This window comes from Coregonus lavaretus, assembly GCF_964263955.1.
Source record: "Coregonus lavaretus genome assembly, contig: HAP1_SCAFFOLD_1595, whole genome shotgun sequence".
NCBI classification, from domain to species: Eukaryota; Metazoa; Chordata; class Actinopteri; order Salmoniformes; family Salmonidae; genus Coregonus; species Coregonus lavaretus.
Window position 1 is genome coordinate 45,339 of NW_028161881.1, and position 61,215 is coordinate 106,553.

General features: G+C 44.7%; 2 protein-coding genes across 2 annotated transcripts in view; one reads left to right on the top strand and one right to left on the bottom strand.

The window, feature by feature from the left end:
• The window catches only part of LOC311119964 (NACHT, LRR and PYD domains-containing protein 3-like), a gene marked incomplete at its 3' end in the record, with an annotated part of 43,665 nt that extends 39,691 nt beyond the window's left edge, over nucleotides 1-3,974 (bottom strand). Inside the window, exon 1 of the mRNA XM_084194605.1 lies at nucleotides 3,841-3,974. Coding sequence (XP_084050731.1) covers nucleotides 3,841-3,968 — 128 coding nt within the window. The remainder of the gene's footprint in view (nucleotides 1-3,840) is intronic.
• Nucleotides 3,975-30,175: 26,201 nt separating this feature from the next.
• Nucleotides 30,176-60,607, top strand: LOC311119965 (NLR family CARD domain-containing protein 3-like). The gene is made up of 10 exons (XM_084194606.1): nucleotides 30,176-30,246; nucleotides 35,638-35,742; nucleotides 37,541-37,684; nucleotides 48,640-48,756; nucleotides 49,028-49,112; nucleotides 49,242-49,470; nucleotides 49,870-51,641; nucleotides 57,786-57,910; nucleotides 58,484-58,532; nucleotides 59,428-60,607. Exons 3-10 carry the CDS (start codon nucleotides 37,557-37,559, stop codon nucleotides 59,953-59,955), a joined length of 3,033 nt encoding a protein of 1,010 aa, XP_084050732.1. The 5' UTR covers nucleotides 30,176-30,246; nucleotides 35,638-35,742; nucleotides 37,541-37,556; the 3' UTR covers nucleotides 59,956-60,607.
• The last annotated feature ends 608 nt before the right edge of the window (nucleotides 60,608-61,215 follow it).

Sequence of the window (61,215 nt, forward strand, 5' to 3'; positions counted from 1 at the left end):
GGGTTAACGCTCACCAAGTAGCCGTAACCTTGTTAATAATAAGTTACCTGAGGTAAACCTACAGGGTTAACGCTCACCAAGTAGCCATAACCTTGGTAATAATAAGTTACCTGAGGTAAACCTACAGGGTTAACGCTCACCAAGTAGCTGTAACCTTGTTAATAATAAGTTACCTGAGGTAAACCTACAGGGTTAACGCTCACCAAGTAGCTGTAACCTTGTTAATAATCAGTTACCTGAGGTAAACCTACAGGGTTAACGCTCACCAAGTAGCCGTAACCTTGTTAATAATAAGTTACCTGAGGTAAACCTACAGGGTAAACGCTCACCAAGTAGCCGTAACCTTGTTAATAATCAGTTACCTGAGGTAAACCTACAGGGTTAACGCTCACCAAGTAGCCGTAACCTTGTTAATAATAAGTTACCTGAGGTAAACCTACAGGGTTAACGCTCACCAAGTAGCCGTAACCTTGGTAATAATAAGTTACCTGAGGTAAACCTACAGGGTTAGTAACCTTGTTAATAATAAGTTACCTGAGGTAAACCTACAGGGTTAACGCTCACCAAGTAGCCGTAACCTTGTTAATAATAAGTTACCTGAGGTAAACCTACAGGGTTAACGCTCACCAAGTAGCCCTAACCTTGTTAATAATAAGTTACCTGAGGTAAACCTACAGGGTTAACGCTCACCAAGTAGCCTTAACCTTGTTAATAATAAGTTACCTGAGGTAAACCTACAGGGTTAACGCTCACCAAGTAGCCGTAACCTTGGTAATAATAAGTTACCTGAGGTAAACCTACAGGGTTAACGCTCACCAAGTAGCAGTAACCTTGTTAATAATAAGTTACCTGAGGTAAACCTACAGGGTTAACGCTCACCAAGTAGCCGTAACCTTGTTAATAATAAGTTACCTGAGGTAAACCTACAGGGTTAACGCTCACCAAGTAGCTGTAACCTTGTTAATAATAAGTTACCTGAGGTAAACCTACAGGGTTAACGCTCACCAAGTAGCCGTAACCTTGTTAATAATAAGTTACCTGAGGTAAACCTACAGGGTAAACGCTCACCAAGTAGCCGTAACCTTGTTAATAATCAGTTACCTGAGGTAAACCTACAGGGTTAACGCTCACCAAGTAGCCGTAACCTTGTTAATAATAAGTTACCTGAGGTAAACCTACAGGGTTAACGCTCACCAAGTAGCTGTAACCTTGGTAATAATAAGTTACCTGAGGTAAACCTACAGGGTTAACGCTCACCAAGTAGCCGCAACCTTGTTAATAATCAGTTACCTGAGGTAAACCTACAGGGTTAACGCTCACCAGGTAGCCGTAACCTTGTTAATAATAAGTTACCTGAGGTAAACCTACAGGGTAAACGCTCACCAAGTAGCCGTAACCTTGTTAATAATCAGTTACCTGAGGTAAACCTACAGGGTTAACGCTCACCAAGTAGCCGTAACCTTGTTAATAATAAGTTACCTGAGGTAAACCTACAGGGTTAACGCTCACCAAGTAGCCATAACCTTGGTAATAATAAGTTACCTGAGGTAAACCTACAGGGTTAACGCTCACCAAGTAGCTGTAACCTTGGTAATAATAAGTTACCTGAGGTAAACCTACAGGGTTAACGCTCACCAAGTAGCTGTAACCTTGTTAATAATCAGTTACCTGAGGTAAACCTACAGGGTTAACGCTCACCAAGTAGCCGTAACCTTGTTAATAATAAGTTACCTGAGGTAAACCTACAGGGTAAACGCTCACCAAGTAGCCGTAACCTTGTTAATAATCAGTTACCTGAGGTAAACCTACAGGGTTAACGCTCACCAAGTAGCCGTAACCTTGTTAATAATAAGTTACCTGAGGTAAACCTACAGGGTTAACGCTCACCAAGTAGCCATAACCTTGGTAATAATAAGTTACCTGAGGTAAACCTACAGGGTTAACGCTCACCAAGTAGCTGTAACCTTGTTAATAATAAGTTACCTGAGGTAAACCAACAGGGTTAACGCTCACCAAGTAGCCGTAACCTTGGTAATAATAAGTTACCTGAGGTAAACCAACAGGGTTAACGCTCACCAAGTAGCCGTAACCTTGGTAATAATAAGTTACCTGAGGTAAACCTACAGGGTTAATGCAGGCAGGTCTCATTGATAACAATAGTGAAGCTGGCATTGTGACGCAGAACAATGGGCTGGGAATAGAACGTTCTGAAGGCGAGTCGGTGTCACGGAGCTCAATAGAACTAATAGGAGCTGGTAGGGTGAAAAATACCCTAAAATAAGGCCTGTTTTTTCGCAATCACTTCATAACCAGGGACAGAAGGTAATATTATGAAACTGGGCTCCATGGCGGATGCAATTAACTAATTTTATCAGAAATAAACGTTGTAAAAAATGTCACTTGAGGCGCCCCGAAAATAATATTCAAAAGTTCTGTCCTTGGACACAGAGGGATTAAACACTAAAGTTACCGTCCATCTAGTGAAGAGAGGAGAACCGGACAGAGGGAGCGTAGGAAGCCAGCATCCGTCAACGAGAGAGGGAGAAGCCCTCCACCGTATTTAACAGGTGGAAGAAACAACCCGGGAGCTCCATCGGTCCACAAGAAATGCAGGCAGCCGGTGATGATGTAGTGGTAGCTAGGATAACCAGGATGCTGCTGGTAGAGTAGCTAGCTTAGCTAGCTGTACCGACTAGCTTGAATAGCTAGCAGGTCGTTCGTCTGTCCCTCGAGGATGATGACGAATCCGGTGAACCACACAATTAAACAAGGATAGCGAGTGAAAAGGATCTGGCTACACTCATACTGTCACTGACCATTACGCAAAAAGCAAATTGAACAGTAAACTTCGGTGTCTCAACACTGTAACGAACTCCGTCGTTGTTCCCCAACATCACCTCAGACCACTCTGCACGTAACTGGACAATATGCTTGGCGCCAAACCGTACGTGGACGCGGACAGTTCTGTACGGGGACGCGGACAGTTCCAGAACGCGGACATGAGCAGTGCCACATAATAAACTACACCCAGTCTTTAAAGTCGGGTACATTAGTAATATTATTTTATTTATTATGTCAAACAAAAGAAAATCGTTTTTTAAAACAAGATTTTGAGATCTGGGCACGTATCCAAAAAGCGTCTCAGAGTAGAAAAATTGGTCCTCTCTCTCCCCAGACAGACTCATTTAATACTGGGTCGTTACAATATTTTGAGATCTGGGCCCATATCCAAAAAGCGTCTCAGAGTAGAAAATGTGTCGTATAAGTGCTGAGAATAAAGCCATTTTAGTCCTACTCTTATGGGTATAAATTAAAGCTATGCATGAAGCCTCTTTATTCATAAGTGTCCCACCTAGTTGGCAGATATTTAGGACACCTCATGAGCTGTCCTAACCAGTTAAGAGGTACCAGCAGGTGTCTTGATAATAGAAACATGCAGTGAGTCAGTGGTTTCTGTACCACATGTAATTGCTTTGGAGCAGTGGCGACCTGTCATTCAGGGCAGTTTAGCAGATGCTTTAGCAGATGCTCTTACCCAGAGCGATTTACAGTAAGTGCATTCATCTTAAGATAGCTAGGTGAGACAACCAGATAATACAGTCAAATATACAGGATACGAACATTCAATTTCAGCTAAACAATGGATATATAGCGTTTTGCAATAATAATAATAATAATAATGATATACATTTAAAATCTATTAATTAAACATCTGAGAACAGTAATATTGAAGGTACCCATAAGCAACCATTTCTGACTAAAAAACACATGTGAAAAATTGTGGAAATAGCATTTTGGAAATAAACTCTTAATAATTCTTAAACAAAATTGTCATCTCACCTCTTAGCTTTGGTGTCATGTTCCCCAGAGAGACTCATTTTAGAGGCAGGACCCCCCTCCTCTCTCTCCCCAGAGAGACTCATTTTAGAGGCAGGGCCCCCCTCCTCTCTCTCCCCAGAGAGACTCATTTTAGACCACTGATCCCTAAACAGAGATCCAACATGTTGGTTGTAGTTAACACAGTAATTCTTGAATGTGAATTGTTATAATTTATTAATTATCTCTTACACAACATTTACTAACAGACATATCGAAACAGTCAGGTGATTTAATGCAATCACATGAATATGTAGTTGTGACATCTCTTCACCATGGCCATGTCACACCCTTATTTGTATTCATTAAAAGTCGGCCATTTATTATTTTTGAATCTGTTATTTTCTAAACGTATCTGAGAATGTAGACAGAAGGGCTAAAACAGGCTTGATTGATCTGGGGGGGATCAGTGATCTATACAGAAAGGTTTTTTGCAACAATTAAGAGATTCTTTATAATTTAAAGTCGGCTAGGTTATAATGTATAACAGTTTATTTTTTTGTGTAAAGCAGATCAAGGTCTATACCTCAGCCAGTGGCGACCCGTCATTCAGGGCAGGTGGCCTTTCCTGTTTTGCATGTTATTGTGGCATTAATACATGTCACATATCAGTTCGCTAACAACGTAAAAAATATATACACTACCGGTCAAAAGTTTTAGAACACACACTCATTCAAGGGTTTGTCTTTATTTTTACTATTTTCTACATTGTAGAATAATAGTGAAGACATCAAAACTATGAAATAACACATATAGAATCATGTAGTAACCAAAAAAGTGTTAAACAAATCAAAATATATTTAATATTTGAGATTCTTCAAATAGCCACCCTTTGCCTTGATGACAGCTTTGCACACTCTTGGCATTCTCTCAACCAGCAACCCGTTATTCAGGGCAGGTGGCCTTTCCTGTTTTGCATGTTATTTTGGCATTAATACATGTCACATATCAGTTTGCAAAAAATGTAAAAATAAATAAATATATATATCATTGAGTTAATAAAGCCGCATACAAACATGGTCTCCTTTTTGTTTTCTTGAGTAAGGCAGCTCCAAAATGCCGGTGTTTCAGCCTAGCTCAGTGCTTTCTGTGGTGGTGGGGTAAGACAGAAGAAAATACGGAGCGCTGTGCCGTGATTGGCTCAGTGTTCTGTCATTCATGGGGACACTACGTCACCGCCAAGTCTAAGGGTAGAGCTAGAAAATGCAAGCCCCTTGGGTGCTGCCATAGAGTTACATTAGAAGTGCCCATCCAAGAAGGTCATTGGCCAACAGATAAAATGACCTCAAATCATATTATATCTACAGTAGCTTTGATTGGACTGATCATGTCAACATCATACTTTCAAAATCTTAGCTAGCAGTCATCATCATGAATCAAGTCGACAATCTACAGGCAAATCCTTTTTAATCCTTGTCATATGAAGATAAATAATGAAGAGAAATGATAGGACAGCTGTTGGGACTCTGCTGTTGGGACTCTGCTGTTGGGACTCTGCTGTCGGGACTCTGCTGTTGGGACTCTGCTGTCGGGACTCTGCTGTCGGGACTCTGCTGTCGGGACTCTGCTGTCGGGACTCTGCTGTTGGGACTCTGCTGTTGGGACTCTGCTGTTGGGACTCTGCTGTTGGGACTCTGCTGTTGGGACTCTGCTGTTGGGACTCTGCTGTTGGGACTCTACTGTCGGGACTCTGCTGTTGGGACTCTGCTGTTGGGCCAGCTTTATGTAGGCCCTAATAGTTTGTAGTTTAGCCTAGACCTACGAGAGTCTGCCCGTCTTTCCTACATATCAACACATTCATCCGACTTCTAATGTTACCGAGAAATACGTGCCACAGTTTCAACAGCCATTGTGTAACTGCGTAGGCTACACACTTACTTTCACGTTCATATGGGGAAATCACATAACTTCTTACAGTCGCTGGTGCAGCCGCCTGTTCTCTTGCAGATGAAGTAGCTTTTATAGGCGACTCATTCAACCAGCCTAAACAACAGTAAATAAAAGATGTCAAATGGTCAAAAGTCAATCCTGATATAGCCATGTACATCAAAGAGTGGTGTATTGCTACAGATGTAGGATCTTAATTTTAGCCAGTTTGCTACAGCAGGAAAAGAATCCTGCAGCAACAGGACATTTGAATTATTATGTGGATTATAATTAATGAACAATTCTTTTAATAGAAAAGTGGAAATGATCATCTTCAAAAACCTTTTTTAAAGCTTAATACACTCAAATACACTACAAGTTTCAGTTCTCCTGCAACTGGGTGATCACATTAACTCCTGCAACACCCACTCCTGCAACTGGGTGATCACAACGGTACCCCCCTGTATATATAGCCTCCCTACTGTCACTTTATTCTATTGTATATATAGCCTCCCTACTGTCACTTTATTTTTTACTTCTGCTCTTTTTTTTTTCTCAACACTTTTTTGTTGTTGTTTTATTCTTACTTTTTTGTTTAAAATAAATGCACTGTTGGTTAAGGGCTGTAAGTAAGCATTTCACTGTAATGTCTGCACCTGTTGTATTCGGCGCATGTGACCAATAAAATTTGATTTGATTTGATTTGATTAAGATCCTACATCTGTACAGAGATTATGTCTTTATCTAAATAAGGCAGTTTGAGTTATTAGCAAAAACGTTGCAACGGTCAGCTGCTGTAAACCTATGTGATTGGATGTTATAGACCCATCTGAACAGTTTCTTTCCCCATGTTGTGTTCCTGACCAACCGACCATCTGGCCCAGTGAGACTAAAGGACTATACACTCTATGCTGCACACCACATCAAGCCATCTCTGAACTGTACACTACCATCTGGCCCATAGAGACTAAAGGACTATACACTCTATGCTGCACACCACATCAAGCCATCTCTGAACTGTACACTACCATCTGGCCCATAGAGACTAAAGGACTATACACTCTACGCTGCTCACCACATCAAGCCATCTCTGAACTGTACACTACCATCTGGCCCATAGAGACTAAAGGACTATACACTCTACGCTGCTCACCACATCAAGCCATCTCTGAACTGTACACTACCATCTGGTCCATAGAGACTAAGGGACTATACACTCTATGCTGCACACCACATCAAGCCATCTCTGAACTGTACACTAAATAACTGAACTATACTGCATTAGCACTCTGTTAATCTCTCTTAGATATATTTATTCTGGTCCTGTATATGTATACCCACTGTACTGTATATCTATATATCAACTGTATTCCCACTGTACTGTATATCTGTATATCAACTGTATTCCCACTGTACTGTATATCTGTATATCAACTGTATTCCCACTGTACTGTATATCTGTATATCAACTGTATTCCCACTGTACTGTATATCTGTATATCAACTGTATTCCCACTGTACTGTATATCTGTATACCAACTGTATTCCCACTGTACTGTATATCTGTATATCAACTGTATACCCACTGTACTGTATATCTGTATATCAACTGTATTCCCACTGTACTGTATATCTGTATACCAACTGTATTCGCACTGTACTGTATATCTGTATATCAACTGTATACCCACTGTACTGTATATCTGTATATCAACTGTATTCCCACTGTACTGTATATCTGTATACCAACTGTATTCCCACTGTACTGTATATCTGTATATCAACTGTATTCCCACTGTACTGTATATCTGTATACCAACTGTATTCCCACTGTACTGTATATCTGTATATCCACTGTTCATTCTCTTATAGCTCTATGCTCACTCTTCCTAGTTGTGTATAATGTTGTACAGACATTTGTGTAAACTCTACTGTCTGTATTCTGTCTCTAAATGTTGTCTGTCACTATCACCATGTAGATTTATGTGTACAGATGTAGGATCTTAATTTGATCACCCCCCACTGCAGAATAACTTTCCAGCAATGCAGGAAATGTAAAACTTGTAGTGTATTTGAGGTTTTAAAAGGCTTCTGAAGTTTGTAATTTCCACTTAGAAATGTCAGACTTGCGTTTCCCTTAATAGAAATGTATCAACCGCTACAAAAATATCCATTAATTATAATTCACATAATAATTCACATTTCCTGTTGCTGCAGGAATATTTTCCTGCTGTAGCAAACTGGCTCAAATTAAGATCCTACATATGTATGTGCAAATGTACTTGGCAAATAAAGGTGATTCTGATTCTGCAAAGGTTGAGTCTCTAGATTCCCTTGCTGCTCTGGGGAAATAATGAAATGGTTGTCATAGTGATTTAAACTGTGACTGGTTATCTCCCAACTCTGAGGCCATGTCATTTGTTATATTTCACCCAATTGATAAAAGAAGCTAGAAGGCTGAACCCAGAAGACATCTTTAAATCAACACTTACTGATATTATCCTAAAATCCTTTCACTCATATTGTTGTGTCTCTTTGTTCAACGGACGTTGGGTAGCCTGTGATATTAATATTGTAGAAAACAGTGGGGCAGGGCAGTGAACCCAGGTCACTGGCGAAAAAGGCAAACACCCAAAGCATCGCGGCAATAGGGTTAAACCTATTGCTGCGATGGGAATTGTAACCTGGCTCACACTGCCCCCTATAAAAGCAAGTCCTGTGCTTCGACTACTCAGACCCCTCACACATCCGGGCCGTGCATTCTGATGGCCTCACAGACACCATACTACTTCTGACACCAATGTAGCAAACAGCGGGTCAGGGAAGCGAACCCAGGTTGCACGTGTAAAAGGCAAACAACCTACGCATCGCACCAATAGGGTTAACCCACATGGTGGGAATTGGAATGTGGCTCACACTGCCCCCTCCGACCAGGAAGTCGACAACTCACATGTCCGGGCCGTGCGTTCTGATGACCTCACAACCGCCATTCCACTTCTGACACCAATGTAATTCTCTGGCAACAGCTCTGGTGGACATTCCTGCAGTCAGCATGCCAATGACACGCTCCCTCAAAACCTGAGACATCTGTGGCATTGTGTTTTTTGACAAAACTGCACATTTCCGAGTGGCCTTTTATTGTCCCCAGCACAAGGTGTACCTGTGTAATGATCATGCTGTTTAATCTGCTGCTTGATATTCCACCCCTGTCTGGTGGATGCATTATCTTGGCAACGGATAAATGCTCACTAACAAGGATGTTAACAAAATTGTGCACAAAATCTGAGAGAAATGTGTTTTTATGTTCATATGGAACATTTCTGGAATATTTTATTTCAGCTCATGAAACATGGGACCAACACTTTACATGTTGTGTTTATATTTTTGTTCTGTATAGATAAAAACACAAAGCTTCCAGCAGAGGTCAGTGCTCTTCTGACATCTGTCAGATGGTAGTGTGATGTCCGAAGCTTCGACCGTCATCATCACGTAGTATTGTTACTTTGATACAAGCATTGATACGTTGTGTCGAATCAGTAGTGCTTTGAAAACTGCAACGGTGCATCGTAGCTCCGGTATTAATCGTCCAATCCCTAGTGTCCACTGAATGTTGACTAGCAACAAGAAAGTGGTACCTAAAAGACACCCACCATGAGTGCCCATTGAAGTGGCTCCAGACGAGGACATCTGAAATAAAAACCCTCCAACTTACAATATGGAGTAAAAAAACAAGTGGAGCAAACCAGACCAAACCAGACCAAACCAGACCAAACCAGACCAAACCAAACCAAACCAGACCAGACCAAACCAGACCAAACCAAACCAGACCAAACCAAACCAGACCAGACCAGACCAAACCAAACCAAACCAGACCAAACCAAACCAGACCAAACCAGACCAAACCAAATCCTGGGAGATACAAGACAGAAAGACTTTGTTCATCAACTTAAAGAAGCAGAGCTACAAAGAGGTGCCAGTCTTCTAACATCTCTAAGGCCAACCAGAACACTGGGCCAGCTGCTCTTCAATATCACATAACAGATGGAACCCTTCTGACTAAAGAGATGACAAGCAGAACACTGGACCAGCTGCTCTTCAATATCACATAACAGATGGAACCCTTCTGACTAAAGAGATGACAAGCAGAACACTGGACCAGCTGCTCTTCAATATCACATAACAGATGGAACCCTTCTGACTAAAGAGATGACAAGCAGAACACTGGACCAGCTGCTTTTCAATATCACATAACAGATGGAACCCTTCTGACTAAAGAGATGACAAGCCAGCACAGGCATAAGCATACTGTGTATTGAGGTGGCGCCAAGAGGTGCGGCCAACGTGCTAACGTCCAACCTCAAAATATAAATGGAAATACCAAAGCCTGTAACAACATGTAGTCGTGAATGATATTTTTCACCTCATCTTCCTGTTACTGTTTGTTAAGGTAGTTATAGACAGTGCAGCAACACAAGGCCACATTCCTCTCAGCCCTTCCACTCGCTGCAATGGGAATTTTAACCTGACTCACACTGTTCCCTACAAAAGCAAGTCCCGTGCTTCGACTACTCAGACCCCTCACACGTCTGGACCATCAATTCTGATGGCCTCACAGACACCATACCACTTCTGACACCAATGTAGCGAACAGTGGAGCAGGGAAGCGAACCCAGGTTGCACGTGTAAAAGGCAAACATCCTATGCATCGCGCCGTTGGCGCCAATTGGGTTACTTGGTTGGAATTGTGACGTGGCTCATTTAGCGAGGATCACTACACTATAGTGGAACTATGATACAATTACATTTATCATATGAAATGTTAAATGTAGAACTATAATATATGAATATATTGAATTTGACATGCCCGTGTTCAGTTAGCGACATTTTGTATGATTAAACTGACACGTACCTGTCTCAGTAGAAGTAGACTGTTAGGTCTGAGTGTTTTACATACATTCACTGTACTAAAATTACACCATACATTTAATTTCTCTACACACTTTACAATCATTCCTGGCAGGATTCTCACCTTGTAGCCTGAATTCACAACCAGAACATGTCAAGTCATTGAGATATTTTCAGTTCTACTGAAAGAGCACCTTCCTGATGACTAGCACTCTGTGTATTCTTATGGGTGAAGTCTGATCTGGAATGTGAAGCTAACTGAAATCTAGATAAGCTATAAAAAAAACAGTATATCTAGCTTGCATCATAGTCCACCCCTCAGGCTAAGTTCAGGTTTCAGCATGAGGCAGACATCAACAGCCGAGTTGTAGGCTACAACCTGGGTTGTATTCATTAGTTTACTCCGCAGGCAACAGTTTTAAAATGTTGCATAAACAGTTTACTCCAAACGCTGTACAACGTGACCTAAACGGTTTCTGTTGCCAAATGTTTTGCTACGGTGGGCACTAATGAACACACAATCTTTCCACAATATTTATTTGTCTCTCTTTCACACAAAATACCTTCCTGAGTGAAAATAGTTAACAGTAGATTAGAAAGAGAAAATGTTGTTGCTTGTTGTGTTTTAAGCCTGTTTTGGTGTAGATGTGTCTTGGCATACATTCTACAAGTGTCTGGAACTCTATTGGAGGGATGTGACGTCATTCCTCCTTAAGAAATTCCATAATTTGGTGTTTTGTTGATGGTGGTGGAAAACACTGTCTCAGGCGCCACTCCAGAATCTACCATCAGTGTTAAATAGAGTTGAGACCTGGTGACTGAGACGGCCATGGCATATCGTGAAACATCAGCAAGTTCAGCAGTCTTCATCACTGAAGCTCCTGCCAAACGTGACCCAACAATCACCAATCGTTAAGCTCTTCCCGAGCAGGGTCGCAGTCTCTCCTGGTAGCAACTCCTCTCTCCCCAGGGGTAGCAGCTCCTCTCTCCCCAGGGGTAACAGCTCCTCTCTCCCCAGGGGTAGCAGCTCCTCTCTCCCCAGGGGTAGCAGCTCCTCTCTCCCCAGGGGTAGCAGCTCCTCTCTCCCCAGGGGTAGCAGCTCCTCTCTCCCCAGGGGTAGCAGCTCCTCTCTCCCCAGGGGTAGCAGCTCCTCTCTCCCCAGGGGTAACAGCTCCTCCCTCCCCAGGGGTATCAGCTCCTCTCTCCCCAGGGGTATCAGCTCCTCTCTCCCCAGGGGTAACAGCTCCTCTCTCCCCAGGGGTAACAGCTCCTCTCTCCCCAGGGGTATCAGCTCCTCTCTCCCCAGGGGTAACAGCTCCTCTCTCCCCAGGGGTAGCAGCTCCTCTCTCCCCAGGGGTATCAGCTCCTCTCTCCCCAGGGGTAGCAGCTCCTCTCTCCCCAGGGGTAGCAGCTCCTCTCTCCCCAGGGGTAGCAGCTCCTCTCTCCCCAGGGGTAGCAGTTCCTCTCTCCCCAGGGGTAACAGCTCCTCTCTCCCCAGGGGTAACAGCTCCTCTCTCCCCAGGGGTAACAGCTCCTCTCTCCCCAGGGGTAACAGCTCCTCTCTACCCTAGGATTTGAAGACATCGGTGGCTTAGCCCACAGCCAATAGGGGGGTCCGGGAAGGAATTTCAACAGCTAAATCCATGAATACAACACTAGTGTATTGCCAAAAACCACTCAAGAACTTCAAATATAGACTCTGACCTGTCAAATGAGCCAAACTGATTAAAGAATCCCACAGTACCTAAACACTCTCTCGCTCTCTCTCTCTCTCTCTCTCTCTCTCTCTCTCTCTCTCTCTCTCTCTCTCTCTCTCTCTCTCTCTCTCTCTCTCTCTCTCTCTCTCTCTCTCTGCAGTAATTAGAATCCCTATATCAGCTTTTAGTGATAGTCTACTGTGTGTTCTCCCCTCCTCTGTCTCTTTCCATCACTTTCTTTGCGTCGTCTAGTGATGTCTTTCATCTTGTCTGGTGTCTCTCTCCATCGACTCCTGAGTGGCGCAGTGGTTTAAGGCACTGCATCGCAGTTCTAGCTGTGCCATTAGAGATCCTGGTTCGTGACCGGGAGACCCATGGGCGGCGCACAATTGGTCCAGCGTCGTCCAAGGTAGGGGAGGGTTTGGCCGGCAGGGATGTGGGTTTGTTTCCCACGGGGGGCCAGTATAAAAAATAAAAATAAAAAAACATGTATGCTGTAGTATGCATTTACTAACGGTAAGTCGCTCTGGATAAGTGACTAAAATGTAATAACCTATTCTTCTGTTGCTGTCTCTGTGTCTTGTCTGGTGTCTCTCTCCATCATATCCTATTCTTCTGTTGCTGTTTCTGTGTCTTGTCTGGTGTCTCTCTCCATCATATCCTATTCTTCTGTTGCTGTCTCTGTGTCTTGTCTGGTGTCTCTCTCCATCATATCCTATTCTTCTGTTGCTGTCTCTGTGTCTTGTCTGGTGTCTCTCTCCATCATATCCTATTCTTCTGTTGCTGTCTCTGTGTCTTGTCTGGTGTCTCTCTCCATCATATCATATTCTCCTGTTGCTGTCTCTGTGTCTTGTCTGGTGTCTCTCTCCATCATATCCTATTCTTCTGTTGCTGTCTCTGTGTCTTGTCTGGTGTCTCTCTCCATCATATCCTATTCTTCTGTTGCTGTCTCTGTGTCTTGTCTGGTGTCTCTCTCCATCATATCATATTCTATTGTTGCTGTCTCTGTGTCTTGTCTGGTGTCTCTCTCCATCGTATCATATTCTTCTGTTGCTGTCTCTGTGTCTTGTCTGATGTCTCTCTTTAGTTTTGCAATCCAAATTTGGAGCTATTGGAATTGTAACATGTCGTCCCATGTACATGGTGTAATTTACTGATGGTCCCTAACTAGCCCCATAGGGATATCCAAATTCAACCCAAATTTACCACAGGCATTACGATTGGGTCGCGTGCAGTTGCATTCTGAATTGATTATTACTTGGTGTGGGCATGTGGGCAACCTTCATTTATGTTGTGATGCAGTCACAACCACAAGTCTCACTAAACTCAGTTTTGGAAAAGACTGACTTTATCACCAAAATTATCCAATATTTTTCAGCGGAATTGTGCCATGTTTATTCTGGTGATAACTGGACCACTGGCTGTCTCATGGAGTGTGTGAGGGTGAGTGTCATGGTCGGGATGGCCTGAACTCAGAGCCTGATAGAATACCAAGGAAAACCGTAGTAACTGCAGTAGAACATGGTGGAACAAAGCCAGATGGCAGTAACCTCACTTACTGCTGTTTCCTTGGTTTTTACTGGGATTTTGTAGTTACATCAAATTAGACCCTCCGTTTTCTCTGAAACTGAAGATAATTGAACCAGGACACTTTGTCACAAGATATAACAGATACTATGAAGCCTGATTTAGGTCTGAACTCATCTTTGACCAAATGTGTAGCAGCAGTTTGCAATTGTACGGCAGAATAGCTGTGCACATACTCTTCTACATTTGAACACTTAAACATTGTCTTCTTTTAGGGCGGGACCTGGTATGGTGTGGTCACATTAGCTAGTGGTTAGAACGTTGGGCCAGTAACTGAAAGGTCGCTGGATCGAATACCCGAGCCTTCAATGTGTAAATCTGTTGATGTGCCCTAAAGCAAGGCACTTAACACTAACTTGCTTCATGGGTGCTGTACTACTATGCCTCCTGAACTACTGCCCTACAAAGGCAAAAAGCAGTCTATGCAAATGTCCGTGCATATCAACCATAACCACTGATCTGAACTATGACCCCTAAAATGCTGATACTGAACTCTGCCTTTGTATGACCTTAAACAAGTATATGGGTAATGCAACGGCAAAGTGCAGCATCAGGAAATCTAAATATGTTGATCCAACTTTCTTGTTGTTTATCTGTTTGATGGAAACGGTTTGATAGTTGTTACTACCTTCCAACTGTATTTAATGGTGTTATGTAGTCGTGTTTTCATGTTTTCAATGTTGTATTATAGTAGACCTAAGGTTAGTTCATCATGGAGAATGCTTATACTTAAGAAATACTTGGCATTGTATGATTATCATTATAATGCTGTTTTACCATTATTTACTCTCTCTCTCTCTCACACACACACACTCACAGACACACACACACACACATCCCCCCCCCCCCCCCCCCCCACTCACTGTGCAGTAATTATAATCTAAAGAGCAGCTTTAACTGATACAGTCTACTGTCTGCTCTCCCTCCTCTGCCTCTCTCCATTACTTTCTCTGTCTTCTGTTGCTGTCTCTCTTGTCTCCCCTCTTCTGTTGCTGTCTCTCTTGTCTCCCCTCTTCTGTTGCTGTCTCTCTTGTCTCCCCCCTTCTGTTGCTGTTTCTCTTGTTGACCCTCTTCTGTTGCTGTCTCTCTTGTCTCCCCTCTTCTGTTGCTGTCTCTCTTGTCTCCCCTCTTCTGTTGCTGTCTCTCTTGTCTCCCCTCTTCTGTTGCTGTCTCTCTTGTCTGCCCTCTTCTGTTGCTGTCTCTCTTGTCTCCCCTCTTCTGTTGCTGTCTCTCTTGTCTGCCCTCTTCTGTTGCTGTCTCTCTTGTCTCTCCCCTTCTGTTGCTGTCTCTCTTGTCTCCCCCCTTCTGTTGCTGTCTCTCTTGTCTCCCCCCTTCTGTTGCTGTCTCTCTTGTCTCCCCTCTTCTGTTGCTGTCTCTCTTGTCTCCCCTCTTCTGTTGCTGTCTCTCTTGTCTCCCCTCTTCTGTTGCTGTCTCTCTTGTCTGCCCTCTTCTGTTGCTGTCTCTCTTGTCTCCCCTCTTCTGTTGCTGTCTCTCTTGTCTGCCCTCTTCTGTTGCTGTCTCTCTTGTCTCTCCCCTTCTGTTGCTGTCTCTCTTGTCTCCCCCCTTCTGTTGCTGTCTCTCTTGTCTCCCCCCTTCTGTTGCTGTCTCTCTTGTCTCCCCTCTTCTGTTGATGTCTCTCTTGTCTCCCCTCTTCTGTTGCTGTCTCTCTTGTCTCCCCTCTTCTGTTGCTGTCTCTCTTGTCTGCCCTCTTCTGTTGCTGTCTCTCTTGTCTCCCCCCTTCTGTTGCTGTTTCTCTTGTCTGCCCTCTTCTGTTGCTGTCTCTCTTGTCTCCCCCTTCTGTTGCTGTTTCTCTTGTTGACCCTCTTCTGTTGCTGTCTCTCTTGTCTCCCCCCTTCTGTTGCTGTCTCTCTTGTCTCCACTCTTCTGTTGCTGTCTCTCTTGTCTCCCCCCTTCCGTTGCTGTTTCTCTTGTTGACCCTCTTCTGTTGCTGTCTCTCTTGTCTCCCCTCTTCTGTTGCTGTCTCTCTTGTCTGCCCTATTCTGTTGCTGTCTCTCTTGTCTGCCCTCTTCTGTTGTTGTCTCTCTTGTCTCCCCCCTTCTGTTACTGTCTCTCTTGTCTCCCCCCTTCTATTGCTGTCTCTCTTGTTGACCCTCTTCTGTTGCTGTCTCTCTTGTCTCCCCCCTTCTATTGCTGTCTCTCTTGTTGACCCTCTTGTGTTGCTGTCTCTCTTGTCTGCCCTCTTCTGTTGCTGTCTCTCTTGTATGCCCCCCTTCTGTTGCTGTCTCTCTTGTCTCCCCTCTTCTGTTGCTGTCTCTCTTGTCTCCCCTCTTCTGTTGCTATCTCTCTTGTCTCCCCTCTTCTGTTGCTGTCTCTCTTGTCTCCCCTCTTCTGTTGCTGTCTCTCTTGTCTCCCCTCTTCTGTTGCTGTCTCTCTTGTCTTCCCTCTTCTGTTGCTGTCTCTCTTGTCTCCCCTCTTCTGTTGCTGTCTCTCTTGTCTCCCCTCTTCTGTTGCTGTCTCTCTTGTCTCCCCTCTTATGTTGCTGTCTCTCTTGTCTCCCCTCTTCTCTTAATGTCTCTCTTGTCTCCCCTCTTCTGTTGCTGTCTCTCTTGTCTCCCCTCTTCTGTTGCTGTCTCTCTTGTCTCCCCTCTTCTGTTGCTGTCTCTCTTGTCTCCCCTCTTATGTGGCTGTCTCTATTGTCTCCCCTCTTCTGTTGCTGTCTCTCTTGTCACCCCTCTTCTGTTGCTGTCTCTCTTGTCTGCCCTCTTCTGTTGCTGTCTCTCTTGTCTCCCCTCTTCTGTTGCTGTCTCTCTTGTCTGCCCTCTTCTGTTGCTGTCTCTCTTGTCTCCCCTCTTCTTTTGCTGTCTCTCTTGTCTCCCCCCTTCTGTTGCTGTCTCTCTTGTCTGCCCTCTTCTGTTACTGTCTCTCTTGTCTCGCCTCTTCTGTTGCTGTCTCTCTTGTCTGCCCTCTTCTGTTGCTGTCTCTCTTGTCTCCCCTCTTCTGTTGCTGTCTCTCTCGTCTGCCCTCTTCTGTTGCTGTCTCTCTTGTCTCCCCTCTTCTGTTGCTGTCTCTCTTGTCTCCCCTCTTCTGTTGCTGTCTCTCTTGTCTCCCCTTCATCTGTTGCTGTCTCTCTTGTCTCCCCTCTCCTGTTGCTGTCTCTCTTGTCTCCCCTCTTCTGTTGCTGTCTCTCTTGTCTCACCTCTTCTGTTGCTGTCTCTCTTGTCTCCCCTCTTCTGTTGCTGTCTCTCTTGTCTGCCCTCTTCTGTTGCTGTCTCTCTTGTCTGCCCTCTTCTGTTGCTGTCTCTCTTGTCTCCCCTCTTCTGTTGCTGTCTCTCTTGTCTCCCCTTCTTCTGTTGCTGTCTCTCTTGTCTGCCCTCTTCTGTTGCTTTCTCTCTTGTATCCCCTCTTCTGTTACTGTCTCTATTGTCTGCCCTCTTCTGTTACTGTCTCTCTTGTGTCCCCTCTCCTGTTGCTGTCTCTCTTGTCTCCCCTCTTCTGTTGCTGTCTCTCTTGTCTGCCCTCTTCTGTTGCTGTCTCTCTTGTTTCCCCCCTTCTGTTGCTGTCTCTCTTGTCTCCCCTCTTCTGTTGCTGTCTCTCTTGTCTCCCCTCTTCTGTTGCTGTCTCTCTTTTCTCCCCTCTTCTGTTGCTGTCTCTCTTGTCTCCCCTCTTCTGTTGCTGTCTCTCTTGTATGCCCTCTTCTGTTGCTGTCTCTCTTGTCTCCCCTCTTCTGTTGCTGTCTCTCTTGTCTCACCTCTTCTGTTGCTGTCTCTCTTGTCTCCCCTCTTCTGTTGCTGTCTCTCTTGTCTGCCCTCTTCTGTTGCTGTCTCTCTTGTCTGCCCTCTTCTGTTGCTGTCTCTCTTGTCTCCCCTCTTCTGTTGCTGTCTCTCTTGTCTCCCCTTCTTCTGTTGCTGTCTCTCTTGTCTGCCCTCTTCTGTTGCTTTCTCTCTTGTATCCCCTCTTCTGTTACTGTCTCTATTGTCTGCCCTCTTCTGTTACTGTCTCTCTTGTGTCCCCTCTCCTGTTGCTGTCTCTCTTGTCTCCCCTCTTCTGTTGCTGTCTCTCTTGTCTGCCCTCTTCTGTTGCTGTCTCTCTTGTTTCCCCCCTTCTGTTGCTGTCTCTCTTGTCTCCCCTCTTCTGTTGCTGTCTCTCTTGTCTCCCCTCTTCTGTTGCTGTCTCTCTTTTCTCCCCTCTTCTGTTGCTGTCTCTCTTGTCTCCCCTCTTCTGTTGCTGTCTCTCTTGTATGCCCTCTTCTGTTGCTGTCTCTCTTGTCTCTCCCCTTCTGTTGCTGTCTCTCTTGTCTCTCCCCTTCTGTTGCTGTCTCTCTTGTCTCCCCTCTTCTGTTGCTGTCTCTCTTGTCTCCCCTCTTATGTTGCTGTCTCTCTTGTCTCCCCTCTTCTCTTAATGTCTCTCTTGTCTCCCCTCTTCTGTTGCTGTCTCTCTTGTCTCCCCTCTTCTGTTGCTGTCTCTCTTGTCTCCCCTCTTCTGTTGCTGTCTCTCTTGTCTCCCCTCTTATGTGGCTGTCTCTATTGTCTCCCCTCTTCTGTTGCTGTCTCTCTTGTCACCCCTCTTCTGTTGCTGTCTCTCTTGTCTGCCCTCTTCTGTTGCTGTCTCTCTTGTCTCCCCTCTTCTGTTGCTGTCTCTCTTGTCTGCCCTCTTCTGTTGCTGTCTCTCTTGTCTCCCCTCTTCTTTTGCTGTCTCTCTTGTCTCCCCCCTTCTGTTGCTGTCTCTCTTGTCTGCCCTCTTCTGTTACTGTCTCTCTTGTCTCCCCTCTTCTGTTGCTGTCTCTATTGTCTGCCCTCTTCTGTTGCTGTCTCTCTTGTCTCCCCTCTTCTGTTGCTGTCTCTCTTGTCTGCCCTCTTCTGTTGCTGTCTCTCTTGTCTCCCCTCTTCTGTTGCTGTCTCTCTTGTCTCCCCTCTTCTGTTGCTGTCTCTCTTGTCTCCCCTTCATCTGTTGCTGTCTCTCTTGTCTCCCCTCTCCTGTTGCTGTCTCTCTTGTCTCCCCTCTTCTGTTGCTGTCTCTCTTGTCTCACCTCTTCTGTTGCTGTCTCTCTTGTCTCCCCTCTTCTGTTGCTGTCTCTCTTGTCTGCCCTCTTCTGTTGCTGTCTCTCTTGTCTGCCCTCTTCTGTTGCTGTCTCTCTTGTCTCCCCTCTTCTGTTGCTGTCTCTCTTGTCTCCCCTTCTTCTGTTGCTGTCTCTCTTGTCTGCCCTCTTCTGTTGCTTTCTCTCTTGTATCCCCTCTTCTGTTACTGTCTCTATTGTCTGCCCTCTTCTGTTACTGTCTCTCTTGTCTCCCCTCTCCTGTTGCTGTCTCTCTTGTCTCCCCTCTTCTGTTGCTGTCTCTCTTGTCTCCCCTCTTCTGTTGCTGTCTCTTGTCTCCACTCTTCTGTTGCTGTCTCTCTTGTCTCCCCTCTTCTGTTGCTGTCTCTCTTGTCTCCCCTCTTCTGTTGCTGTCTCTCTTGTCTGCCCTCTTCTGTTGCTGTCTCTCTTGTCTGCCCTCTTCTGTTGCTGTCTCTCTTGTCTCCCCCCTTCTGTTGCTGTCTCTCTTGTCTGCCCTCTTCTGCTGTTGTCTCTCTTGTCTGCCCTCTTCTGTTGCTGTCTCTCTTGTCTCCCCTCTTCTGTTGCTGTCTCTCTTGTCTCCCCCCTTCTGTTGCTGTCTCTCTTGTCTCCCCTCTTCTGTTGCTGTCTCTCTTGTCTCCCCTCTTCTGTTGCTGTCTCTCTTGTCTGCCCTCTTCTATTGCTGTCTCTCTTGTCTCCCCTCTTCTGTTGCTGTCTCTCTTGTCTGCCCTCTTCTGTTGCTGTCTCTCTTGTCTCCCCTCTTCTGTTGCTGTCTCTCTTGTCTCCCCCCTTCTGTTGCTGTTTCTCTTGTTGACCCTCTTCTGTTGCTGTCTCTCTTGTCTGCCCTCTTCTGTTGCTGTCTCTCTTGTCTCCCCTCTTCTGTTGCTGTCTCTCTTGTCTGCCCTCTTCTGTTGCTGTCTCTCTTGTCTCCCCTCTTCTGTTGCTGTCTCTCTTGTCTGCCCTCTTCTATTGCTGTCTCTCTTGTCTCCCCCCTTCTGTTGCTGTTTCTCTTGTTGACCCTCTTCTGTTGCTGTCTCTCTTGTCTCCCCTCTTCTGTTGCTGTCTCTCTTGTCTGCCCTCTTCTGTTGCTGTCTCTCTTGTCTCCCCCCTTCTGTTGCTGTCTCTCTTGTCTCCCCTCTTCTGTTGCTGTCTCTCTTGTCTCCCCTCTTCTGTTGCTGTCTCTCTTTTCTCCCCTCTTCTGTTGCTGTCTCTCTTGTCTCCCCTCTTCTGTTGCTGTCTCTCTTGTATGCCCTCTTCTGTTGCTGTCTCTCTTGTCTCTCCCCTTCTGTTGCTGTCTCTCTTGTCTCTCCCCTTCTGTTGCTGTCTCTCTTATCTCCCCTCTTCTGTTGCTGTCTCTCTTGTCTCCCCTCTTCTGTTGCTGTCTCTCTTGTCTCTCCCCTTCTGTTGCTGTCTCTCTTGTCTCCCCCCTTCTGTTGCTGTCTCTCTTGTCTCCCCTCTTCTGTTGCTGTCTCTCTTGTCTCCCCTCTTCTGTTGCTGTCTCTCTTGTCCCCCCTCTTCTGTTGCTGTCTCTCTTGTCTCCCCTCTTCTGTTGCTGTCTCTCTTGTATGCCCTCTTCTGTTGCTGTCTCTCTTGTCTCCCCCTTCTGTTGCTGTCTCTCTTGTCTGCCCTCTTCTGTTGCTGTCTCTCTTGTCTGCCCTCTTCTGTTGCTGTCTCTCTTGTCTCCCCTCTTCTGTTGCTGTCTCTCTTGTCTCCCCCCTTCTGTTGCTGTTTCTCTTGTCTCCCCTCTTCTGTTGCTGTCTCTCTTGTCTGCCCTCTTCTGTTGCTGTCTCTCTTGTCTCCCCTCTTCTGTTGCTGTCTCTCTTGGCTGCCCTCTTCTGTTGCTGTCTCTCTTGTCTCCCCTCTTCTGTTGCTGTCTCTCTTGTCTGCCCTCTTCTATTGCTGTCTCTCTTGTCTCCCCGCTTCTGTTGCTGTTTCTCTTGTCTCCCCTCTTCTGTTGCTGTCTCTCTTGTCTCCCCTCTTCTGTTGCTGTCTCTCTTGTCTCCCCTTTTCTGTTGCTGTCTCTCTTGTCTGCCCTCTTCTGTTGATGTCTCTCTTGTCTCCCCCCTTCTGTTGCTGTTTCTCTTGTTGACCCTCTTCTGTTGCTGTCTCTCTTGTCTCCCCCCTTCTGTTGCTGTCTCTCTTGTCTCCACTCTTCTGTTGCTGTCTCTCTTGTCTCCCCCCTTCTGTTGCTGTTTCTCTTGTTGACCCTCTTCTGTTGCTGTTTCTCTTGTCTCCCCTCTTCTGTTGCTGTCTCTCTTGTCTGCCCTCTTCTGTTGCTGTCTCTCTTGTCTGCCCTCTTCTGTTGTTGTCTCTCTTGTCTCCCCCCTTCTGTTACTGTCTCTCTTGTCTCCCCCCTTCTAATGCTGTCTCTCTTGTTGACCCTCTTCTGTTGCTGTCTCTCTTGTCTCCCCCCTTCTATTGCTGTCTCTCTTGTTGACCCTCTTCTGTTGCTGTCTCTCTTGTCTCCCCTCTTCTGTTGCTGTCTCTCTTGTCTGCCCTCTTCTGTTGCTGTCTCTCTTGTCTCCCCCCTTCTGTTGCTGTCTCTCTTGTCTCCCCTCTTCTGTTGCTGTCTCTCTTGTCTCCCCTCTTCTGTTGCTGTCTCTCTTGTCTCCCCTCTTCTGTTGCTGTCTCTCTTGTCTCCCCTCTTCTGTTACTGTCTCTCTTGTCTCCCCCCTTCTGTTGCTGTCTCTCTTGTCTCCCCTCTTCTGTTACTGTCTCTCTTGTCTGCCCTCTTCTGTTGCTGTCTCTCTTGACTCCCCTTTTCTGTGTCACTTTCTCTGTGTCTTGTCTGTTGTTGTCAATGTCTTGTCTGTTGCTCTCTGTGTCTTGTCTGTTGCTGTCTGTAAATTGTATGTTGCTGTCTGTGTCTTGTCTGTTGTTGTCATGTCTTGTCTGTTGCTGTCTGTGTCTTGTATGTTGTCTGTGTCTTGTCTGTTGTTGTCTGTGTCTTGTCTGTTGCTGTCTGTGTCTTGTCTGTTTCAATCTGTGTCTTGTCTGTTGTCTATGTCTTGTCTGTTGCTGTCTGTGTCTTGTCTGTTGTCTGTGTCTTGTCTGTTGCTATCTGTGTCTTGTCTGTTGCTGTCTCAGGTTCTAGTTTGTTACTGTCTCCTGTGTCTATTTTCTTCTGTTATGGCCTGTTCTGTCTCTCTCCATCATATCCTGTTCTTCTATTGCTGTCCCTGTGTCATGTCTGGTGTCTCTCTCCATCATATCCTATTCTTCTGTTGCTGTCTCTGTGTCTTGTCTGGTGTCTCTCTCCATCATATCCTATTCTTCTGTTGCTGTCTCTGTGTCTTGTCTGGTGTCTCTCTCCATCATATCATATTCTTCTGTTGCTGTCTCTGTGTCTTGTCTGGTGTCTCTCTCCATCATATCCTATTCTTCTGTTGCTGTCTCTGTGTCTTGTCTGGTGTCTCTGTCCATCACCAGAAATATTGGTGAGGGTTAGGCCTACTCCAATACAACATTGAAAACATGAAAACACGACTACATAACACCATTAAATACAGTTGGAATATAGTTACAACACTCAAACTGTTTCCATCAAACAGAAAAACAACAAGAAAGCTGGATAAACACATTTAGATATTTACATACTACACTTTGCTTCTGCATGACCCATACAGCTGTTTAAGGTCATAAAAAGGCAGAGTGCAGTATCAGCATTTAAGGGGTCATAGGTCAGATCAGTGGTCATGGTTGATATGCATGGATAAAAAACCCATCTTTAAAGCCATTTTTCTCAGATTCACTGTTTGCGTAGACTGCTCTTTGCCTTTGTAGGGCAGTAGTTCAGGTGGCTGCCCTTGCCCTTAGTCTGCCTCCTGGCCCTCCTATCGCCATGGAGACACCTTCCTGAAAACAATGACTCCATTCTTCATGTCCTTAAAGATTTGAATGTTCCAATGTGGTTGGCCAAAAAGATGACAAGATAGATCACACATTCATCATTCAGGGTTTCTATCAAACAGAAATGTCACATTTCTGGTTTGTCCATACCTTGTTTCCTGCTTGTAGCAGTGTGCGTTTACAGGAATCGTTCTCTCTAACTATGAGTCACATGATTTCATGAGAATATTTTTCTGCAGTAAGAGGGTAATGCAAGTGAAGGTGTCCTTGGATCAACGTCAACAAGAGTTATGACCAGCATTGTTAAATTAACTGTTGGAATTGCAAAAAAATATATATGTTTTTATTGTCAGATACACCAGATAGGTGCAGTTTTACAGGGTCATCCAAAGTAGTACAGCACCCATGAAGCAAGTTAGTGTTAAGTGCCTTGCTTAAGGGCACATCAACAGATTTTCACATTGACGGCTCGGGTATTTGAACCAGCGACCTTTAAGTTACTGGCCCAACATTCTAACCACTAGGCAATGTGACCACACCATACCAGGTCCCGCCCTAAAAGAAGAAAATGTTTAAGTGTTCAAATGTAGTCCATGAAGAGGTATTAGGATTATGTGCACAGCTATTCTGCCGTACAATTGCAAACTGCTGCTACACATTTGGTCAAAGATGAGTTCAGACCTAAATCAGGCTTCATAGTATCTGTTATATCTTGTGACAAAGTGTCCTGGTTCAAATATCTTCCGTTTCAGAGAAAATGGAGGGTCAAATTTGATGCAACTACAAAATCCCAGTAAAAACCAAGGAAACAGCAGTAAGTGAGGTTACTGCCATCTGGCTTTGTTCCACCATGTTCTACTGCAGTTACTACGGTTTTCCTTGGTATTCTATCAGGCTCTGAGTTCAGGCCATCCCGACCATGACACTCACCCTCACACACTCCATGAGACAGCCAGTGATCCAGTTATCACCAGAATAAACATGGCACAATTCCGTGGAAAAATATTGGATAATTTTGGTCATATATTCAGTCTTGTCCAAAACTGAGTTTAGTGAGACTTGTGGTTGTGACTGGAGACAAGAGAGACAGCAACAGAAGAGGGGAGACAAGAGAGACAACAACAGAAGAGGGAAGACAAGAGAGACAGCAACAGAAGAGGACAGACAAGAGAGACAGCAACAGAAGAGGGGAGACAAGAGAGACAGTAACAGAAGAGGGCAGACAAGAGAGACAGCAACAGAAGAGGGGAGACAAGAGAGACAGCAACAGAAGAGGGCAGACAAGAGAGACAGCAACAGAAGAGGGGAGACAAGAGAGACAGCAACAGAAGAGAGGAGACAAGAGAGACAGCAACAGAAGAGGGGAGACAAGAGAGACAGCAACAGAAGAGAGGAGACAAGAGAGACAGCAACAGAAGAGGGCAGACAAGAGAGACAGCAACAGAAGAGGGCATACAAGAGAGACAGCAACAGAAGAGGGCAGACAAGAGAGACAGCAACAGAAGAGGGGAGACAAGAGAGACAGCAACAGAAGGGGGGAGACAAGAGAGGCAGCAACAGAAGAGGGCAGACAAGAGAGACAGCAACAGAAGAGGGGAGACAAGAGAGACAGCAACAGAAGAGGGCAGACAAGAGAGACAGCAACAGAAGCGGGGAGACAAGAGAGACAACAACAGAAGACGGCAGACAAGAGAGACAGCAACAGAAGAGGGTCAACAAGAGAGACAGCAACAGAAGAGGGGAGACAAGAGAGACAGCAACAGAAGAGGGGAGACAAGTGAGACAGCAACAGAAGAGGGCAGACAAGAGAGACAGCAACAGAAGAGGGGAGACAAGAGAGACAACAACAGAAGACGGCAGACAAGAGAGACAGCAACAGAAGAGGGTCAACAAGAGAGACAGCAACAGAAGAGGGGAGACAAGAGCGACAGCAACAGAAGAGGGGAGACAAGAGCGACAGCAACAGAAGAGGGGAGACAAGAGAGACAGCAACAGAAGAGGAGAGACAAGAGAGACAGCAACAGAAGAGGGCAGACAAAAGAGACAGCAACAGAAGAGGGTCAACAAGAGAGACAGCAACAGAAGAGGGGAGACAAGAGCGACAGCAACAGAAGAGGGGAGACAAGAGAGACAGCAACAGAAGAGGGGAGACAAGAGAGACAGCAACAGAAGAGGGCAGACAAAAGAGACAGCAACAGAAGAGGGGAGAAAAGAGAGACAGCAACAGAAGAGGGCAGACAAAAGAGACAGCAACAGAAGAGGGGAGACAAGAGAGACAGCAACAGAAGAGGGCAGACAACAGAGACAGCAACAGAAGAGGGGAGACAAGAGAGACAGCAACAGAAGAGGGCAGACAAGAGAGACAGCAACAGAAGGGGGGAGACAAGAGAGACAGCAACAGAAGAGGGGAGACAAAGAGACAGCAACAGAAGAGGGCAGACAAGAGAGACAGCAACAGAAGAGGGGAGACAAGAGAGACAGCAACAGAAGAGGGCAGACAAGAGAGACAGCAACAGAAGCGGGGAGACAAGAGAGACAACAACAGAAGAGGGCAGACAAGAGAGACAGCAACATAAGAGGGGAGACAAGAGAGACAGCAACAGAAGAGGGGAGACAAGCGAGACAGCAACAGAAGAGGGCAGACAAGAGAGACAGCAACAGAAGAGGGGAGACAAGAGATACAGTAACAGAAGAGGGCAGACAAGAGAGACAGCAACAGAAGAGGGGAGACAAGAGAGACAGCAACAGAAGAGGGGAGACAAGAGAGACAGTAACAGAAGAGGGCAGACAAGAGAGACAGCAACAGAAGAGGGCAGACAAGAGAGACAGCAACAGAAGAGGGGAGACAAGAGAGACAGCAACAGAAGGGGGGAGACAAGAGAGACAGCAACAGAAGAGGGGAGACAAGAGAGACAGCAACAGAAGGGGGGAGACAAGAGAGACAGCAACAGAAGACAGAGAAAGTAATGGAGAGAGGCAGAGGAGGGGAGATCACACAGTAGACTATCACTTAAAGCTGCTCTATAGATTCTAATTACTGTGTGTGTGGGGGGGGGGGGGGGGATATGTGTGTGTGTGGGGGGGGGGTGGGGGGTATGTGTGTGTGTGTGGGGGGGGGGATATGTGTGTGTGTGTGTGTCTGTGAGTGTGTGTGTGTGTGAGAGAGGGAGAGTAAATAATGGTAAAACAGCATTATAATGATAGTCATACAATGTCAAGTGTTTCTTAAGTATAAGCATTCTCCATGATGAAATAACCTTAGGCCTACTATAATACCACATTGAAAACATGAAAACACGACTACATAACACCATTAAATACAGTTGGAAGGTAGTAACAACTATCAAACCGTTTCCATCAAACAGATAAACAACAAGAACGTTGGATCAACATATTTAGATTTCTTGATGCTGCACTTTGCCGTTGCATTACCCATATACTTGTTTAAGGTCATACAAAGGCAGAGTTCAGTATCAGCATTTTAGGGGTCATAGGTCAGATCAGTGGTTATGGTTGATATGCACGGACATTTGCGTAGACTGCTCTTTGCCTTTGTAGGGCAGTAGTTCAGGTGGCTTCCCTTGCCCTTTAGTCTGCCTCCTGTCCCTCCTATCACCATGGAGACACCTTCCTGAAAACAATGACTCCATACTTCATGTCCTTAAAGATTAGAATGTTCCAATGTGGTTGGCCAAAAAGATGACAAGATAGATCACACATTCATCATTCAGGGTTACTATCAAACAGAAATGTCACATTTCTGGTTTGTCCATACCTTGTTTCCTGCTTGTAGCAGCGTGCGTTTACAGGAATCGTTCTCTCTAACTATAAGTCACATGATTTCATGAGAATATTTTTCTGCAGTAAGAAGAAGGTAATGCAAGTGAAGGTGTCCTTGGATCAACGTCAACTAGAGTTATAACCAGTATTGTTAAATTAACTGTTGGAATTGCAAAAAATATATGTTTTTATTGTCAGATACACCGGATAGGTGCAGTGAAATGTGTTGTTTTACAGGGTCAGACATAGTAGTACAGCACCCATGAAGCAAGTTAGTGTTAAGTGCCTTGCTTAAGGGCACATCAACAGATTTTCACATTGACGGCTCAGGTATTTGAACCAGCAACCTTTCAGTTACTGGCCCAACGTTCTAACCACTAGGCAATGTGACCATACCATACCAGGTCCCGCCCTAAAAGAAGACAATGTTTAAGTGTTCAAATGTAGTCCATGAAGAGGTATTAGGATTATGTGCACAGCTATTCTGCCGTACAATTGCAAACTGCTGCTACACATTTGGTCAAAGATGAGTTCAGACCTAAATCAGGCTTCATAGTATCTGTTATATCTTGTGACAAAGTGTCCTGATTCAATTATCTTCAGTTTCTGAGAAAATGGAGGGTAAAATTTGATGCAACTACAAAATCCCAGTAAAAACCAAGGAAACAGCAGTAAGTGAGGTTACTGCCATCTGGCTTTGTTCCACCATGTTCTACTGCAGTTACTACGGTTTTCCTTGGTATTCTATCAGGCTCTGAGTTCAGGCCATCCCGACCATGACACTCACCCTCACACACTCCATGAGACAGCCAGTGATCCAGTTATCACCAGAATAAACATGGCACAATTCCGCTGAAGAATTTTGGATAACTTTGGTCATAAAGTCAGTCTTTTCCAAAACGGAGTTTAGTGAGACTTGTGGTTGTGACTGCATCACAACGTAAATGAAGGTTGCCCACATGCCCACACCAAGTAATAATCAATTCAGAATGCAACTGCACGCGACCCAATCGTAATGCCTGTGGTAAATTTGGGTTGAATTTGGATATCCCTATGGGGCTAGTTAGGGAACATCAGTAAATTACACCATGTACATGGGACAACATGTTACAATTCCAATAGCTCCAAATTTGGATTGCAAAACTAAAGAGAGAATCAGACAAGACACAGAGACAGCAACAGAAGAATATGATATGATGGAGAGAGACACCAGACAAGACACAGAGACAGCAACAGAAGAATAGGATATGATGGAGAGAGACACCAGACAAGACACAGAGACAGCAACAGAAGAATATGATATGATGGAGAGAGACACCAGACAAGACACAGAGACAGCAACAGAAGAATAGGATATGATGGAGAGAGACACCAGACAAGACACAGAGACATCAACAGAAGAATATGATATGATGGAGAGAGACACCAGACAAGACACAGAGACAACAACAGAAGAATAGGATATGATGGAGAGAGACATCAGACAAGACACAGAGACAGCAACAGAAGAATAGGATATGATGGAGAGAGACACCAGACAAGACACAGAGACAGCAACAGAAGAATAGGATATGATGGAGAGACACCAGACAAGATGAAAGACATCAATAGACGACACAGAGAAAGTGATGGAGAGAGACAGAGGAGGGGAGAACACACAGTAGACTATCACTAAAAGCTGATATAGGGATTCTAATTACTGCACTGTGAGAGAGAGAGAGAGAGAGAGAGAGAGAGAGAGAGAGAGAGAGAGAGAGAGAGAGAGAGAGAGAGAGAGAGAGAGAGAGAGAGAGAGAGAGAGAGAGAGAGGGTGTTTAGGTACTGTGGGATTATTTAATCAGTTTGGCTCATTGGACAGGTCAGAGTCTATATTTGAAGTTCTTGAGTGGTTTTTGGCAATACACTGGTGATGTATTCATGGATTTAGCTGTTGAAATTCCTTCCCGGACCTTCCTACTGGCTGTGGGCTAAGCCACCAATGTCTTCACATCCTAGGGGAGAGAGGAGCTGCTACCCCTGGGGAGAGAGGAGCTGTTACCCCTGGGGAGAGAGGAGCTGTTACCCCTGGGGAGAGAGGAGCTGATACCCCTGGGGAGAGAGGAGCTGCTACCCCTGGGGAGAGAGGAGCTGCTACCCTGGGGAGAGAGGAGCTGTTACCCCTGGGGAGAGAGGAGCTGTTACCCCTGGGGAGAGAGGAGCTGCTACCCCTGGGGAGAGAGGAGATGATACCCCTGGGGAGAGAGGAGCTGATACCCCTGGGGAGAGAGAAGCTGCTACCCCTGGGGAGAGTGATGCTACCCCTGGGGAGAGAGATGCTACCCCTGGGGAGAGAGGAGCTGTTACCCCTGGGGAGAGAGAAGCTGCTACCCCTGGGGAGAGTGATGCTACCCCTGGGGAGAGAGATGCTACCCCTGGGGAGAGAGGAGCTGATACCCCTGGGGAGAGAGGAGCTGTTACCCCTGGGGAGAGAGATGCTACCCCTGGGGAGAGAGGAGCTGTTACCCCTGGGGAGAGAGAAGCTGCTACCCCTGGGGAGAGTGATGCTACCCCTGGGGAGAGAGATGCTACCCCTGGGGAGAGAGGAGCTGTTACCCCTGGGGAGAGAGAAGCTACCCCTGGGGAGAGTGATGCTACCCCTGGGGAGAGAGATGCTACCCCTGGGGAGAGAGATGCTACCCCTGGGGAGAGGAGCTGATACCCCTGGGGAGAGGAGCTGATACCCCTGGGGAGAGAGGAGCTGTTACCCCTGGGGAGAGTGATGCTACCCCTGGGGAGAGAGATGCTACCCCTGGGGAGAGAGGAGCTGTTACCCCTGGGGAGAGAGGAGCTGTTACCCCTGGGGAGAGAGAAGCTGCTACCCCTGGGGAGAGAGGAGCTGCTACCCCTGGGGAGAGAGGAGCTGTTACCCCTGGGGAGACAGGAGCTGCTACCCCTGGGGAGAGAGGAACTTGCTGATGTTTCGCAATATGCCATGGCCGTCTCAGTCACCAGGTCTCAACCCAATTGAAAACAACCATCAACAAAACACTAAATTATGGAATTTCTTGTGGAAGAATGATGTCACATCCCTCCAATAGAGTTCAATATATATATATATATATATATATATATATATATATTTATTTATTTTTTTTAAACCTTGACAATAAACATTTTAATGAACCACAAACACTTGATGTTTAGGGATGGCACACACATAGGGAGACCTTCTCACATATGCACCTAGGAAGATGTAGTGTTTCTCAACCTGTCATTTTACATAATGTTGCAAGACACATACCATCAAATGAATCCATAGACTTTTGTCCATATTTACAGAAGGCTGTCATTTCACAAATTGTTCCTATATTGAAAGGACATAGGGAAAATAAAGTCAAACATTTCAATACAAAATAATAAAAACAATCACAGCATTACTCAGTCTTAATGTATTTTAACCATATTAACCTGTTTAATCAAATTGTTTTCATTTGGAACACTAAATCAGAACTACATTTGGAGTTCCAGATACTTGTAGAATGTATGCCAAGGCACATTGTAAGAGCTATAAAGAGACAGGGAGTGGGAGAGAGAACAGGTAGAACCTGATATGGAAATGAGCAGAACAAACTAAAGGAACTTTCCACCACCGAATGATCATTCCAGACTCTACTTCTATTGAGAGACATATAAAAGGTAAGACGACGATTGTTATGATATTAATATAGTTGATGATATTGTTATGTGTATTAATATAGTTGATGATATTGTTATGTGTATTAATATAGTTGATGATATTGTTATGTGTATAATATAGTTTATGATATTGTTATGTGTATTAATATAGTTGATGATATTGTTATGTGTATTAATATAGTTGATGATATTGTTATGTGTATTAATATAGTTGATGATATTGTTATGTGTATTAATATAGTTGATGATATTGTTATGTGTATTCATATAGTTGATGATATTGTTATGTGTATTAATATAGTTGATGATATTGTTATGTGTATTAATATAGTTGATTATATGTTTTGTGGACAGTGTTATAATAGGCCTACTCTCCTTAACATGTTTTGGATATAAATTAGATGCGTGGGGTGAATTCGTTCTGTTTCCATCTGAGTGCCCCAGGGTGATCACTCCTACACTATCTAGAATCTAAAAGGGTTCTTTGGCTGTCCCCATAGGAGAACCCTTTGTAGAACCCTTTTTGGTCCTAGGTAGAACCCTTTTGGGTTCCATGAAGAATCCTTTCCACAGAGGGTTCTACATGGAAGGCAGCAGGGTTTTACCTGGAACCCAAAAGCGTTCTCCTATGGGGACAGCCAGAGGACCCTTTTGGAACTCTTTTTTCTGAGTGTACTGTATCATAGGTCTATAGACTTGTCTTCTCAAAACAGGCTTAAAACACAACAAGCAACAACATTTTCTCTTTCTAATCTACTGTTAACTCTTTTCACTCAGGAAGGTATTTTGTGAGAAAGAGAGACAAATAAATAGAGTGGAAAGACTAACAACAACTTACACTTCCTCGAAACAGGTTGTGTGTGTTCATTAGTGCCCACCGTAGCAAAACGTTTGGCAACAGAAACCGTTTAGGTCACGTTGGACAGCGTTTGGAGTAAACTGTTTATGCAACATTTTAAAACTGTTGGCTGCGGAGTCAACTAATGAACACGACCCAGGTTGTAGCCTACAACTCGGCTGTTGATGCCTGCCTCATGCTGAAACCTGTATGTAGCCTGAGGGGTGTACTATGATGCAAGCTAGATATACTGGTTAAAACCGATTTGTAGGTGATCAATCCTGCTACTGATAACCACTGTGAACTGATCTGAACCGGTTTAGGCTGGTCATCTAGGATATGTAGGCTATAGCTGAGGTATAGACCTCCATCTGCATATCACTAACAAACCACTATTATATATTATAACCTAGCCTACTTTACATAATATAAATTTCTTACTTGTTGCAAAAAACCTTTCTGTACGGATCTGATCCCCCTCAGATCAATCATGTCCATTTTAGCCCTTCTGTCTACATTCTCAGATACGTTTAGAAAAGAACAGATTGAAAGAAATAGTCTACTTTTAATAAATACACATTAGCCTGAGAGAGTGGAAGGGCTGAGAGGAATGTGGCCTTGTGTTGCTGCACTGTCTATAACTACCTAAACAAACAGTAACAGGGAGATGAGGTGAAAGATATCAGTCACGACTACATGTTGTTACAGGCTTTGGTATTTCCATTTATATTTTGAGGTTGGATGTTAGCACGTTGGCCGCACCTCTTGGCGCCACCTCAATAGACAGTATGCTTATGCCTGTGCTGGCTTGTCATCTCTTTAGTCAGAAGGGTTCCATCTGTTATGTGATATTGAAGAGCAGCTGGTCCAGTGTTCTGCTTGTCATCTCTTTAGTCAGAAGGTTTCCATCTGTTATGTGATATTGAAGAGCAGCTGGTCCAGTGTTCTGGCTGGCCTTAGAGATGTTAGAAGACTGGCACCTCTTTGTAGCTCTGCTTCTTTAAGTTGATGAACAAAGTCTTTCTGTCTTGTATCTCTCAGGGTTTGGTTTGGTCTGGTTTGGTCTGGTTTGGTTTGGTCTGGTTTGGTTTGGTTTGGTTTGGTCTGGTCTGGTCTGGTCTGGTTTGGTCTGGTTTGGTTTGGTCTGGTTTGGTCTGGTCTGGTTTGGTTTGGTTTGGTTTGGTCTGGTTTGGTCTGGTTTGGTCTGGTTTGGTCTGGTTTGCTCCACTTGTTTTTTTACTCCATATTGTAAGTTGGAGGGTTTTTATTTCAGATGTCCTCGTCTGGAGCCACTTCAATGGGCACTCATGGTGGGTGTCTTTTAGGTACCACTTTCTTGTTGCTAGTCAACATTCAGTGGACACTAGGGATTGGACGATTAATACCGGAGCTACGATGCACCGTTGCAGTTTTCAAAGCACTACTGATTCGACACAACGTATCAATGCTTGTATCAAAGTAACAATACTACGTGATGATGACGGTCGAAGCTTCGGACATCACACTACCATCTGACAGATGTCAGAAGAGCACTGACCTCTGCTGGAAGCTTTGTGTTTTTATCTATACAGAACAAAAATATAAACACAACATGTAAAGTGTTGGTCCCATGTTTCATGAGCTGAAATAAAATATTCCAGAAATGTTCCATATGAACATAAAAACACATTTCTCTCAGATTTTGTGCACAATTTTGTTAACATCCTTGTTAGTGAGCATTTATCCGTTGCCAAGATAATGCATCCACCAGACAGGGATGGAATATCAAGCAGCAGATTAAACAGCATGATCATTACACAGGTACACCTTGTGCTGGTGACAATAAAAGGCCACTCGGAAATGTGCAGTTTTGTCAAAAAACACAATGCCACAGATGTCTCAGGTTTTGAGGGAGCGTGCCATTGGCATGCTGACTACAGGAATGTCCACCAGAGCTGTTGCCAGAGAATTACATTGGTGTCAGAAGTGGAATGGCGGTTGTGAGGTCATCAGAACGCACGGCCCGGACATGTGAGTTGTCGACTTCCTGGTCGGAGGGGGCAGTGTGAGCCACATTCCAATTCCCACCATGTGGGTTAACCCTATTGGTGCGATGCGTAGGTTGTTTGCCTTTTACACGTGCAACCTGGGTTCGCTTCCCTGACCCGCTGTTTGCTACATTGGTGTCAGAAGTAGTATGGTGTCTGTGAGGCCATCAGAATGCACGGCCCGGATGTGTGAGGGGTCTGAGTAGTCGAAGCACAGGACTTGCTTTTATAGGGGGCAGTGTGAGCCAGGTTACAATTCCCATCGCAGCAATAGGTTTAACCCTATTGCCGCGATGCTTTGGGTGTTTGCCTTTTTCGCCAGTGACCTGGGTTCACTGCCCTGCCCCACTGTTTTCTACAATATTAATATCACAGACTACCCAACGTCCGTTGAACAAAGAGACACAACAATATGAGTGAAAGGATTTTAGGATAATATCAGTAAGTGTTGATTTAAAGATGTATTCTGGGTTCAGCCTTCTAGCTTCTTTTATCAATTGGGTGAAATATAACAAATGACATGGCCTCAGAGTTGGGAGATAACCAGTCACAGTTTAAATCACTATGACAACCATTTCATTATTTCCCCAGAGCAGCAAGGGAATCTAGAGACTCAACCTTTGCAGAATCAGAATCACCTTTATTCGCCAAGTACATTTGCACATACATATGTAGGATCTTAATTTGAGCCAGTTTGCTACAGCAGGAAAATATTCCTGCAGCAACAGGAAATGTGAATTATTATGTGAATTATAATTAATGGATATTTTTGTAGCGGTTGATACATTTCTATTAAGGGAAACGCAAGTCTGACATTTCTAAGTGGAAATTACAAACTTCAGAAGCCTTTTAAAACCTCAAATACACTACAAGTTTTACATTTCCTGCATTGCTGGAAAGTTATTCTGCAGTGGGGGGTGATCAAATTAAGATCCTACATCTGTACACATAAATCTACATGGTGATAGTGACAGACAACATTTAGAGACAGAATACAGACAGTAGAGTTTACACAAATGTCTGTACAACATTATACACAACTAGGAAGAGTGAGCATAGAGCTATAAGAGAATGAACAGTGGATATACAGATATACAGTACAGTGGGAATACAGTTGGTATACAGATATACAGTACAGTGGGAATACAGTTGATATACAGATATACAGTACAGTGGGTATACAGTTGATATACAGATATACAGTACAGTGCGAATACAGTTGGTATACAGATATACAGTACAGTGGGAATACAGTTGATATACAGATATACAGTACAGTGGGTATACAGTTGATATACAGATATATAGTACAGTGGGAATACAGTTGGTATACAGATATACAGTACAGTGGGAATACAGTTGATATACAGATATACAGTACAGTGGGAATACAGTTGATATACAGATATACAGTACAGTGGGAATACAGTTGATATACAGATATACAGTACAGTGGGAATACAGTTGATATACAGATATACAGTACAGTGGGAATACAGTTGATATATAGATATACAGTACAGTGGGTATACATATACAGGACCAGAATAAATATATCTAAGAGAGATTAACAGAGTGCTAATGCAGTATAGTTCAGTTATTTAGTGTACAGTTCAGAGATGGCTTGATGTGGTGTGCAGCATAGAGTGTATAGTCCCTTAGTCTCTATGGACCAGATGGTAGTGTACAGTTCAGAGATGGCTTGATGTGGTGAGCAGCGTAGAGTGTATAGTCCTTTAGTCTCTATGGGCCAGATGGTAGTGTACAGTTCAGAGATGGCTTGATGTGGTGAGCAGCATAGAGTGTATAGTCCTTTAGTCTCTATGGGCCAGATGGTAGTGTACAGTTCAGAGATGGCTTGATGTGGTGTGCAGCATAGAGTGTATAGTCCTTTAGTCTCTATGGGCCAGATGGTAGTGTACAGTTCAGAGATGGCTTGATGTGGTGTGCAGCGTAGAGTGTATAGTCCTTTAGTCTCTATGGGCCAGATGGTAGTGTACAGTTCAGAGATGGCTTGATGTGGTGTGCAGCATAGAGTGTATAGTCCTTTAGTCTCACTGGGCCAGATGGTCGGTTGGTCAGGAACACAACATGGGGAAAGAAACTGTTCAGATGGGTCTATAACATCCAATTACATAGGTTTACAGCAGCTGACCGTTGCAATGTTTTTGCTAGTAACTCAAACTGCCTTATTTAGATAAAGACATAATCTCTGTACAGATGTAGGATCTTAATGTGATCACCCAGTTGCAGGAGAACTGAAACTTGTAGTGTATTTGAGTGTATTAAGCTTTAAAAAAGGTTTCTGAAGATGATCAATTCCACTTTTCTATTAAAAGAATTGTTCATTAATTATAATCCACATAATAATTCAAATGTCCTGTTGCTGCAGGATTCTTTTCCTGCTGTAGCAAACTGGCTAAAATTAAGATCCTACATCTGTAGCAATACACCACTCTTTGATGTACATGGCTATATCAGGATTGACTTTTGACCATTTGACATCTTTTATTTACTGTTGTTTAGGCTGGTTGAATGAGTCGCCTATAAAAGCTACTTCATCTGCAAGAGAACAGGCGGCTGCACCAGCGACTGTAAGAAGTTATGTGATTTCCCCATATGAACGTGAAAGTAAGTGTGTAGCCTACGCAGTTACATAATGGCTGTTGAAACTGTGGCACGTATTTCTCGGTAACATTAGAAGTCGGATGAATGTGTTGATATGTAGGAAAGACGGGCAGACTCTCGTAGGTCTAGGCTAAACTACAAACTATTAGGGCCTACATAAAGCTGGCCCAACAGCAGAGTCCCAACAGCAGAGTCCCGACAGTAGAGTCCCAACAGCAGAGTCCCAACAGCAGAGTCCCAACAGCAGAGTCCCAACAGCAGAGTCCCAACAGCAGAGTCCCAACAGCAGAGTCCCGACAGCAGAGTCCCGACAGCAGAGTCCCGACAGCAGAGTCCCGACAGCAGAGTCCCGACAGCAGAGTCCCAACAGCAGAGTCCCAACAGCAGAGTCCCGACAGCTGAGTCCCAACAGCAGAGTCCCAACACTAGAGTCCCAACAGCAGAGTCCCAACAGCTGTCCTATCATTTCTCTTCATTATTTATCTTCATATGACAAGGATTAAAAAGGATTTGCCTGTAGATTGTCGACTTGATTCATGATGATGACTGCTGGCTAAGATTTTGAAAGTATGATGTTGACATGATCAGTCCAATCAAAGCTACTGTAGATATAATGTGATTTGAGGTCATTTTATCTGTTGGCCAATGACCTTCTTGGATGGGCACTTCTAATGTAACTCTATGGCAGCACCCAAGGGGCTTGCATTTTCTAGCTCTACCCTTAGACTTGGCGGTGACGTAGTGTCCCCATGAATGACAGAACACTGAGCCAATCACGGCACAGCGCTCCGTATTTTCTTCTGTCTTACCCCACCACCACAGAAAGCACTGAGCTAGGCTGAAACACCAGCATTTTGGAGCTGCCTTACTCAAGAAAACAAAAAGGAGACCATGTTTGTATGCGGCTTTATTAACTCAATGATATATACATTTATTTATTTTTAAATTTTTTGCAAACTGATATGTGACATGTATTAATGCCAAAATAACATGCAAAACAGGAAAGGCCACCTGCCCTGAATAACGGGTTGCTGGTTGAGAGAATGCCAAGAGTGTGCAAAGCTGTCATCAAGGCAAAGGGTGGCTATTTGAAGAATCTCAAATATTAAATATATTTTGATTTGTTTAACACTTTTTTGGTTACTACATGATTCTATATGTGTTATTTCATAGTTTTGATGTCTTCACTATTATTCTACAATGTAGAAAATAGTAAAAATAAAGACAAACCCTTGAATGAGTGTGTGTTCTAAAACTTTTGACCGGTAGTGTATATATTTTTTACGTTGTTAGCGAACTGATATGTGACATGTATTAATGCCACAATAACATGCAAAACAGGAAAGGCCACCTGCCCTGAATGACGGGTCGCCACTGGCTGAGGTATAGACCTTGATCTGCTTTACACAAAAAAATAAACTGTTATACATTATAACCTAGCCGACTTTAAATTATAAAGAATCTCTTAATTGTTGCAAAAAACCTTTCTGTATAGATCACTGATCCCCCCCAGATCAATCAAGCCTGTTTTAGCCCTTCTGTCTACATTCTCAGATACGTTTAGAAAAGAACAGATTCAAAAATAATAAATGGCCGACTTTTAATGAATACAAATAAGGGTGTGACATGGCCATGGTGAAGAGATGTCACAACTACATATTCATGTGATTGCATTAAATCACCTGACTGTTTCGATATGTCTGTTAGTAAATGTTGTGTAAGAGATAATTAATAAATTATAACAATTCACATTCAAGAATTACTGTGTTAACTACAACCAACATGTTGGATCTCTGTTTAGGGATCAGTGGTCTAAAATGAGTCTCTCTGGGGAGAGAGAGGAGGGGGGCCCTGCCTCTAAAATGAGTCTCTCTGGGGAGAGAGAGGAGGGGGGTCCTGCCTCTAAAATGAGTCTCTCTGGGGAACATGACACCAAAGCTAAGAGGTGAGATGACAATTTTGTTTAAGAATTATTAAGAGTTTATTTCCTAAATGCTATTTCCACAATTTTTCACATGTGTTTTTTAGTCAGAAATGGTTGCTTATGGGTACCTTCAATATTACTGTTCTCAGATGTTTAATTAATAGATTTTAAATGTATATCATTATTATTATTATTATTATTGCAAAACGCTATATATCCATTGTTTAGCTGAAATTGAATGTTCGTATCCTGTATATTTGACTGTATTATCTGGTTGTCTCACCTAGCTATCTTAAGATGAATGCACTTACTGTAAATCGCTCTGGGTAAGAGCATCTGCTAAAGCATCTGCTAAACTGCCCTGAATGACAGGTCGCCACTGCTCCAAAGCAATTACATGTGGTACAGAAACCACTGACTCGCTGCATGTTTCTATTATCAAGACACCTGCTGGTACCTCTTAACTGGTTAGGACAGCTCATGAGGTGTCCTAAATATCTGCCAACTAGGGGGGACACTTATGAATAAAGAGGCTTCATGCATAGCTTTAATTTATACCCATAAGAGTAGGACTAAAATGGCTTTATTCTCAGCACTTATACGACACATTTTCTACTCTGAGACGCTTTTTGGATATGGGCCCAGATCTCAAAACATTGTAACGACCCAGTATTAAATGAGTCTGTCTGGGGAGAGAGAGGACCAATTTTTCTACTCTGAGACGCTTTTTGGATACGTGCCCAGATCTCAAAATCTTGTTTTAAAAAACGATTTTCTTTTGTTTGACATAATAAATAAAATAATATTACTAATGTACCCGACTTTAAAGACTGGGTGTAGTTTATTATGTAGCACTGCTCATGTCCGCGTTCTGGAACTGTCCGCGTCCACGTACAGAACTGTCCGCGTCCACGTACGGTTTGGCGCCAAGCATATTGTCCAGTTACGCGCAGAGTGGTCTGAGGTGATGTTGGGAAACAACGATGGAGTTCGTTACAGTGTTGAGACGCCGAAGTTTATTGTTCAATTTGCTTTTTTTGCGTAATGGTCAGTGACAGTATGAGTGTAGCCAGATCCTTTTCACTCGTAGCCAGATCCTTTTCACTCGCTATCCTTGTTTCATCTTGTGGTTCACCGGATTCGTCATCATCCTCGAGGGACAGATGAACGACCTGCTAGCTAGCCAAGCTAGTCGGTACAGCTAGCTAAGCTAGCTACTCTACCAGCAGCATCCTAGTTATCCTAGCTACCACTACATCAACACCGGCTGCCTGCATTTCTTGTGGACCGATGGAGCTCCCGGGTTGTTTCTTCCACCTGTTAAATACCGTGGAGGGCTTCTCCCTCTCTTGTTGACGGATGCTGGCTACCTACCATCCCTCTGTCCGGTTCTCCTCTCTTCACTAGATGGACGGTAACTTTAGTGTTTAATCCCTCTGTGTCCAAGGACTGAACGTTTTAATATTATTTTTGGGCCGCATCAAGTGACATTTTTTACAACGTTTATTTCTGATAAAATTAGTTCATTGCATCCGCCATTGAGCCAAGTTTCATAATATTACCTTCTGTCCCTGGTTATGAAGTAATCTCGAAACAACAGGCCTTATGTTTGGTCATTTTTCACCCTACCAGCTCCTATTAGTTCTATTGAGCTCCGTGACACCGACTCGTCTTCAGAACGTTCTATTCCCAGCCCATTGTTCTGCGTCACAATGCCAGCTTAATAATAATATATAATATTTAGCAGACGCTTTTATCCAAAGCGACTTACAGTCATGCGTGCATACATTTTTTTTTGTGTATGGGTGGTCCCGGGGATCGAACCCACTACCTTGGCGTTACAAGCGCCGTGCTCTACCAGCTGAGCTACAGAGGACCACAGAGCTTCGCTATTGTTATCAATGAGACCTGCCTGTGTTAACCCTGTAGGTTTACCTCAGGTAACTGATTATTACCAAGGTTACGGCTACTTGGTGAGCGTTAACCCTGTAGGTTTACCTCAGGTAACTTATTATTAACAAGGTTATGGCTACTTGGTGAGCGCTAACCCTGTAGGTTTACCTCAGGTAACTTATTATTAACAAGGTTACAGCTACTTGGTGAGCGTTAACCCTGTAGGTTTACCTCAGGTAACTTATTATTAACAAGGTTACGGCTACTTGGTGAGCGTTAACCCTGTAGGTTTACCTCAGGTAACTTATTATTACCAAGGTTACGGCTACTTGGTGAGCGCGCACACTGTTCACCTGAGTACATGTTGTAGTCACCAATAGTGAGGTGAGACACAGTTTTAGAGGCGATGGCTGGCGGATAGCCATCAAACATTAAACATTTTCTGGTCATGGTTAACCATATTTGTTTTAAGAAAAAAGTGTACAATCTAAACAAAACGCATGTCCCTGTCCTCTTTTTCAAGATGTGGCCGATTTAAACAGCCAGAAGACATTTTTTTATTAAGACATTTTTTTATTAAGAAATAACCATTTTTCTGATGACTTAATAACCATTTTTCTAAATGGCTGCTGGGTAATTTGATATGCATCGAAATCTTCGTTCGTAGCCATCAAATTGAGCGAATGCTGCGCAGGTTCACTGAGTTGCAAACCAAATGGGTATAATGGGGTGATTGTTGTCTAATCTCGTGGTCTAGCGAATGGATTTGTAGATCTGACGCAGTTGCTACCTCAGATTATGAGCCTAGCAAGTGTCATATAGCTCAGTTGGTAGAGCATGGCGCTTGCAACGCCAGGGTTGTGGGTTCGTTTCCCACGGGGGGCCAGTATGAAAATGTATGCACTCACTAACTGTAAGTCGCTCTGGATAAGAGCGTCTGCTAAATATGTAAAATGTAAATGTAAAAAATTTAATGAATGAGTTATGTAGTACCCACATACGGCCACAAGGAGGAGCAAGAGTGCCATAAACCCATACTGTTTTTTGCCATATAAACCCTAAACCTAACAATCAATCAAATGTATTTATAAAGCCCTTTTTACACCAGCAGATGTCACAAAGTGCTATACAGAAACTCTTACCCTACTTATAACCTATTTTAGCCGTAACCCTAACCCCTAATTCTAGGGTAGGGTAGCCTAGAACACTTTTAGAAACTATTTTAGTAATAATATCAAATCAAATCAAATCAAATTTTATTGGTCACATGCGCCGAATACAACAGGTGCAGACATTACAGTGAAATGCTTACAATTATAGTATTAAATAGCGTTTTGATTATTTTGTTGTTATTTTATTATATGTATAATTGCAAGACAGAACACTTGATAAATAAGACACATTTTTCAAATGTGGTTTGAATTGGGTGACCTAGTAACCTCTGTGTGAAAGTCCAGCAATTGGCTTGGGGCAGGTTTGAGACTGATCTAATACACTTTATTTCTCAGCTGCCTCACCAACGTCTGTACGTGAATTAATAACTTTTAATAGCTAAATATTTCCAATAGATGGCAGCATAAGACCACGAAGCATCAGTTATAGGCTACAAGCAGCAATATGATTGACATAAAATAGCATGCAGCATCCAGGATTTTCTAAAATGGTCACTCATTACTTTAGCTAGCTATACATCTCGTATTAGGCCTGTGATGCTTTTGGAAGAGCAATTAAATAGTGACTATAGCAGGTGTTGAACCCCTGGTAAATATTCACTAGTCAGATGCTCCAACCTCAACTCTAATATACATGCATTTTTAAATATCTAATATTGCGATTAAACAACCTCGGAATAGAAAAGACAAGAGTGCGTCTTCCAGCCCACCAATAAATTACATCATGCAACCCTCGCGGTTAGCAAATGTACCTCAACATGCCCCTCGCTTGTGCTAGAAGGCAGAGTGCTCGCTGCTGGTTGATGAATCTGACAATGAATGTACTAGGAAAATAATTTTTTCTCGACCAGAGGTGACTAAATTAATGTTCAGGCTTATTGATAATCATTATAGTAATGAAGTATGATTTCAAAACATGAGTATAAAAACAGGTAATAATAAACATGAATCATCATTATATTATTTCACAGTAATCTGTTAAATGCTTTTTTAGTCGTTCCTCTTGCGTTAGCAGTGTGGAAAGGGACAGTAAAAAGCGTGTGCAGGAGTTTTCCTGTGAGGGGGAGTGGTTTGTGTATCCAGGGAGAAAACTAAACTGATCTTCTGAAATATCATTCATGGTCTTATGCTGTCATCTATTGGAATTATTTAGTAACTGCAGTAGTACTGAATAAAGCATATCCTTACTAGTAGTAATTACTCAGAATTACAAAATATGACATTTTCTAGTTAATTTTACCACTTAAAACCATAAAATAACAATTTTATAGCATAACAAACAATGAACTGACATAAACCAAAAACACCATACATTTAGTTAACTATATATATATATATATATATGTATATATATATATATATATATATGTATATATATATATATATATATATATATATATATATATATATACTATTTATTTAGATGGGTGACATTATCTGCCAAAGTAATACCACTGTAGATAAAGAAGAGCTCTCCAGTAGGTGTACCAAAACATTCAAAGTGTCACGGTTCAGACAGACGACCAGAGGACCACAATTGCGTCACACCAGAAAGTTTATTAAACTTAAGGGAAAAGGGAAGTAGGGAGTGAATGAAGGCTCCAGGGGTAACAGGGATCCCGTCCAATGTGCTGGGTCTGTGCCCCCCCCAGTGGCAGCGATGCGTCCTATGAAGCCGGTGGTGGGTGGTCCAGAAGTCCTGGGGGGGGGGGGGAGACACAGACACAACAGGGCGGAATGAAACAAGGCAGCAGTACAGTTCAAGGGCAATCCAAAATACGTAGTAGCAAGGCAGAAGGCTGGTCAGAGTTACCGGGATTGAAGAGTAGTCAGGAGTCGTAATGGCAGAAGCAGGTCTGGATCTCCTGAGGCAGAAGAGTATCCAAAAAACAGGCAGGTCCGGGGTCACAAAACCAGGGTGAGCCAGAAGCGCGAGCAAACAGGTTCCGGGTGTGAGCTTTGCAGACGATCTGACACCGGAGAGCTGAAAGACAGGGCCTTAAATGCTGGGAGAGGTTAGTGGGTAATGCAGCGCAGCTGGCAGAGTAATTAGAGCCGAGCAGAGCAGGGACAGGTGGAGCTGGTTAGGCTGAGTAGAGAGAGAGAGGTGAGCAGAGTGGAAGATAGTGGAAACAAATTAAGGTGGTAACCCAGTGGAGTGAGAGGGCTCATGACAGAACCCCCCCCCCAAGGGACGGCCCCAGAAGTCCCAAGAGCAACACCACGCCGGGCGGGAGGAGGGGAGCCGGAGGAGGGCTAGAACTCCTCCGAACGGTCCGAGTGAACGTCCTCATCCTCGGAGGAAGCCGGAGGGCCGTGGTCGGGAGATGGGACAGGTCCCGAGACAGGATCAGGCACAGGACAGGAAGCCGAGCGGGCAGGACGGTTAGGGACCCCTCTGGGGCGGCCCCTACGGATTGCAGGTTGATCAGGATGCCGTTGGTGGAAAGCGGTGATGAGAGTCCTATCCACAATCCGACTAGCTGGCACCCAGGTCCTTTCCTCAGGTCCATAGCCCTCCCAGTCAATGAGGTACTGGAGACCCCTACCCCTCCGTCTGGACCGAAGCAGGCGGCGGACGGTGTAAACCAGACCACCATCGACGAGCCGTGGAGGAGGAGGACCAGGCGCCGCAGGGACCAGCGGACTCTCATGGATGGGCTTAATCTTAGACACATGGAAAGTGGGGTGCACCCTCAGGGAATTAGGCAGTTGGAGCCGGACAGCAGTTGGGCTAATCACTCTTATGATAGGGAATGGGCCAATGAACCGAGGTGCCAGCTTCTGCGACTCCACCCTGAGTGGCAGGTTCTTCGATGACAACCACACCCTTTGACCAACATGGTAGGTGGGAGCAGGAATTCTCCGACGGTTGGCCCCGGTAGTGTAGCTGGCAACGGATCTGAGGAGTGTGGCTCGGGCTTGTGACCAGGTGCGGCGACATCGACGGGCAAAAGCAAGTGCAGATGGGCAAGTAACCTCCTCTTCCTGGCTGGCAAATAGAGGAGGCTGGTATCCATAAACACACTGGAAAGGGGACATACCGATGGCAGAGCAGGTCAGAGAATTGTGTGCGTACTCCACCCATGTCAATTGCTGCGACCAGGAGTGGGGGTTGCGTGAAGTCATGCATCGCAGTGCCTTCTCGAGCTCCTGATTAGCCCGCTCTGACTGCCCATTGGATTGGGGATGGAATCCGGAAGTCAGACTGACTGTGGCTCCCAGCAGGTGACAGAACTCCTTCCAAAAAGCGGAGGAGAATTGTGGACCACGGTCAGAAACTACATCCCTTGGCAGTCCGTGGATCCGGAAGACGTGTTCCAGGACCACCTGGGCGGTCTCCTTGGCGGTTGGGAGCTTGGGGAGGGGAATGAAGTGTGCCATCTTGCTGAAACGGTCAACGATGGTGAGAATGACGGTCATGCCTCTTGAAGGGGGCAGCCCCGTGACAAAGTCAAGGGCGATGTGAGACCAGGGACGTCTGGGCACAGGCAGGGGCTGCAGCAATCCGGCTGGGGGCTGGCAGGACGACTTGTGTTGGTTGCAGATGGGGCAGGCTTGGACGAATTCCCGTACATCCTTCCTCAGAGAGGGCCACCAGAACCTCTGGGCGAGCAGGTTGTAAGTGCGGGTGGAGCCAGGGTGACAAGCTAGGCGGGAGTCATGTCCCCACTGAACGACCTGGGACCTCAGGTCTTCGGGGACAAAAAGGCGGTCAGCTGGGCAGGTGCTGGGACCTGGCTGGTTACGGAGAGCCTCCAGCACCTGTTCCTCAACAGCCCAGGTCAGAGCTGCAACGATGCAGGGACTTGGCAGAATCGACACAGGGTCCTTGGAGGGGGTGTCATCCTTCTGGAATTGACGGGAGAGGGCGTCTGGCTTGGTGTTGCGTGATCCAGGCCGGTATGACAGAGTGAAATTAAACCTGGTGAAGAACAGGGCCCAGCGGGACTGCCTGGAGTTCAACCGTTTGGCCGTGCGGATGTACTCCAAGTTCTTATGATCGGTCCAAACGAGAAATGGAATGGTGGACCCCTCCAGCCAGTGACGCCACTCCTCCAAGGCAAGCTTCACAGCCAGCAGCTCACGGTTCCCTATGTCGTAATTGCACTCAGAGGGGGACAACCGACGTGAGAAAAAGGCACAGGGATGGAGCTTCCTATCCTCCGCAGCCCACTGAGAAATCACAGCACCAACTCCCACATCCGAGGCGTCCACCTCCACAATGAATTGCCGGTCCACATCAGGCATCTGGAGGATGGGAGCGGAGGTGAACCTCACCTTGAGGGTACTGAAGGCTTTGTCGGCTGCTGGGGTCCAGGTGAAGGGTTGCTTGGTGCTGGTTAGAGCAGTGAGAGGGGCAGCAACGGTACTGTAGTTCCGGATAAACTTCCTATAGAAGTTAGCAAACCCCAGAAACTGTTGCAGCTTCTTTCTGTTCTCCGGAACTGGCCATGAAGTGACTGCTAATACTTTGGCAGGATCCATTTGGATACTTCCCTCTGCCACTATGTACCCCAGGAAGGCCACTGTCTTGACGTGAAACTCACATTTCTCTGCCTTGGCGTAGAGGGAATTCTCCAGAAGACGATGAAGGACTTGCTGGACATGGCGGGTGTGTTCAGACAGGTCTCTGGAGTAGATTAAGATGTCATCCAGGTAAACGAAGACAAACTTGTTTAACATGTCCCGCAGTACATCATTCACTAGAGCCTGGAACACAGCAGGAGCATTGGTGAGGCCAAAAGGCATAACCAGATACTCGTAGTGGCCTGTTGGTGTATTGAATGCGGTTTTCCATTCATCTCCCTCCCGGATCCGCACTAGGTGGTAAGCGTTTCTGAGATCCAACTTGGTAAAAACAGTGGCTCCCTGGAGCAACTCAAAAGCAGAGGTGAGCAGAGGCAGAGGGTAACGGTTTTTCACTGTGATGTCGTTGAGTCCCCTGTAGTCGATGCAGGGGCGAAGAGATCCGTCCTTCTTCCCCACAAAGAAGAAGCCAGCACCAGCAGGAGATGAAGATGAACGGATTAATCCTGCGGACAGAGAGCCATTGATGTAGTCCTCCATGGACTTTCTTTCAGGAGCAGACAACGAATAAAGACGACCCCTAGGAGGAGCTGTTCCAGGGAGGAGGTCGATGGCACAGTCGTACGGTCGGTGAGGGGGCAGAGATGTGGCTCTTGCTTTGTTAAACACCTCTCTGAGACCATGGTAGCATTCTGGGACATTGGAGAGGTCAGGAGCGGAGTTAGTAGGTACTGGCCGAGGGGGTAGTGCGGCAGCAAGCAGGCAGGTTCGGTGGCAGTCCTCTCCCCACTCCCTGATCACCCCGGTCACCCAGTCGAGCTGAGGGTTGTGCCGGCGGAGCCATGGGTAACCCAGGATGAGGGGTTGGCCTGGAGAGGGGAGCAGGTGAAACTGGATAGTTTCTTGATGGTTTCCGGACACCCCCATCGAGACCGGGGCCGTGACATGAGTGACCGATCCGAGTAAGTGTCCGTCCAGTGCCCGGGCAGGAATAGGAGGTGTCAAACGGAGGTTCTCCAGTCCCAGTTGGCGTGCCAGCTTGATGTCCATTATGTTGGCTTCGGCGCCAGAATCCACCAGAGCAGCCAGGGTGTGAGTTGAGTCAGAGAGGCGGAGGTGAACTTGCAGCAGGGGTTTGCGGTCGGAGGACTGGATGGTCATTGAACTCAACCGGACTCCCCCTATGCCCGGTGAGCTTCGGCCCTTTAAAGGGCAGGTTACCACACGATGTCCATCACCTCCACAATAGAGGCAGAGGTTTGAGGTGAAGCGGCGCTGGCGCTCTGCAGGAGTGAGAGAGGCTCGCCCAATCTCCATAGGCTCAGACTGATCAAGCTGACCTGGGTGAGTGGCAGTAGATGACAGGAGCCCAGTCGGATCTCTCCGAATGCCGGTAGTAGGTGGACCTTGGCGCCCCCTCTCACGACGACGGGTCTGTATCCTTCTGTCGATCCTGACAGTCAGTGCGATGGCTTCATCAAGAGTGGAAGGCAGTTCATGGGAGACCAACTCGTCCTTGATATAGTCAGCCAAACTATGGAAGAACGCGTCCACCAACGATGGTGTGTTCCAAGAACTTCGTCTAGCCAGGGTTCGGAAGTCGATGGAATGGTCTGCGACTGTACGTCTGCCTTGTCGAATACTGAACAGTTCACGAGACACCTCTGCGGTGGGTGAATCCAGGTCAAACACCTTCAGCATCTCCTCAGCAAACAGGTCGAAGGTTGCACATGCGGGGGTTTGACGTTCGAACTCTGCTGTTCCCCAGAGTCGAGCTCGGCCCGTCAGGTGAGTGATGGCATACCCAACTTTAGCCCCCTCCGTGGCGAAGGTCCTTGGCTGCAAGGAGAACTGAAGTCGGCAGCTAGTCAGGAATGGCCGGACCTGGGTTGAATCGCCGTTGAACCGCTCGGGGTTTCCAATCTTGGGTTCCGGAGCAGCGGCTGCAATGACCGGGGCAGGTAACTCGACAGCAGGGCTGGTGGGCAGACTGGCTGGGGTAAGGTTGGTGAGGAGTTGAAAGATCATGGCGAGTTGTTGTTGCTGCTGCTGGAACTGCTGCTCATGCTCATCGGTTTCCATGTCGGGGAAAGTGTGCGCTGAGTCCATAATGGTCAGATCGTACTGTCACGGTTCAGACAGACGACCAGAGGACCACAATTGCGTCACACCAGAAAGTTTATTAAACTTAAGGGAAAAGGGAAGTAGGGAGTGAATGAAGGCTCCAGGGGTAACAGGGATCCCGTCCAATGTGCTGGGTCTGTGCCCCCCCCAGTGGCAGCGATGCGTCCTATGAAGCCGGTGGTGGGTGGTCCAGAAGTCCTGGGGGGGGGGGGGAGACACAGACACAACAGGGCGGAATGAAACAAGGCAGCAGTACAGTTCAAGGGCAATCCAAAATACGTAGTAGCAAGGCAGAAGGCTGGTCAGAGTTACCGGGATTGAAGAGTAGTCAGGAGTCGTAATGGCAGAAGCAGGTCTGGATCTCCTGAGGCAGAAGAGTATCCAAAAAACAGGCAGGTCCGGGGTCACAAAACCAGGGTGAGCCAGAAGCGCGAGCAAACAGGTTCCGGGTGTGAGCTTTGCAGACGATCTGACACCGGAGAGCTGAAAGACAGGGCCTTAAATGCTGGGAGAGGTTAGTGGGTAATGCAGCGCAGCTGGCAGAGTAATTAGAGCCGAGCAGAGCAGGGACAGGTGGAGCTGGTTAGGCTGAGTAGAGAGAGAGAGGTGAGCAGAGTGGAAGATAGTGGAAACAAATTAAGGTGGTAACCCAGTGGAGTGAGAGGGCTCATGACACAAAGGCCATTTTCTCAAAATTGAGGTTACAACTTTATCATCTTTCAAAGCAGAATTACTTTCCCATTGTTCCTCAACTGTAGTGTATGATATACCTTTTTCTAGCTGAGTCTCTACTTTTATCCAATGTAAAAAAAAAAACACCATTTCAAATATTGCTACATAAGACCGAATCGAGCCGGTCGGTCACATTTGACAGTGTGTCCCGGGTGGCGCAGTTGAGGCAGATATATATTATTACTGTGTAAAACCTAGTAGTTCTACTTATTTCTCTGAGTGAGGCAGATATATAGCATTTTTCAAAAAAACATGATTATTTAAATGATTATATATTATATAAATGAAACCATCAAGTTATAGATTTTAAACAAATACATGTCTGTCATTGAACAACCCCATGCCATGTTTAGATAGTGAAAAAACACACCAATCTCTTTCATAATTTCTTCAAACAATAAAAGCTAATTTACGAACATTTCTGAAAATGGATATATAGCGTTTTGGAATGAAACTCTTCTTAAGTTTCCCCATCTGAGCTCAGAGTAGATGAGAGATGTAATGTTTTTCTCTGTTGTGTTGAAGTCCAATCAAGCAGGAGAGACCAGCCTCCCCTGTACCCAGCTGTGTGTCCATGAAGAGTGACCAGTCTATGGTTCAACCTATGAAGTTTAGAGAGGGAGACTTTTCTAGTGAACAAAGGTAAGAAGAACTCATGGGTCATGGTCAGTGAGTTAAACAACACTGTCTCTAGTCATTTCTCCTCTCCCATTTTCCCATTTATTTTTGTTGTTTTCATAATCCATAGGCTAAACCTTTTTTCCATTTTCATAGTCCTGAAACAATATTAAACAAACACAACATTCCCTCCCTGTGTGTGTGTGTGTGTGTGTGTGTGTGTGTGTGTGTGTGTGTGTGTGTGTGTGTGTGCACTCCCTGGATGAGGAGATGTAATCTCATGTTTTGTCCCCAGAAACCAACAGGAGAGATCAGAGTCAGAGATTCTCTGTGGTCAGTCTTCCCAGAGTCATCAAACAGACCTGGCCTCCATATTCAGTGTATGTGGTCCTGTTATGTACATTTGTTTTTGTTTACCTCAAGTAAAGTTGATCTGTCAATCATTCATTCATGTGTTAATGAGAAAGCGTTTAGTCTCTTGCTTAACTTATTTACTTTATTTATTTCAGTTGCTTGAAGAGAATATTATGACATTTGTGAAGAATGAGCTGAAGATGTTCAAGATGATTCTTAGTCCAGAACTCCCAGAAGGCTTTGAGAGTCAGAAGCAGGATAAGGAAGTGGTGGATGCTGAAGATGAGAAGCAGGAGAGCAGTGCCAGAGAGGGGGCTCTGAAGATCACACTGCATGTCCTGAGGAAAATGAACCAGAAGGAGCTTGCTGACACACTGGAGAAAAGTAAGAGCTTTCTGCCTCATGTAATGCTGTTTTAGAACATTTAAAAGCTGTAGCTAATGTACAGCTAAAGTAGCTGTGTAACGCAATTATATTGTAGCAGCCTTAACACAACACCTAGTGACCTCATCAAGTAGCAGCGGGGATGTGTTGTGTGGATTCATTTAGACAGAGAGAAGAGGAGAGACAGAGGAGAGAGAGAGAGAGAGCATTATTAATGCCATCAATAATACCAATAATGATATAAATCAGTCACACCAGTGTGTAATGCATTATGAAAACATTTACAGATTTATACAGACAAGAGAATAAATGATTATAATTTAAACTTTATAAGACAGTCTTACAATACTGTAGGCATTAAAACAGATTTAATATAAATATCCTCTTTGTTGTTTCTAGATTCAGATGAGCTTGCTGTGATTCTTCAACGTGAACTCAAATCTAATCTAAAGAAGAAGTTTCAATGTGTATTTGAGGGGATTGCTAAACAAGGAAACCCAACACTTCTCAATAAGATCTACACAGAGCTCTACATCACAGAGGGTGGAACAGGAGAGGTCAATAATGAACATGAGCTGAGACAGATTGAGACAACAACCAGGAAACAAGCAAGACCAGAGACTGCAATCAAATGTAACGACATCTTCAAACCCTTAACTGGACAAGACAAACTTATCAGAACTGTGCTGACAAAGGGAGTCGCTGGCATTGGAAAAACAGTCTCTGTGCAGAAGTTCATTCTGGACTGGGCTGAAGGAAAAGCAAATCAGGATGTCCAATTTGTATTTTCATTCCCTTTTCGGGAGCTGAATTTGATGAAAAAGGAAAAACACACTTTCATTGAACTTCTCAATCACTTCTCAATGGAAACCAAAGAATCAACAATCTCCAACTACGACAAGTACAAAGTTCTGTTCATCTTTGATGGTCTGGATGAGTGCCGACTGCCCCTAGACTTCCAGAAGAACAAGATCTGTTGTGACGTCACAGAGTCAACCTCAGTGGATGTTCTGCTGACAAATCTCATCAAGGGAAATCTGCTTCCCTCTGCTCTCCTCTGGATAACTACCCGACCTGCAGCAGCCAATCAGATCCCTTCAGGGTGTGTTCACCAGGTGACAGAGGTACGAGGGTTCAATGACCCACAGAAGGAGGAGTACTTCAGGAAGAGATTCAGTGATGAGGACCTGGCCAGCAGAATCATCTCACACATAAAGACATCAAGGAGCCTCCACATCATGTGCCACATTCCAGTCTTCTGTTGGATTTCTGCAACAGTCCTTGAACACATGTTGAAACACAAGACAGAAGAGATGCCCAAGACTCTGACTGAGATGTACTCACACCTTGTGGAGTTTCATACCAAACAGAAGAATGAAAAGTATCTTGGGAAAGAAGAGACAGGTCCACACTGGAATAAAGAGAGCATTCTGTCACTGGGAAAACTGGCTTTTCAACAGCTTGTTGAGGGCAATCTGATTTTCTATAAAAAAGACCTGAAAAGGGCTGGCATTGATGTCAATGAAGCCTCAGTGTACTCAGGATTGTGCACACAGATCTTTAAAGAGGAATGTGTGCTGTACCAGGACAAGGTGTACTGCTTCGTGCATCTGAGCATTCAGGAGTTTCTGGCTGCTGTATATGTGTTCCTCTCATTCATCAACAACAATGAGAATCTAATGGCCAAACCTCAATCAATGTTCAGCTACTTTTTTGCGCAGTCCAGAGACAAGCCTGAAGTTACTTTCTACAAGAGTGCTGTGGATAAAGCCTTAAAAAGTGAGACAGGAAACCTGGACCTGTTCCTCCGCTTCCTTCTGGGCCTCTCACTGGAGTCCAATCAGAAGCTCTTACGAGGTCTACTGACAAAGACAAGAAGCAGCTCAGAGAGCCATGAAGAAACAGTCAGGTACATCAAGGAGAAGATCAGGGAGAATGCCTCTCCAGAGAGGTGCATCAATCTGTTCCACTGTCTGAATGAACTGAATGACCATTCTCTAGTGGAGGAGATCCAAAGCTACCTGAGCTCAGGAAGTCTCTCAGAAGAAGAACTGTCACCTGCACAGTGGTCAGCTCTGGTCTTTGTGTTGCTGACTTCAGAAAAGGAGCTGGATGTGTTTGACCTGAAGAAATACTCCAGATCAGAGGAAGGTCTTCTGAGGCTGCTGCCATTGGTCAAAGCCTCCAGAGCTGCTCTGTGAGTACATAAAATGACATTTAAGTACTAATCATCAGGAAGAAATATTCAGTTTAGAGAAAAATATATATTATAATATGTATATAATATATTATATTATATTGAAAAACTTACTGAATCAGTGCATTGGTGTTCACATTAGTATAACAATATGAACATGCAATTCTAGGAGACGGAAGATGAATCTATATGTTGTTTAAGAGAATAAACCAAATGCATTTGCCATTGTCCTTCTACACTACTGGTGTTAAATTAACAGTGTGTTTTTGAAATCATGATGATCTCTTTGTCAGGCTGTCAGGCTGTGGAGTCACAGAGAAAGGCTGTGCTTCTCTGGTCTCAGCTCTGAAGTCAAACCCCTCACACCTGAGAGAGCTGGATCTGAGTAACAATGACCTGAAGGATTCAGGAGTGAAGCTGCTCTCTGCTGGACTGGGGAATCCCCACTGTAAACTGGAGACTCTGAGGTCAGTATTCCTGTAGTTGGTCAACAAGTGATAACTGTTCACCAGATCCACATGTGTTTACCAGGCACACATAGTCCACACCATATGTGTTTGGACAGTGAAGCTTACAGTTTTACATTTGGTGCTATGCTCCAGCATTTTGGATTTGAGATGGAATGTTTCATATTAGGCGACAGTATATAATGTCACCTTTTATTTGAGGATATTTTCATACATATCTGTGTTACTGTTTAGAAATGAAAGCACTTTATGTGTCTAGTGCTCCCATTTGAAAAAGTCGTAATAATTTGGACATATTCACTTATATTGTATTAAAGTAGTCATAAGTTTAGTATTTGGTCCTATATTCCTTACCTGCAGTGATTACATCAAGCTTGTGATTCTACAAACTTGTTGAATTCATTTGCAGTTTGTTTTGGTTGTGTTTTGGATGATGTTTTTCCCAATAGAAACTGAATGGTGAATAATGTCCTGTAATTTTGGAGTCACTTCACTTGTATTGTCAGTAAGAATAGAAGATGTTTCTGAACACTTCTACTTTCATGTGGATAGTACCATGATTATGAATAATCATGAATGAATTGTGAATGATGATGAATGAAAATGTTACAGAGGCACAAGGATCATACCCTCTCTGTTATTGGTAATGGTGAGAGGTTAGCATGTTTTGTTGTAGCCTCTGTAACTTTCTCACTCATTATTATTCATGATTCATTCATGATTTTTCTTAATCATGGCATCATCAGGATTAATTTAGTAGTGTTTAGAAACATGTTATCTACTCACTTAGACAGAAAATTACTCCAGTCATCATCCACCATTCAGTTACTATCGGGCAAAACACAACCCAAAACACAACCAAAACAAACTGCAAATGCAACCAATGAGTTCACAACCAAATACTCAACTTTTGACTACTTTAAAATACTATAAGTGAATTGGTCAGAATACTTTTGACTTCTTCAAATGGGGGACTAGGTACATAAAGTCAATCTAAATCTGATACCTCACTGTCTGTCTTTTGACTGATACTGCTTTTTTAAACTGCTCTGGTCAGTCTACTCAAATATTTGTAATATACATTTTTCTATCTACAAGCAATATTATGATTTTTTCTAATAATAATATATACATGGCAGGTTTCAGGACACTGGTATGAATGAAAAAATATACTGCCACTATTTTCACCACCAAAGAATAGCAGTGTGGTTTTAATATGATTTGACTCAGCGCCGGAGAAGATGGCTGCCGTTTTACAGCCCTCTAACCAATTGTACTATTATGTGTGTTTTTCCGCGTTATTTGTAATTTATTTTGTACATAATGTTTCTGCCATCGTCTCTTATAACCAAAAAGAGCTTCTGGATATCAGGACAGCGATTACTCACCTCGTATTGGACGAAGATTTTTTCTTCAACGAGGCGGCCGCGAAGGATATCATACAGACACCCGACAAGGCCCAAATCCCCGTCATTCACGTGAAGAAGAGATGGAGATATCGTGGACGCAGATCGGGGTGCCTTGTAAGGATCCGACGGCGAGCGAGTAAACTGCCTCTTCCATCAATCCTATTAGCCAACGTTCAATCTTTTGAAAATAAAGTGGACGATTTAAGATTACGGTTATCCTACCAACGGGACATTAAAAACTGTAATATATTATGTTTCACCGAGTCGTGGCTGAACGACGACAATGATAACATTCAGCTAGCAGACTATACGCTACATCGGCAGGACAGAACGGCTGACTCCGGTAAGACAAGGGGTGGCGGTCTGTGTATATTTGTAAACAACAGCTGGTGCACAAAACCAAATACTAAGGAAGTCTCGAGGTTTTGCTCGCCTGAGGTAGAGTATCTTATGATAAGCTGTAGACCACACTATTTACCAAGAGAGTTTTCATCTATATTTTTCATAGCTGTCTATTTACCACCACAAACCAATGCTGGCATTAAGATTGCGCTTATAAGAAATCCCGCTATGACCTCCAACGAACCATCAAACAGGCAAAGAGTCAATACAGGTCTAAGATTGAATCGTACTACACTGGCTCTGACGCTCGTCGGATGTGGCAGGGCTTGAAAACTATTACAGACTACAAAGGGAAGCACAGCCGCGAGCTGCCCAGTGACACAAGCCTACCAGACGAGCTAAACCACTTCTATGCTCGCTTCGAGGCAAGCAACACTGAAGCATGCATGAGAGCACCAGCTGTTCCGGATGACTATGTGATCACGCTCTCCGTAGCCGATGTGAGTAAGACTTTTAAGCAGGTCAACATTCACAAGGCCGCAGGGCCAGACGGATTACCAGGACGTGTACTCCGAGCATGTGCTGACCAACTGGCAAGTGTCTTCACTGACATTTTCAACATGTCCCTGACTGAGTCTGTAATACCAACATGTTTCAAGCAGACCACCATAGTCCCCGTGCCCAAGGACTCTAAGATAACCTGCCTAAATGACTACCGACCCGTAGCACTGACGTCTGTAGCCATGAAGTGCTTTGAAAGGCTGGTCATGGCTCACATCAACAGCATTATCCCAGAAACCCTAGACCCACTCCAATTTGCATACCGCCCCAACAGATCCACAGATGATGGAATCTCTATTGCACTCCACACTGCCCTTTCCCACCTGGACAAGAGGAACACCTACGTGAGAATGCTATTCATTGACTACAGCTCAGCATTCAACACCATAGTGCCCTCTAAGCTCATCACTAAGCTAAGGATCCTGGGACTAAACACCTCCCTCTGCAACTGGATCCTGGACTTCCTGACGGGCCGCCCCCAGGTGGTAAGGGTAGGTAACAACACATCTGCCACACTGATCCTCAACACGGGGGCCCCTCAGGGGTGCGTGCTCAGTCCCCTCCTGCACTCTCTGTTCACCCATGACTGCATGGCCAGGCACGACTCCAACACCATCATTAAGTTTGCCGACGACACAACAGTGGTAGACCTGATCACCGACAACGATGAGACAGCCTATAGGGAGGATGTCAGAGATCTGGCCATGTGGTGCCAGGACAACAACCTCTCCCTCAACGTGACCAAGACAAAGGAGATGATTGTGGACTACAGGAAAAAAAAGAGGACTGAGCACGCCCCCATTCTCATTGACGGGGCTGTAGTGGAACAGGTTGAGAGCTTCAAGTTCCTTGGTGTCCACATCACCAACAAACTATCATGGTCCAAACACACCAAGACAGTCGTGAAGAGGGCACGACAAAGCCTATTCCCCCTCAGGAGACTAAAAAGATTTGGCATGGGTCCTCAGAACCTCAAAAAATTCTACAGCTGCACCATCGAGAGCATCCTGACTGGTTGCATCACCGCCTGGTATGGCAACTGCTTGGCCTCCGACCGCAAGGCACTACAGAGGGTAGTGCGTACGGCCCAGTACATCACTGGGGCAAAGCATCCTGCCATCCAGGACCTCTATACCAGGAGGTGTCAGAGGAAGGCCCTCAAAATTGTCAAAGACTCCAGCCACCCTAGTCATAGACTGTTCTCTCTGCTACCACACGGCAAGCGGTACCGGAGTGCCAAGTCTAGGTCCAAAAGACTTCTCAACAGCTTCTACCCCCAAGCCATAAGACTCCTGAACAGCTAATCATGGCTACCCGGACTATTTGCACTGCCCCCCCACCCCATCCTTTTTACGCTGCTGCTACTCTGTTAAGTATTTATGCATAGTCACTTTAACTCTACCCAAATGTACATATTACCTCAACTACCTCAACTAGCCGGTGCCCCCGCACATTGACTCTGCAACGGTACCCCCCTGTATATATAGCCTCCCTACTGTCACTTTATTTTACTTCTGCTCTTTTTTTTCTCAACACTTTTTTTTGTTGTTGTTTTATTTTTACTTTTTTTGTTTAAAATAAATGCACTGTTGGTTAAGGGCTGTAAGTAAGCATTTCACTGTAATGTCTGCACCTGTTGTATTCGGCGCATGTGACCAATACAATTTGATTTGATTTGATTTGACTCTTTGCAGGCTGTCAGGCTGTCTAGTCACAGAGGAAGGCTGTGCTTCTCTGGTCTCAGCTCTGATGTCAAACCCCTCATACCTGAGAGAGCTGGACCTGAGCTACAATGACCTGAAGGATTCAGGAGTGAAGCTGCTCTCTGCTGGACTGAGGAATCCCCACTGTAAACTGGAGACTCTGAGGTCAGTATTCCTGTAGTTGGTCAACAAGTGATAACTGTTCACCAGATCCACATGTGTTTACCAGGCACACATAGTCCACACCATATGTGTTTGGACAGTGAAGCTTACAGTTTTAAATTTGGTGCTATGCTCCAGCATTTTGGATTTGAGATATAAAGTTTCATATTAGGCGACAGTACAGAATGTCACCTTTTATTTTAGGTTTTTCATACATATCTGTGTTACTGTTTTAGAAATGAAATCACTTTATGTGTCTAGTTCTCCCATTTGAAGAAGTCGTAATTATTTGGACATATTCACTTATATTGTATTAAAGTAGTCATAAGTTTAGTATTTGGTCCCATATTCCTTACCTGCAGTGATTACATCAAGCTTGTGATTCTACGAACTTGTTGAATGCATTTGCAGTTTGTCTTGGTTGTGTTTTGGATGATGTTTTTCCCAATAGAAACTGAATGGTGAATAATGTCCTGTCATTTTGGAGTCACTTCACTTGTATTGTCAGTAAGAATAGAAGATGTTTCTGAACACTTCTACATTCATGTGGATGCTACCATGATTATGAATAATCATGAATAAATCGTGAATGATGATGAATGAGAAAGTTACAGAGGAACAAGGATCATACCCCCTCTGTTATTGGTAATGGTGAGAGGTTAGCATGTTTTGTTGTAGCCTCTGTAACTTTCTCACTCATTATAATTCATGATTCATTCATGATTTTTCTTAATCATGGCATCATCAGGATTAATTTAGTAGTGTTTAGAAACATGTTATCTACTCACTTAGACAGAAGATGAATCCAGTCATCATCCACCATTCAGTTACTATTGGACAAAACAGAACCCAAAACACATCCAAAACAAACTGCAAATGCAACCAACGAGTTTACAACCAAATACTCAACTTTTAACTACTTTAATACACTATAAGTGAATTGGTCAGAATACGTTTGACTTCTTCAAATGGGGGACTAGATACATGAAGTGCTTTCATTTTTCTAAATGGTGAAACAGATATGTATGAAAATACCCTCAAATAAAAGGTGACATTATATACTGTCACCTCATATGAAACATTTGATCTCAAATCCAAAATGCTGGAGTACAGAGCCACATTTAAAATGTTAGCTTCACTGTCAAAATAGATATGGTGTGGACTGTATACTCAATACAATCTAAATCTGATACCTCACTGTCTGTCTTTTGACTGATACTGCTTTTTAAACTGCTCTGGTCAGTCAACTCAAATATTCGTACTATAAAATATTTTGTCATTGTTAATAATGATACATTCATTTATGAATATATATTGCAGGTTTCAGGACACTGATGTATCTGAATATGTAGAAAAAATATACTGCCACTATTTTGACCAACAAAGAATAGCAGTGTGGTTTTATATTGATTTGACTATTTGCAGGCTGCCAGGCTGTCTAGTCACAGAGGAAGGCTGTGCTTCTCTGGTCTCAGCTCTGAGGTCAAACCCCTCACACCTGAGAGAGCTGGACCTGAGCTACAATCACCCAGGAGACTCAGGAGTCAGACTGCTCTCTGCTGGACTGGAGGATCCACACTGCAGACTGGAGAAACTCAAGTATGTAGAGCGTTTATGTCAATGTTCATATCAGACATGTTGGAGTTATCAGGCTAGTTAAGACAAACATTCTGACCACCACTTGGACTAAGTTATATAAAGACTGTGTGTGTGTGTGAGTGTGTCCTGTGTGTGTGTGTGTCCAGTGTGAGTGTGTGTGTGTGTGTGTGTGCACGTGTATCAGTACACACACTGGACACACACACACACACACTGGACACACACAGACACTGGACACACACACACACACACACACACTGGACACACGCACACACACTCACACTGGACACACACTGGACAAACACACACACACACACACACTGGGCACACGCAACTGGACACACACACACACGCACACTGGACACACACAAACACACACACAGACACACACACACACTGGACACACACACAGACAAACATTCTTACCACCGCTTGTACAAAGTTAAATGCTGTGTGTGTGTGTGTGTGTGTGTGTGTGTGTGTGTGTGTGTGTGTGTGTGTGTGTGTGTGTGTGTGTGTATGTGAGAGAGAGTATCCCTCAATGACTGTCTGTTCTTCTGCTTACCGCTACAGTGTGGAACATGGTGGAGAGAACAGAATGAAACCTGGAGTTAGAAAATGTGAGTGTTGACTGTTGTGAAGAATATGACTAAGAATAAGTCTTAATTCAAGTGAAGTCAAAGTCAAAGACCACCATCATTACTTACTTGGTCATATTAAATATCAGCTGTAGTTCTACAGAAGCACAAATCAGGGACACCAAAGTTTACAAAGAGTTGCTTTGACAATGTGTGTGTCTGTGTATGTGTGTGACGTGTTCATGTTACTTTAGAAACGTGTGTGTGTTCAGGGTGTGTGTGTGTGTGTTCAGGGTGGGTGTGTCCAGTGTGTGTGTTTGTTCAGGATGTGTGTGTGTGTGTTCAGTGTGTGTGTGTTCAGTGTGTGTGTGTGTGTGTGTGTGTGTGTGTGTGTGTGTGTGTGTGTGTGTGTGTTCGTGTTACATTAGAAATGTGTGTGTGTGTGTGTGTCCAGTGTGTGTGTGTGTGTGTGCGTCCAGTCTGTTTGTGTGTGTTCAGGGTGTGTGTTCATGCATACAGGTGCCAGTGTGTGTGTGTGTGTGTGTGTGTGTGTGTGTGTGTGTCCAGTGTGTGTGTGTGTGTATCCAATTTGTGTGTGTGTGTGTGTTCAGGATATTTGTGTGTGTGTGTGTGTGTGTGTGTGTGTGTGTGTGTGTGTGTGTGTGTGTGTGTGTGTGTGTGTGTGTGTGTGTGTGTGTGTGTGTGTGTGTGTGTGTGTGTGTGTGTGTGTGTGTGTGTGTGTGTGTGTAATTATTGGGAATAAGTATGTTTTATATTACCATACAGCATAACATATGATCATTCAACAAGTCTCAAGTTACCTTAACTTCCCCTTTTGATACCTAGAAACATCTACATTAAATGAATTAGTGAAAAGTGAGTTAACATTCTAATGTGAATGATGATGATTTCTAATATTGTGTCTGGTTTCATCCATCAGATGTCTGTGATCTCACACTGGACCTAAACACAGTAAACAGACACCTCTCTCTGTCTGAGGAGAACAGAAAGGTGACATGTAGGAGAGAGGAGCAGCCATATCCTGATCACCCAGAGAGATTTGAGGTCTGTGGACAGGTGCTGTGTAGAGAGGGTCTGACTGGGCGCTGTTACTGGGAGGTAGAGTGGAGTGGGGAAGGGGCTGATATAGGAGTGGCATATAAAGGAATCAGCAGCAGAGGAGTGGGTAATGACCGTGTGATTGGATGGAATGACAAGTCCTGGAGTCTGTTCTGCTCTGACTACAGTTACTCTGCCTGTCACAATAATAATCCCACTACCATAGACGTCCCCTCCTCCAGCTCCCACAGAGTAGGAGTGTATCTGGACTGGCCAGCCGGCACTCTGTCCTTCTACAGAGTCTCCTCTGACACACTGACCCACCTGAACACATTCCACTCCACATTCACTGAGCCCCTCTATCCAGGGTTTAGGGTTTGGGATGTTGACTCCTCAGTGTCCCTGTAAATAATAACCATGGTAACACTGGACACACACACACACACTGGGAACACACACACTGGACACACACACACTGGACACAAACACTGGATACACACACACTGGAGAAACACCCACACACACATACACACACACACACACACTGGAAACACACACATACACACACACACACACACTGGAAACACACACATACACACACACACACACACACACACACACACTGGACAAACACAAACACTGGACACACTCACACTGGACATACACACACACACACACACTGGACACACACACACACACACTGGACACACACACACACACACTGGACACACACACACACTGGACACACACACACACACTGGACACACACACACTGGACACACACACACACACTGGACACACAAACACACACACACACACACACACACTGGACAAACACACACACACACACACACACACTGGACACACACACACTGGACACACTCAGGCTGGACCCACACACACACACACTGGACACACACACAAATACATACACACACCAGACACACACACACACACATACACTGGACACACACACACACACACACACACACACATACACACACACACACACACACACACACACACACACACACACTGGACACACACACACTGGACACACACAAACACACACAAACACACACACACACTGGACACACACAAAAACACACACACACATTGGACAAACACACACACTGGACACACACACTTGACATACACAAACACACACACACACACACACACACAAACAATGGACACACACAAACACACACAAACACACACACACACACTGGACAAACACACACACTGGACACACTCACACTGGACATACACACACACACACACTGGACACACACACTGGACACACACACCCACTGGACACACACATACACACACACACACACACACACACACACACTGGACAAACACACACACTGGACACACACACACTGGACACACTCACACTGGACATACACACACACACACACTGGACATACACTAGACACACACACACACACAATGTACACACACACACACACACACACTGAACACACACACTGGACACAGACACACACTGGACACACACACACTGGACACACACACACACACTGGACACACACACACACACAGACTGGACAAACACACACACACTGGACACACTCACACTGGACACACACACAAACACACACACACACACACACACTGGACACACACACGCAGGACAAACAC

Coding starts and splice junctions, on each gene's coding strand:
- LOC311119965 (XM_084194606.1), top strand. CDS start 37,557: ATGAGTCTCTCTGGGGAGAGAGAGGAGGGGGGCCCTGCCTCTAAAATG. Junction 37,685..48,639: donor CATGACACCAAAGCTAAGAG/GTGAGATGACAA, acceptor GTTGTGTTGAAG/TCCAATCAAGCAGGAGAGAC. Junction 48,757..49,027: donor GACTTTTCTAGTGAACAAAG/GTAAGAAGAACT, acceptor TTTTGTCCCCAG/AAACCAACAGGAGAGATCAG.